Source organism: Miscanthus floridulus, chromosome 16 (assembly GCF_019320115.1).
Source record: "Miscanthus floridulus cultivar M001 chromosome 16, ASM1932011v1, whole genome shotgun sequence".
NCBI lineage: Eukaryota > Viridiplantae > Streptophyta > Magnoliopsida > Poales > Poaceae > Miscanthus > Miscanthus floridulus.
The window spans coordinates 20,825,526-20,896,289 of NC_089595.1; the positions used below are offsets into that span (position 1 = coordinate 20,825,526).

Consider the following 70,764-nt stretch of genomic DNA (forward strand, 5'->3'; position numbering starts at 1 on the left):
GTTGGCCATGCAGCCCGCGGCCCGGCGTTTTGGCCCGGCACGGGCACGGCACGGCCCGGTGGCCAGCGGGCCCGGGCCGGCACGGCCCGAGGCACCAGGTCGTGCCTGGGCCGCCACCCCGGCCCGTGGCACGGCACGGGCACGGCCCGGTGCAAAGAGGCGGCCCGGTGGCGGCCCGGTGCCCCAACGGCTTCATTTGGCCCAGCAAGGGAGGCAGCCCACGAACCCAGCCCACCCCGCCGCATATATAAGCCGCTGCCCGCTGCCACCCTCTCCATCCCTACTCCTATGTCCCTAATCCCCATTCCTCCCCCGCCGCGCCGTCTGCTCTCGCTCGCTGCCTTCCTCTCGCTCTCGCATTCGCGATCCACCGCCGTCGCCGCTCTCCATCGACCATCGTCGTCCGTCCTCTCTGGCACCGGTGACCTCGCCGGCGCTCCTCCACCTCGCACTGAGTTCGCTAACCCCGTCTCCTCCCTCCTTTTCCTCTCCTGTTTCCTCTCGCTCTCGCTCGGAATCGGTGAACCATGTGAGTTCGTGTTCATGTCACTCCCTCCTCCCCCACCTCACCGTCGATTCTAATCGGTGTCTGTCTCATCCTCTGGCTGGCTCACTGGCTTCTTCATCTCCGGCACCGGTTTCTGGGAAAGCAGGTTCGTCACTTTCCCTAACCCTAGATCTGCTCTTCTCTGCTCTGTCTCTCTCTGATCTCTGTCTCTCAAGTGTCATCTCTCACTCTTCTTCTTCTTTGTGTGCAGGTTGGTGCCTGACGCCGCGTCTTCCTCCTCTGGAGTAGACATGGCCAGGCCGCCAAAGCGCCCGTTGAGGGACGGTGCTGGAGCTGCTGGAGGTCGAGGTCGTGGACGGCTGTCCGGCTCGTCCGCGAGCGGTTGCGGTTCCGGCATCGCAACGCGGGGGAGGATCAGCATCCCCTCGGCGACGGCGAGGACCAGGCGCCGCACCCGGACGACGAGCTAGAAGTCGAGGACGACGACGACCTACGTGATGATGCAGCCGGTCTGTTCGGCATCGACCTCGGTGACGGCAACCAGCCCATCGATCTCGATGGCGACGACGGTGATGGTGGAGTTGAGGTCTCCACTGACACTCATGGTACCTCAACCACCTCTGGTAAGAAAGTTTCTGCTGTTTGGGATTACTTCCATGAGATTAAGGAGAATAAAATTCGAGTTGCTGCCATCTGTAAACATTGTCGGGCGCGATACACTGCTAGATCGTCTGCTGGCACTGGCCATTTGAGACGGCACATGTATTCCTGTATGAGAAAACGTAATCATGCTAGTATGGTCTAGTCTAAGCTTGCTCTGAATCCTGATGGTTTGAAAAAATGGGTGTATGATCCTATGCTTGCTCGCACTGAGTTGTGCCGTTTGATTGCTAGGCTAGACCTTCCTTTAGGGATAGGTGAGACACAGGCTTGGGAGGATTACATTAAGCGTGCTCATAATCCTCTGTTCGAGAAGGTTTCTAGGCAGACCACCACTAGAGATATGTGTAAACTTTTTGATGAACAAAGCTTACTTGGTCAGTGACCCTGTCACATGTTATGAGGAATCCTTTGACATACTCCTCTGGTGGCGTGACCACAAGCTAACCTATCCAATCATATCTATTATGGCTTGAGATATCATGTCTGTCCCTGTATCTACTGTCTCTTTCGAGTTTTGTTTCAGCTGTACATCCAGGATACTCGAAGACCGGCAGCGGCGCTTGTTGCCTGAGCATGTGGAGATGCTCACCTGCATCAAGGACTGGGAGCAAGGTGCAAGAAGGGAACAACATACACCTGAGGACCTAGACCTGGAGGAGGCATTCAAGAACCTCTTCCTCAATGAACAAGGTGAAGGCAGCGACACCGGCAGCGACAGCGGCGGTACTGCTGGTGGTGGATAGAAGAAGAAGAAGAGAAGAGGAGAGGTAGTCACTCACTCAACTGAAACTTCCATATTGCTTCTTTACATTCAAGTTCACTAACATTGCTTGCTTCTGTACAATTTTGCAGGTACTTTTGGTGTGACAGAGTGAGACAGTGAGTCACTATGAATGTTGCCACTGATGTTGGCAGTTGGCTATTGTAATAGGATAGAACTTTTGCTGCTGTGAACTCACTAAGTCACATTGTCACAACGACTTTGCCACTGATGTTGGCTATTGTAATAGGATAGAAGAACTAAGACTTTGACACTTTAGAGCTGGTTGTACTCTTTTTTCTTTTTTAGGGTTTCTCACAAGGGTGAGTTTTACCTAGAAAGGTTTTTAATGAGGCAGCATTGCACAAAACAGCTCATATTCATATAATGATATAATCTTGTCTTTTGTCCCTTGTCCTTGTGTTCTGAGTTGTGAGTTTGAGACTTGTGTCTTGTGAGTTTGAATTGTGATCGTGAAATGTGAATCCTGTGGTTTAGAATTCTGAGAATATGAGTTTTGAATCTGATGTGAATCTGACGTGAATCTTGTGGTTTTGAATCTCTGAGTTATGAATCTGATGGTAAAATCATGTTGAAAATGATCAAGTCCTTAAAGACTTAGTTATTTTTGCAGCCGGGCTATGGCCCGGCACGGCCCGGTGAAAATGGTCGTGCCCAACGGGCGGCACGGCACGGCCAAACGGCCCACGGGCCGTGCCTTGGGCCGGAGGCCAGGCACGAGCACGCCATAGGCACGGCACGGCCGGCACGGTGGCCCGGTGAGACACGACGAGGCGTTGGGCTGGCACAGCCCGATGGCCATCTATACCCCCGCACGCCGCAGCCCACTAGCCCAGTGAACAACCATGGCAGAGCGAGATTCAGAGCACAGCGTCCACGCCATCCTGCTCCCGTACCCGAGCCAAGGCCACATCAACCCGATCCTCCAGTTCGGCAAGCGCCTCGCCGCGCACCGCGGCGTCTGGTGCACTCTGGCCGTGACCCGGTTCGTGCTCGGCCAGAGCGGCCAGCCGCCCCCGGGAGGCGCCGTCCACATCACCGCCATCTCCGACGGCTGCGACCGCGGCGGCTTCAGCGAGGCCGGCGGGATCGAGGTGTACACGGCCCGGCTGGAGTCGGTTAGGTCGGAAACCGTGGGCGAGATCCTCCAGTCCGAGGCCGCGCAGGGGCGGCCGGTGTGCGCGCTGGTGTACGACGCGTTCCTGCCGTGGGCGCAGCGGGTGGGGCGGCGCCGCGTGCGCGGCGTTCTTCACGCAGTCGTGAGCGGTGGACGTGGCGTACGGGCACGCCTGGGCCGGGCGGGTGGAGCCGCCGCTCGACCTGCCCGGGCTCCCTGCCGGGCTCAGGCCAGGCGACCTGCCGACGTTCTTGACCGATACAGACGATCGCGGGTACCTGGACCTGCTGGTGAACCAGTTCGGCGGCATGGACACGGCAGACCATGTCTTGGTCAACTCGTTTATAGGAAAGTTGTAGAGGAAAAAGTTCTGCAACTTTATGGTTTATGATGACTTTTTTATTGAAAGTTGTCTCGATACCGAAAAAAAATGATATAATGTTCAGATCTATATTTGTGAATCTAAACATTATGGACCTGTTTGGTTACAAGCCAATCTTTGCCAAATCAAAATAAGGGCAACTTCAAAAGAATTGGCACCCAATTGGTGTGGTGCCAACATTTTGGCAATACCCTCCAAATTTTTAGCAACACAACATTGTTTCTCTCTTGTTGGTAGCAAATAAAATACCAACCTTCATTCTCTTACCAAAATATTGGCTTGCCCTAATACGGTGTACCCATATTTTGGCTTGCCCAAAAATTAGCTTGGCAAAATTTGGCTTCCAACCAAGCAGGTCCTATATCCATTATTTTGGTATCGAGATGGATTCAAACGAAAATGTTGTGAACTGTAAGGTCGTAGATTTCATTGTTCAAATATACAATTCTTATATAAATTGGATTGGACACAACTAAAATATAACATAGGTTTATCAATCAAAAGGAAAACTTTAACTAACATGCGTTTAGATCCTTAATAACGGAAAGATAAATCATAAATAAATAAATCGTCGTACAAATAAAAATTGTTTTTTTTCAAGAAAAAAATAGTTGAATTCAGCTAACTCAGTGAATTTTTGGTGTGGCGTGGAGTGTCAATGCTTGAAGGATCCGTAGGTCTGCAGTATGGTTGAGATGAAGGTGATGAAGGCGACGAACTCGGCGACGACGGCCCATGGCACGGTGAAGTAGTTGCGCTTCACGTCCGCCCACATCATGAAGAGCGGGTGCTGGCTCCGCTCCCGCAGCTTGTGCCGCGTCTCGCCCAGGTAGCTCTTCTCCAGCTCCGCCGCCGCCTCGCTCGCCGCGCCCACGCGCTTGAAGAACCGCGCCACGTCCTCCTTGCTCTCGCTCCCGGACGACGCCACCACCTCCGCCGCCACCAGCACCCCCGCGTCCTCCGGCGACTGCACCAGCTTCGCCATGAGCCACACGTACGCCGACACGTCCCCGGCGCGCTGGTCCGCGGACTGCTCGAACGCCATCAGGTTCAGCAGCAGCGGCGCCGTCCGGAACTCGATCCGCAGCTGCGGCAGGCGCAGCCGGTCCTCGTGCGCCAGCTTCACGGCCAGCGGCACTGGGCCAAGCACCGACGCGATGCCCGCGGGCGCCTTGCCCGTGCTGCCGCCGCGCGCCTTGTTGAACCGCACCCACATCCGCTTCAGGTCGCTCGCCGACGGCAGGTCCTCCCGCCCGTAGCTCGCGCGCCACCGGCTCTCCTCGGGTAGGATCGGGTACAGCAGCGGCACCAGGAGCAGCAGCGGGAGGCGCCGCAGCAGCCGCGCCGCCTCTTGCATCATCTCCACCGGCGCCGCGTCCTGGATCCGCGGCGGCGGCTCCCACCCGGTGCGCGCCGCGGTGACCATCGCGTGGAGCAGGTGCAGGATGTGGCAGACGTCGTTCGCGGCCGGCAGCCCCTCGCTCATGTCGCGGCCCTTCTCGCCGGCGAGGTAGTACAGCACCAGCTTCATGACCAGGTCCGCCGGCTGGTACAGCGTGCTGTCGAACCCCGGCAGCCTGGTGCTCTTGATGAGGTCGACGAGGACGAAGAACGGGATCTGGTTCTCGGCCAGGACGAGGTCGACGGACAGCTGCACGGGCCCGAACGGCGTGGCGTGCAGCGACGCCTCCTCTACTCCCGTGGAGACGTTGACGAGGTGCTCGATGATGAAGCAGCCGTCGAGCACCAGCATCTGGATCAAGTCCTCGGCGCTCATGTCGACGTCCTCGGCGGCGTACATGGCGCGGGCCTCCCGCTCGCGCCCGGCGACGAGGCGGACGTAGCCCTCGATGACGGCGAGGTGGCGTGCGGGGTCCGGGTGGCCGCGGGAGATGAGGCTGTGGAGATAGGCCATCTTGAGCCGGTAGCCGGCGCGAAGCCGGCGGTCCGCGGCGTGGAGCGGGCCGATGGCGACGAGCCCCGGCGTGTAGGCGTCCCGGTTGTGCTCGCGGACGTGGTCGGGGACGCGGGACACGCGGAGGGTGTTCGTCATGATCCGGTGCTGCTCCGTAGCCGCCGCGTCCTCCTGCTGCTGCGCCAGGCGGCGCGCCAGCCACTCCACGTGCACCGTGATGTCGTCGCCCGCCATGGCCGCTGGCCAGGAGCTCGTCTGGTTGGCTAGCTAGCTAGCGATCCACGGCCGCGGCACTGTAGGAGATCGACATGCGTGCGCGCGGACATGTATTATATAGCTCGTATTCGAGTGGCGAATCAAGCTAACAACATGGATATAGAATCATGAGTTCTTAACTGAGATTGGTTAGAGAGAGACGATGATGACATGAACACGCAAGAATTTCTGGAGTATACGATCTCTGGAGTGATGGAGCAAACTGGTAGCTAGATTCGTAGCTTTCGTTGGTGACAAAGATGGCATACATGGAGAGACCACATAGGATGAAAAAGTGAGTGCTACTGTCAGGCTGTTGTGAGCTGCTTCTAGCAGAGGATAATTCTTTGCTTTGCTTGTGGGATGCAGAACAGCAGGATATGCGTAAGCTTGTCGTTTTGAGTGTATTCTAGTACTATTCTTCTCCCAAATCATATTTTTTTTGTGTGAAAAATAAATATGATCAAATTCCGGAGGCATTCCTGGTTGCAAAGCAACCATGAGCTTTTCTTCTGCAAATAACTGGAACATGTTGGAATTGGAACTCATTTTGTTCAACCCAGTAACTGATCATGTTGGTGACAACATTGTAAACTTTGTTTTAAGTGCTGTGCTTTATTTTGAATTTTGGTCGTATACTGAACAAAAGTAAGCATGTACAAATGGCAGGCGCAAAGTTTTCTTTCAGCATGACAATCAACAAGAAGTGCACACTGAAAGTCTGAAACTATTTTACCTGGCAGCTACAGTGTTCAAAACTAGCAAAAGGTAGTTCGTGCAAACAGGGGTAGCTAGCTTTTTTTTTTCTTATTGTAACAAGTGTTTTTTCTACTTGATTAATTGTCCTCTCGCGCGCATGCTCTGTTATTACATCCATCGAAGCAATCTGTATATAGCTACAACCAACTAATTTATTGGATTAAAAAAATATCACTATAATTCTCTCATCTTTTTTTTTTTTGTTACCTAGGCTTCATTTGGAACAGGAGTTTTTCCCTTTTTTTTTTCCTTACACAGGCTTTATTTGGAACACGTGAGTTTTTCCCTATTCCTTAGTTTTTTATGTGAAATTGAACCGATTCATGTAAATTCTTTTACGATCCTCGTGAAGTTCTTGCATTCTAAACAGGCTCTCATAGCCTTTGGTTTTCTTTCCGTGACCTCCAATATTCCTTAGTTAAACCGTTGTCCAAGATTTTGACAATTATTTAGTTTCCTAGTCCTCTTATTTATTTAAATCTTGGATATTCTATTACATACATGTATCACATTTCCCCCCCTAAAATATCGCCATATTCACCATAATGTTGTTCAGGCCCGTTGTGGCCATTACTACCTTAAGTAGCCATTGGTCGGTCCTATCCTCATGCCAACATCCTTCGGTGCCACAAGCCTTCCAAAAAAACAGTAGAAGGATCACTGGCGCTAGTGAGCTGCTGATCTCGGGCCTAATACCTATGCCATTCTACTGCATCGCTGACTGACATGTTGTGATCATGTTTGCTTCCACTTGTGACTAGCTTGTCACAAAGGAAAAAAAAGTTGAACACTATCCATTGCGTTGCTCGTGAGCTTGCCACACATGCGCATCGAGGATTTGAATGTGAGATATCAAAGGTCGATATGTTTTTCATGATTTTAACCCCGGGCACCAAAACATGCGTCCCTTCACTAGGTCATCACCATAAAAGTCATCGGATTTGAGCCATGATTGTTGGAATCGATAGGTTCCATTTGGATGTTCCCCTTTTATCGATGTCGACAGTGACGCTAAAACTTTTCGATGAGGAACACGGGGAAAGAACTACTCGTCAAGCTTAGGGCTATGATGAAAGAACATGCCGAGATGGTGAAAGGATTGGTTGATGGCTAGAGTGGGGGGGGGGGGGGGGTTGAATGGCCCTAATAAGCACCACTCAAGCCTAGTCTAACAAGAGTGCCCCTACACAATTCTAGGAGCAAAGCTTACCAACTAGCACGACAAACAAGAAGCTCCTACATAATTCTAGTGGGCAAAGTAAACAACAAGTTAAACACTAGAACAAGCAAACTACTCAAATTAAGCTACTCGGATAGTCGAGCTATACACAAGCACAAGAACAGCAATTGTAAAGAGCAAGTGTAGAAATGTGCACACCAAGGGAGACAAAGAGATACGATGATTTTTCTCTCGAGGTTTGGTTGCTTGCCGGCGACCTACTCCCGTTGTAGCGAGTCCGAGGATTGTCGCTCCTCTACAAGCTCAACAAGCTCTCAAACTTGGCTCTGACATGAGTGCTTACCTATGAGCCGATTGATCAGCTTCATACTCCAACAACCATGAATCCAATAGAGTTGCTCTTCACAATCTCCTGCAGAAATGAGCACAAGAGCCCCTCAAAATCCTCCACCGGAGCCCCCCCACAATCACCAAGAAGTGCTCAATGGTGCTCGCTGCTCCAGGATCCTTTTTTATTTTTTGTTATTTCCTTGATGTGTATTTTACATACCACAGTAATTTGCTATAGAGAATTTCTATTAATTAAAGGTAGGTGTTAAGGTAGCGGCAACCACCAATAGTAACAAGAAATACGTAGCAACAACGATTCCCTTAGTGCCACTAGACACATACTCTCAATGCAAATTCACTAGATCGCCCCAATCTCAACAAAACACAATCTCAAGTGTGCTTATTGAGTGGAGTGTGTTATTGAGATCTAATGTGTGTGGATACCAATAGGAAGTGCTAAGAGGGCCAAATAACCTGGCCACACTAACCATCAGAGAGAGCCAATGACTAGTTTTAAACAGAAAAGTAGCCTTTAACGTGCCCTTTACTTTGGTGCTCTATCACAACCATCACTGGATTAATACGATGCCAAACAACCATTCTCGAGAAAACGTTTAGCGAATAATCACTTTACTCTAGTGACCCTCCGGTGCCCTACTATCAGACTTCTATGGTGCAATACAGAGAGCTACCAGACCACCGAAAAACTCGAAAGACCCTCATCGGAGGATGCCAGCATTACTGCAAGGCGAGTATTAGATAAATACAAATCCAACATTTTAGATGTAGAGACATAAGGTCAGGAGCAAACCTCTGTTGGAAGTTTGCATATGTTGATGCAAATACCAATGTATTTTCTCTCTTCCGGATACCTGCATTTCTCAACAAACACCCTGAAGTTTCATCACCAAGGTAAAAAGCATGGTTTCAAAGTCTGAAGTCTTAACAAACAAATAAAGTCGAGCATGAGTTGAAAGTTGGTACAAAACAATACCCCACTTGACCAAGATTTTACATTTGGGCCCTACTTAACCAAGAGTTTCCAATAGTGACTGAATTAATTGAGCATGGGTCCATCGACCATTGGCATGAAAGTGCTGTCGCTCTAGCTTCTCAAGAAAATGCAGCAAGACCAAAGAGACCAAGTTAAGAAGCATACTACATGGAAATGTTGTACTTTTGACTACAAGTAGATGTTACAATTGATATTCAGCGCCACTAAGGACAGTCCTAATGCTAAAAACTACCCACTAGTTTCTATGACTGCCACATCAGCAAGACACCACCCACAGAAATTACCCTCCCAATGCAGACCCTTTGTGTGAGCCTCTAGTTATTTATTTCCATACAGCTGTCCCATATCCATTGGTTCTCTCCCAGGCTTCCCTTTCTTTCTCCTATTCTCTTCTCCTTTGTGACAGTGTATGTAAGGCGCGGCTAGACGACACGTAATGTGCGATACGCCTATACTTGAACTAATGCCATCTCACCTAATTGGTATGGGGAAGATGCCGCAACCATTTTTCTAGTGTCACTAGAGACATCACCACTATCCCTTTGAATATACGACCATGCATCAATTTACAATAGGTGAGATATCTATACATATACTTTACTATTTTTTATGTTGCATCCTAATTATTTTATGTTGACCTTTGTTCATCTTGTTAAGTTTACCATGCAAATATATTTTGTTTTAGTTACTCTTACTTTTGATTTAATACGGTTGTTCATCCTGCTAGGAATAGATTATATGCGCCTTCATAATTTCCTTTCTTTCTTCAATTCACATGGTCAATCTATGGCTTCAATATAATTCTCCACATCATTGCTACTGATTGACATGCTAATATATTCTAATGTGCTGCATCTTGAAAGTATGGCTAAAGTAAATGATGCATCTTATGTGACTCAATCTTCCCTCTTATCGATTTGTGCTTCTTTGATCTTTGGCACATATCATCACCATTTTCCTCTATCTTTTCTTCTCTTGTTTTTTTGCTTCTCTTCCTTGCGTCTTCTGCTTTTTTATTTGGTATGTAGCCAGCATATGCATGTAGATCAAGTTGATATCCTCTTTGTATTCATTTTTTCCTAGTTTTCCCTTATGTTTTTTATCTTGTGCTTACATATACTCGTCAATTTTTCTATTTTGCCTTACTTGGGCTTTCTTTTCTACCATCAAGTTTGCTTCCTCTTTCTAATTATTTCTTTATTTGCTACAATCATCAAAATGTTGCACATGGGCTCAGTTGGGCCATCTTATTAGTTTTCCCCTTTTTGTTTATTGGGCTATTTGCTACAATCATCAAAATATTGCACATGGGCTCAGTTGGGCCATCTTATTAGTTTCCCCCTTTTTGTTTATTGGGCTATTTGCTACAATCATCAAAATGTTGCACATGGGCTCAGTTGGGCCATCTTATTAGTTTCCCCCTTTTTGTTTATTGGGCTTTGGTTAAGTCTGGCCCAAGTTGGTTTTTCCCTAGCTATCCATTCCTGGATGCCACATGGTTGGCCAATATGTTGATTCTCTCAATTGATCTGTATAGTTGGAAGATTCGATTTCCGTACCTTCTCTCGCTTGGTCTATTTGGCTTCCTTGCCTATTTAGTGCCATACTTGAGTCTCGTTCATTCCGTCCTCTCGCACGCAGCTCCTTCTCTTGTGATTTTCTCTCCTCCTCCCCTCTCCCCCTCTCTCTCCTTTTAGGTCTCCAGATTAGATCTAGTTTTCTTTTCTCTATCATGTTTATTGATTATGGGGTCAGATTTCAGATGATGCATTCTTTATGCCTTGTATGGTTTCTTTGTTCTTGATTTTTCTGTATTTTCTAGTCTTATCGTTTCTTTGTTCTAAGATTTCTCCCTTTTACTTAATGGTAGAACGAATGTTTTTTCTTCTTCTATTCTTCACCTTCTTCTATAGGTTTCTTGAAAACTTTCTTTGTTTGCATTTTTTAGTTTTAGGGTTTCTTACTTCCCAGTTCTTGTGCTTCTTCATTTTGGCTCGTTAGTTTCATCTCTATCATTATTCTTTTCTTTACTCCTTTATTCTATTTATTTCTTATTTGTGTAGAGTAGATTTAGGGTTTCTTTCTCTTAATTCTTTACTATGTTTCCATTCCCCTATTTTTAATTTTATTTTAGTTTTTTCGATTCAGTTCTGACTTTCTTGTTAAAAGATACAATATATGTTTCTTTGAATCATACTTTTGCAATAATCTATTCATTCTAGCACTATAGTTACTTTTTCCTTAGTTCTTTTGTATGAACTAATAATGAATCATTACTTATTTTAATTTACATACTTCTTTTTTGCAGATCTTATCCATCTGTGTGGTTGCCTACTTACAGAGGAAATTCTAGAGGTACGTTTTCTTATTTCTTCTGCAACTTACTCCCATTACTAGTAATCTTTACTTCTTATATGCGCATATAACCTGTGTATGTTGTTTGTGTAAGTAACTCCTTAGTTCTTTCTCTAGTTTTACTGTAAATTTATTCTCTCTTTTTTTCATTTCTTGGGTGTCTATATTATTATTATTTTTGTGTACTTTAATTGCTCTAGATATATGATTAACCATATTTGTTGTGGAAATTTCATTGCATTTAGGTTAGTAATATAATAAAAATATCTTAGGTAAAGACAACTATAGAATTGTAATAAGAATAGAAATGTGAACACTTGAAACTAAAATTATAGCATACATTAAGTGCTATTTTTAGCATCCATTGATTTACATATATTTTTCTATTGTTTTCCTTTCTTGTTTGAGTATAATCTATAGCATACATTTTTGCAAGTTATTTAAACCTATATTATCGAGCAAAGAATGCTTTTTTTATGTATGTAGAGTTCTCTCTAACCACCAAACTTATAATTAACATATACTTGTCATGTTCAAATTAGCTACTGATACCACTATAGTCCATATTTGTAACTTCTTAGTTTTTCCTTTGATGTTTTCTTGTATAGCCATAGTGATACCTTTATTTATGTTGTTTTATATGTGTTGTTTGAGTGTAATTTGTATGATACAGTGTTGTAAAAAGGATGTTCATACATATTTTGCGAAGTAGGATTTATAGAAGGTTATCTTTGTTTCTTTTATGAAGCCTTTTATTTGCTTCCTTCGATTTTTCTCCTATTTCTAATCTCCTAACGAAATTATTACATAAGGTTGTCACTGTCCCTCAACCTATTTGCTCCTGATTATATGATTATTTGGATTCCATAGAAAATCATCTAGTTAATTTGTTGGGTGCATATGTATGTCTTTTCCTCTATTTGTTTAGAGGGTTGTAACTGAACCACATCCAATTTGACTATCATTATATGTTAATTTGGATTCCATAGAAAATTTTTTGCTCAATTTTTTTTGCTATATATGTAGCTTTTTTCTTCTATTAGTATGGAGGGACCCCCTGGGAAGTTAGATTTGACTATAGGGCCATTTGACTTCTACCTATATAAATATGTTATTTGTTCCATATTTATGTAAGGTTGTCACTGACTCATAACCAATTTAATGAGGTAGGATTTAGTGTTGTTTGGTTATGTCCCTTATCTAGATAGAAATATGGCTTGTGTATTTGGTTTAGAGCACTCTATAGTATTCTCTGGCCTATTTACTCCTAGTTTGATCTTACTTTATTGATCTTGTTTGAGTGTAAGTTGTAGAATACATTAATTTATACGCTTTGTACATACATTCTTTGTCAAGTATGAACTTCTTTTCTTCTATTTGTTCTTTTTTATATAAATTTATCATTTTGTATGTCTAGGTTTAGCATACATAACCATTTTTTTTACTTTCTTGTAGAGTGGTGTCTTGTGTTTGTTGCACTCTCTAGTTGCAAGGTATGTGTCTTTGCTTTACCTTATCATCATTTACTCGTAATGCTTATTGTTCTATGCCATATTTCTATTTGGTTGATCATCATTGATTTACATTAAGTATAATTTGACCATACCATGGCTTGTTACCTAGCTAATGTACTTCAACTTTCTTTGTTCTTTTTCTCTATGTTAGGAAGATGATTAACATTATGAATAGCATGCTGACGGTTGTGTGCCTATGCCTCCTTCAACGCTAAATTACTTTAGTATCCAAGATACGGTCCTTGCAATAGACTTTGTATGTCCCTATGGAGAGTGTTGCTGATTTCCAGCCATTTGGTAATGTCCACATTGCTAGTGAGATATGTGGTTCTAGTGACTTCAAGGTCGCGGGAACTCCATCTCGACGTCTTCTGATCTACTATATCAAGTTCGTCATGATCAAAAGTTGGATGGAAAGTGCAAGGAGCATGGGCACACTACTGTTGCATTTAGGTTTGTCAAGGAGGTCTGCAACACAAAGGCAGGGACTTGATATTATGTATGATTTTGTTGACAAGCTTTATGTGTTTGAGTATATAGCTTCAAATGTTACGTCCTCTAAAGGTTCATCTAGGAAGAAACAGAAGATTGTGGACTAGATGGATCCAAAGGAAATATGTGATTGATAAATATGTTTAGTTTGGTAGTTTCTTATTTTAGGTGTCGTTATCTCCTATTTAATCTTACTAATACTTATGGCTATTGCTTTGTGGGCATGGTCTAAAATTTGGTCTTGTTTTATGGTTTCTTTGATTCATCGTATCAACTTGAACCCTGGTATCTGTATCTAAATATACATGAGTTCTGCCTCATGTGTGGTTGCCTCAATTGTTTCTTCTCATTTTGTTTCATTCTTTGGTTAATACATGTCTCCTAATCTATTTTTATTTCTAGATTCAAAAGTTAATTCTATTGTTATGCTTCTTCTTCTTTGTTTCTTTACATCTCATAGTCATATTTATTTCTTGCAGTCTGTTGTATTGTCTTTGCTGCTACTTCTCAGTTGCAGCTAGCCCTCTTCAAGGTATCTTTTCTTTAACTTTTTACTTGTCCCTTTCAATTTACTTGTTAGTTTCAGTTTGTTCTTTAACTTTGTTATTTTGTTTCCATCCCTTCTAGTTGTATTATTTTTCTTAGGCTATATATTTAATTCTAGCCTAATGTAGCTCAACTATTGTTTTGTAAGGAACATGGATAAGCTTATGGATAAGTATTCTGATGGGACTATTTATATGTCGTCTTCCATGCTTCAATACTTTGGCATCGACAGTTATGGTCCTTGTGATAGGCTCTTATATGCCCCTACTCAGGGTGGTGTCAAGGCTCAGCATATGATTAAGGTTGTGATTGCTACAAGTCAAATTATTGGTTGTCATGACTTTAAGGTTGGAACCACTAATGATGGATATTTCTTAGTTTGTTGTGCTCAACCATACCATGCTAAATTGCTTGATGGCAAGTGCAAGGAACATGACATCACTACAGTTTGTTTTAGGCATCCGAAGTTGGTTTTGAAACCTGATTTTTGCTTTGATTCAATGCACGAATTAGTTGATTCATCTGCTTGTGCTAATTACATGCGCAAGTTTGATGTTTAGGTGGTCATTCAATATCTAGTTTCTTTACATTGCTAGACTCTTATGGTACATGGATCTAAACTGTCTTGGAGTTATCTGGTCCATGTTCTAGTTAAATGCTTGTTTATTTCTCTAATGTACTGGATCTTGTTTTATAATTTAATAGATCTGTGTTATTTTTTATACTACTATTTTTATTTTCTAGTTTTGCAAAATTTCCTCTTATATTTCAAATCTATTTCATTGTTTAAATTAATGAATGTCATCCATCCATTTGAGATTTATTTTCAAATGGATATTCTGTGACCACTGAACTTGTATCCAGATCACTGTGACGTTTCATTGGATGTTGATCTAATGGTACAGGCTGTGAGTTTGCAAATGTTGATCCAATCGAAAACGTGTATGTGTCTGCAATATAGAATTGGTATTACCAAAATTACTTCATATTGTTGCATGAAAACTGACAAAGGCAAGGCACGTTTGAGTACCACACCATGCCCAACGCGCAATAATCAAAGCAAGGGTACCTACCTTACTTGATTGTGTCATCTTATCTATGATGTGCAGTCTTTTACAATGAGCATATCAAACTTGGGGGCAACTGAGAACATCTGGGCTACTATTTCTTCCGAGCTCTCTGCGCCGTCTCGCATTTGTGCAGATGTCCAAGCACGGTTCCTTGAGGGCTTTGTCAGTATCAGGAGGTGGAGGTGGCACCCCGAAGTTGAACTGCAATAAACAACAGCGTAGACTTTGTTGTTAAGTGTTGTGCTTTATTTTGAATTTTGGTCATATACTACACGAAAACATGTACAAATGTCAGGTGCAAAGTTCTTTTAGCATTAACAATCGACAACAAAATGTAGTGCACAAAGTCTGAAACTATATTTACCTGGCAGCTATAGTCTTCAAAATTTGGCTCCATGTACAAATCTACGCCCATGTGATCTTTGAAGAAAGTCTGAAAATGGAAAGTGTAGTTTATTCAAGGACTGGGGAGGAGTGTTAGATAAATACAAATCCAGCATTCATGTATAGACATGAGCAAACCTGAGTTGGTAGTTTGCATGTGTTGATGCAAATACCAAGGCATTTGCTCTCTTCCAGATACTTGCATTTCTCAACGAACACCTAGAAGTTTCATCATCAAGTCAAGGTAAAAAAAGTGGTTTCAAAGTCCAGAGTCATAGTGAATAAAACAGACAAGGAGTAGTTGAAAGTTGGAACAAATCGATACCCCACTTGACCAAGATTTTCCATCAGGCAGAGTGACTGAATTAACTGAGCATGGGCCCATCAACCATTGGCATGAAAGTGCTGTCGCTCTAGCTTCTCAAGAGAATGCAGCAACACCAAAGGGACCAAGTTAAGAAGAAATGAAGATTGTATTATACATGGAAATGCTGTCTGTACTTTTTATCTAGAAGTAGACTCACCAAGCATCATGGCAGCTAGTTGACCATTAGCAATTGGCGATAAAAGACCTTTGTAAAGAACAAGCAAGAGAGGCGGAAACAATGACTGTAGTACTCGGACCTGGCGGTTGTAAAAAAGAGACACAGAAAACTAAGGTTGATTCAGGTACTAAAGTTTCCATGACAGACAGATGTGCAGAGACTAGGAAGGAACAAGATCAGTGACATACAGCAGCTTGCTCAGTCTCCAAAGCACTCTTTCCCTTAACCATGAGACGGTTTGCTACCTCCATTAGCCCAGCATACCCTGGCTTTTCGGAATCCCATCCAACCTCCTACAGCTTTTCAGAGAATCAACAGAATGTAATTGCATGTCTTTCTTTTATGCAAAACTGTGATATTACATATTGACCTAAAACTTAACAGATACTCGTGAACAGGGGATTGGCTTTCTAAGGGCCTGTTTGGATGGATCAGGACTAACAACTAGCCCAATTAGCTCATATATGTGAACTCATGGACTAACAACTAGTCCATGACTAGTGGACTAGCAATTAGTTTGCCTGTTTGGATTTTTTGGGACTAAAAATTAGTCAACTGTTGTTAGTCCTATGGATCCAAACAGAGCCTAAGTACTTGTACCTTATCCGAAGGCTAAAGATGCAAGCGGGCTAATCCGCGAACCCGCATTAATCCATACCGAAGCCATATGAAATTTTCTTTCATAGCCACATCTAGGTAATTTTTCAGGTTGTATGCAAGTGTGTATATTTTTCATTCATATATGACAGTGATTATTCTATATGTCTCTGGAGTGGCAGTCTGTCTGAAAACTATGATATCATTGAATCTGGCCATTTGATATAGAAATACAAAGTTCCAAGGTAGACCAAAGTAGTCCAATAAACTAAACTAATAATTGTCACGAGTTTAGTTATGCGCCTGGCGTCAATTTCTCAGGATTTGTCGGACTGTTGATCAAAATTACCCAGCACAAGCTGCTCCAAAGCAGAGCAGAACCTGGTGATGAATTACTAATGTTCAGATTCAGAAGATTCAATTATGACATCATTTAGTATCTACTATGGCAGAATTCTAATAAACCAATTTTGTTTTTTGTTCTCCCTTGTACTAAAAGAAAAGAATCTAATTAGATTCTTCAGAAAAAAGAGAAGCTAGTGACAGGGTTTAGCATCATCTAACTGGAGGAGGGAGGGAATGAATCGGTGGATGGAGTGGAGCTCACCTCCACCATCTTGCTCCGGAAGAAGGCGAGGAGGAGGTCGTCTGCGAAGGAGGGCCGGTACTTGCCGCCCTTCCCCGGCGGCGCCGCCGCCGCTGCATCGACCTGCATCCAAATCAAGTCACTCTAACAACCACCAGTGCCGGCACTGCCGCACACGGCACGGTTGGTATGGAATTAATTACCTGTGGCGAGGAGCAGCGGAACCGGCGGCTAGGCCGGCGACCGAGCTGGGGAGACGAGGGCGGGCACGAGGAGCAGGAGACGGCGCAAGAAGGCGGGCCGCCAGAGGTGAGGGGAAGGCCGCGGGTCGCGAGCTGCGTCGCCATGGACACAGAAACGGACAACCGCTGCCTACCAGTGGTTGCCGTGGTGGCGAACACAGCATCGGAGGATACTTAGGATAGCCGGCCCGCATGGACCCACAACTTCGATCTAAAGACAAGAAAGCGTAAAGGCAAGACGCGCGCGCACGGTGGCCACGTTAGTAAAAAAATTTTACATCATTGGATGAAAATCGGACGCTGGCCAATTGCCTCTCTGCATATGTACGGGGCTTCAGTTTGGTTGTCGACCTCTCATTGGTTCGGTGAAAAATATCTCCTCGCCCTCTCTTGCCAGTTCGCACTCGGCTCTCCCCATTCCAGCTCTACTCTCTCCTCCCTCTCTCTCCCGATGCGGCGGTACAGCCGCGCACGCCCGCCGGTGCGGGCGCGGGGTGAGGGCGCCCACGGTGTTGCGCCGCGGGTGCCGGCGAACCGGGCGACTGCAGCCCCCGGCACCACAGCGCCCCCGCGCGGGTGGGCCCCGGCGATGGGTGCGAGCGCGGCGCTGGGCGCGGGCGCGAGCGAGCAGCCCGGCCGACGCCGCCACCGGCCCGGCTGGCCACGGGAGGCCGGGGAGCGCGCGGGCGGGCGCGGGCATGGGAATCGCGCGGCCTGGCCGCGGCTGGCCGCCCGGCCACCGCGGGCGCGGGCCCCATCTGCCAGCCGCCGCCCAGTCGCTGCGCAGTTTAAGGTGCGCTCTCTCTTTCTCTCTTTCTCTTGCTCCCCCTAGGCTTGCCTACTCAGTCTTCCTTGCTGGCGGAGGCCCACACCGGCGGATCTGGCGGATCCGGTGCCTCCATAGCCGGATCCTTCCCTCCTCCCATTGGATCTGTGCAGAGCACCGGCCAGGAAGACGGCGGAGGCTGAGGACGGTGGTGGCATGGGGGAGGACTGGGGACCAGTGACGGCGCTGGCCACTACCTCCTGCGCATCTGCTCCTCGTGCTGACCCTGTGGTCACTCCGGATGACTGGTGCATGCATCGGCTTTGTTCTTCTCCTACTCTCCTCCCCATGGCATCTGTAGCTGTTGCTTCCCCCATGTGCCCTTCCGTGCCTCCCCGAGACGTGTTCTTGGCGCAGCTTTTGGCTGTAGCGTGGCCGCCGAAAGGTGAGGTGTGTGCTGTGCGTTAGTTCATGGTGTTTGGATATAACAGGGTCTGTTCTTGTGATTTGCTTCCAGTGTGGCGTCTCCTCTTCATCTTCAAGTTGCGGTGCTTTTAGATTCCCTTCCATGTCTCTCAAATAGAAGCCGCTCCCATCATGTCCACCGTGTCCTCGCCTTATCCTGCTAGGCCTCCTCTTCCCAACTCCATTCTTCTTGTTTCCTCTAAGGTTTATTGGTTCCTACTGCTCTCTTCCATTTCCATGTCAATCAGGACCAAAAAAATGGTCGATTCTTATACATTGACTAACTGCGAGTGTGTGAATGCTTTGTTGTAGGTCAGCACAGTCATCAACGTGCTTTGGTGGTGAGCTCGTTTGTATTGTGTGAGGGGGTGGCAGGACTGGACTGACAGAGTTGGAAGTATGTGGAGCAGGTAGCTGGAACAAGGTATATAGTTTAGCAGTTGGAATTCCCCGATTCTTACTACTTTATAGTTACTATATTTATCTGCCAGAAAGCTGTAGAAGGAAGGGTGTTTGAAGCTTTAGTCTGGTGAGGTAGCAGTAAGAGTTCCCAATAAGCTTTAATATGCTTATTACAACTATAGGAACCAAAGATTAAAGCTTATAGGAATCAGATTTGAAGTCATATGATGGCAAAATAGTTGCAAATTTCAGCTATTCCTATATCTTTGAGTTTGATTCATGGAATTGCGGTATGTGTTACCCTGTGCCTTTGTGGAGATTGATTCAACTGTGTTTTGGCCTCCTGTCCTAATGGTAACATTATATTTTTCCTAAAAAAATGATGACCTCACCGATTTAAGGTTGCACATTGTTAGCTTTGGTGTTTGCTGCTTGGTTGTCAGCTCCCATAAACATGCAGGCCACTTATCTTTCGCTCTATTTAGATTAGATAGTGATCCCAAAGCTTAATTAAATATTTAGACTTGCTAGGAGTGTGCTGTAAGATGTTAATATCACATTTTTAGTAAATTCTCACTACCATGTACTCTGAACACATATCTTGTGTTCTTACAAATTGCTTAGTGATATTAAGGAAGAGCAAATTCTCTCATCTAAAAAGGATTTATTCACTGAAGTATACCATCTTCGAAAGGGTAAGCTCTCGCTGATGGACATGTACCTTTTCTCACAGGCTTGTTCCAAAAACTTGGGAAGATAATGCTAATATCATGTACCGCTATGTTTGTCTTATGTAGAAAACTAAAACTTTTATTTTTAAGGATCTCAGTCTATTATGTAAAAGCAGTGCACCACAAATCATAGGTCTGGTACCCTGCATGATTTCTATTTCTACAAAGGCACTTACTAATGTCAGATTACTCTACATACGCACTTACTAATGTCAGATTACTATAAGTATGGTATGTTCATGGTTTATTGATGCCTTAAGCATGTTCTTTTTGTTACTGCATTGCTAGATTGAAGTTTGAGAACATATTTGAGCATGTTCTTTTTGTTACTGCATTGCTAAATTGAAGGTTCACATTGGCATTAAAGTACAAAACGGCTATGGTCTTACTGAGACTTCTCCTGTTGTTGCTGCTAGACGACCATTCTGTAATGTAAGATGATAACTTTCACTCGATTTATAGAAAATACGTGTAATATTTCTATTTCTAAATAAATTTATTAAAAAACTAGATTCAAATATCTATCCAATTATACTAATTATGTATCATAAATATTAATATTTTTTTAATATATGTTTAGTCAAAGTTGTTTATCGGAAAGTGAAAACGACAGACATTTAAGGACGAAAGGAGTATATGCTAAGTGTCTTTCCTGGAAAACAAAACAAAATTAGAGCTCTGCCTACATAGTTAACTGTTGTCAACTAGCCGGATTTCACTATGCACGAATGAAAAACACCGTTCACTCTCACACAAATTCTCCAGATTCATCTAGATTCCTCTAAATTGTCAATGTGATTGCTCGAAAGTTCCATAGAACGACAGTGTCTATTAGCACCAGGGCAAGGAGGGATGGAAGCATCCGTACACGCATTAACGGAAGCACCTTCTGTCGCGATATATGTTCCTACCAAAACAATGACACTGTTCATGGCGGAGGCAGTTGCCATCTGCCGGTTCCTCAGGTCCGCGACACATGTGCTGGGTTACAGTGTCGTTGACGAGATATAGGCACATGAGTGTATGTGACGGGCTATTAACATGAACGCTTGGCTTGGCAGGAGCTATACAATTCTCTCAGACTACAGACGAGATATGCAAAACCGTCTGCAGCAGCTCCGGTGAACAGGTGCGTCATAGTTTGAGTTTCTATCCCATCTCACAGTCATCAGTTCTACAGGGTTTCCATTGCAGTTAGGCATTAGTGCAGCAGATGTGCTGCTAACTATGTTGTGCCCATGTATTTTCTGTCAAAATTTAGTCTGGATATATTGATGACGGCCAGCCGCTTAGTGTGTGTGCTCTTATTTCTAGATTAGCTTAGTTGACAGTTCGGTTTTGGTCCCCGTGGATGTGTGTTTCCTAATTGCTGGCTCATGACGGACCTAGAACCATACCTTTCTTGAGCAAGAATCAATATATGATGCTTTCCACCTTAGTGCGTGCACTCTTATTTCTAAATTAGCTTAGTTGCTGCTGTTATTCTTGCAGCTGAAGCAGAACTTTTCGAGGCCTGGACCGCAGCTGAAGAAATCCTGGTAAAAGTTCCTGACCATAGCATTTGGATGGATTCCCTTGAATGAAATACGATGGAGCTTTATCGGGTCGATTTACACGTGAGCTCTGTTCTGATGATGTAAACAGGTTCTTCCCCGACGTGCTGCTGTGAGACTGGTGCTGGTGCTTTGTCATGTTTAATTGTCCGCTTAGTTATCAGATCGAACTCAAGGGTGCCTACTACTTTCCTTAGAAAATGTAACTGGTCATGTGGTCTTTTTGCGTGTATTCTGCTGTGCCGGCAAAACAACTGATGTTGTGTGGGACAAGTACGCTGTGCTACTTGACTTCTGTGTTTTACTGTGCCATTCAGAACTCGAAATAGTCTTTTACATTGCCTACTTGGTTTCTGAAATTTCGATGAATCGAGTTCGCTTTCTATTCCTGAATGGAGTTGGCCACGTTGTTGGTTCTATTTCCGTCTGATCAGATATTTAGATTTGGTCTCAACGCAGATTCTGAGTACTTATGCCACTATATGTATTTGCAGACAAGGTTATGGTTGTTAGTTATTGGCCTCTTAATTAGTGCATATACTTGGATGATCTAACCAGCGTGGATCCGGAGACATGGGTTTTGATTATTTTTATAGCCCCTCTTTTTTCATGCAAGACATATGTCCCCGTCTGTTCTTCGGACTACAGCTATGAGTTATGAAAGATACCTTATCTGTGTGTTTAAAAAACAAGAAAAAAATCAAGTCTGTGTATAACATGCGTTATTTCGTTTGCCAGGTAGAACTATGGCCATCGCTCGCGTGCATGGGCGCGCGCAAGTCACTAGTAAGTTATATACCGTGTACTCCTTCCGCTTTCTCCTCCCCCTTCTCCTCCCCGTCGCAGCGCCATGCGGCTGCTCTATTCTGGATGTCGTAAAAGTAAATCATGGATGTTGCACATATTGTTTATGTTGCAAGTGTTTCAGAGACACGTTGCAAAAGTTTGTTCAAAATATTTTATCTGTTAGATGTTGCATATGTTTCACACATATGTTGCAACAGTACGTATCAAATGTTTCATCTGTTCTAGTCTTCCGTTGCAGCAAGTGTTCTTATGTTGCAAGTTGTAAGTGTTCTATCTGATGTTGCATATGTTTTCACATATATGTTACAAGTGTATGTTCTAGATGTTTAATCTGTTTCAGACGTACGTTGCATTCAAGTGTTTCATGCTGCACGTGTTTCATGCTGTTAGGAGAGTTAGGAGGCATGGGGGAGTGACGGTGGCATGACACACGTGCCAAGGAATTGGGCGCGGCGAGCTGGTGGCCAGCGAACCCGATGCGCGGTGCGTTGGGGGCTGACGGTCGGGGGCACGATACGGCGGGGTGCGCCTACAGGGCGGGGCGAACAGATGGGGGCGAGTCGAATCAAGGCGGACAGGGCGGATTGCAAGTGAGTCGCACATAAACGCGCTCCATGCTGAAAAAACTTATCTACCGGATTTATAGTTGTCTTCTTTGCTCTGAAATATCGTTCGATTAATTAAAATAATAGAGTAACTTCGACACAACGTTTATTTGAGTCCTCAAACACAAATTTGAGAGTTAAGAGGGAAAAAACAAACTCCAATAGGATCTTGCTAGGGCGTCAAATTTGAGAGGCTTCTCAAATCACCCTCCCATCCCTCGTCCCGAGTGCACGCTTCATCTTCCATGCTATCCGTGTGGCTTCTCCCGCGCCGCCACTTCTCCGCCCGTGTGGCTTCTCCTACGCACACTCTCCTTCGGCGACCAACCCAGCATCCCCTCCCACCAACTTGGCAGATGCTCCCTCAAAGACTAGTAATTTTTCACCGGTTGATGAAGGAGTACTACCAGGCATACCAACTCGTTTTAATAAATCCACGCCCATGTGAACTAAAAACCTCCGCTATAGTTTGTTTCTGATTATTTGTTGCTAAATCTCATTCGTTGTCAGCAGCTTGAACAACCATTTGCTTACGAGTGCAATATTTTCTTCAACTCCAATTTGGCCGTGGGTAGAAACTTAAAAGGCATACAATTTGAATTGGAGGGAGTAAAACAAGCAGAACCCCCCCGCCCCCCAAAAAAACTTCGCACCAAACATATAGTGCGGCTGGCATGTTGGTCCATGCTCATGTGTCCATGGAACACGATACATATTTTGTGCTCCCCCAATGCAACTTGAAAGTTAAACTGATGACTCTATTGCGCAGTTTCATCAAAAGTGCTCATAAATCCACCCAAGAAGCCAGCACCATTACAGCTCCCACATAGGATTTCACGCTTTCCTCTGCAAGATAAAAAGTAACGACCAGTTGGGTAAATCAAGCTTCTGAATCTCAAACGAATCAGAGGATTTATTAAGTAAGAGGAGACCCATACGTCTAAATGGCCGATACTTATACTTAGACGGTCTAATGAACCACTCATAGTGACACAAGTACTTTTTGTTATACCTGCAAAGCCAGCATAAAGCTCCAGCTTTAAATCGACCTTCAAAATAGTCAACAGAATTCACCCCACTTCCCTCACATTTGGTGCATGCGATTGCACCTGCCAATTTACAGTGAAACTGTTACAACAAAAGGCACAGCAAAACTGGAAAGCTGCTATAAGGAGTGGATGCATAGCATGCATCAAGACGTCTTAATCCTCTGTAGAAGAATGATGCATTACAATTAACAAACAGTGCTTCTACAATCCAACGTTAGCATAGTTATATCTGAGCAACAGTAAGAACCTTCAGTCTGAGCCAGTGAACCACTTGCAGGGACCTGGATTTTTCTGAAGTACTTATTTTGGTAAATGTTGTACTTACAAGGTTACAAAATAAAATTGCTTCAAAGGATGATGAAACATCTAAAAGATTGTGCAAGCGGAATTTGTTGATTTTGTTATATTATGCCAGACGTTTTTTTTAACAGTTGAATTTCTCCTATACTTAGGGGTCCATGTCATGTACAGGAATGGTAGCGGGAGAAACTATGGTAACCTCATACATATAGTATCAGAAACATTAATCAGTCAAGATTCAGGAAAAGTATTTAAACTACAGTATTAAAGATTGCTCAGGTATAATTTGGTGATGAAATTCCATTCCATGCGTATGGAGATGAGTTTTATAGCATATTATTGGTAATGTATATTTCAAATGTATGGTGAAATAAGGGTTGCCATATTAAGGTATATCAGTGTTCAATTCATGCTTTGATACAGCAACAGTAACGAAACCCCCGATACTGCATTGACAAAACAGAATCCTAAGCCCAATCAGGAAAAGAAAGGGTCATCTGTGTAGTCTGTAACTGGTTTCTGATCCACTTCTACTTCCTTTACATATAATTATTCAAGTAAGGAGCCAAATGGCCTTGAGATGCTACATACTGTATCCCTACATGAACACAAAAACATTTAACTGAGATGGAAAAAAAAATTGTTCCTGTAAATTCAAACAAAAGCGTGCTCACCATTTCCTTCGCAGTCCTGGCAAAGAATGCTGTTCACTTTTTGAGGCTTTTTAGCAGACTGGTCATTTTCTGTGGCCTGTTTGAATGAAACCTTTCAAAGCTTTGAGGTGAAAAGGCAAATACAGATAAGGAACCTTTCAAAGCATATATTAGATCCATTTAGCTGAAGATATAGGGACCATAAATTTCCTGCATTGTTTCTATAATCTGGGCAATGAAGTCGTACAGGGAAAACTTAGAAACTATTGCACCATTGCACCAAGAAGGGATTATCTCCATCACCTATTAACTAAAACTAACGGTGATATGCAAGGCTGATCATCATTGGATTTCATGAGTCGCAGGGCTATATTATAACGTGAGTGCTCCTACAACTTTACAAGCTGTGGAAACATGCACATTGTTGGATTGTGTGCACACCTCCAAAGCCACCAGAATGCAGAACAAAGATTAATTTAATCGTATTACTGTATTCTTAGCAAGGTCTGGACGCCCCATTGAACAACATATGCTTTTCTATTCCGCATTGCATCTTTTTTAGTTGGATGTGATAGTAATATAGTAGCAGATCTGATTTTAAGCTTCTGCGATATTGTGCACTAACTAGTGCTAGGTTTCTGTTGGTTATTAGATAGCTATTAGTGATGGATCTGTGATAGTGAATATATTTGATGCTCATAATTCTATAAATTATCCTTCAGAATAAATTCTGTGATGCAGCTCCACTTAAGTCTTGCAAGACTAATATCACTCTCAAACCATTACTTTCATGGTCCTCCTGAATGCTATTAAGTATTTGTAGTTTCCATCTTACAAGGCAGTTATTTCACATGCAGGACATGGATTATGTGGGCCCTGCAGGTTCCTGCTAAAGTTCCTTTGTCCTTCAGCCAAGTTAATTTTTTTCTGAAATTTGTTCGACTCATGTGATTAATTCCTACAATCTGGATATTAGCACAATGTTATAACTTATCACTTGAAAACTCAAATGCTATTTGCTTCTATGTGTCCTCTTTCTGCTGGAATCTTTCTTGGTTTTGTTTCATCAATTTCTAAACTGAGGTTAGTTATCTGCCTGTAATTACCTGAATCATGTGTTCTGCATTCCTCTTGGAAATAGAAGATTACATGTTTGTGATTTAGCATCTAAATTATTCAATTACAGATATCATATATCTGTCACATGTGAACTTGTACTTACTATAGCTATCCTTTTTCTTTCTTTCATTCAGCATAACCAACCGAGTTGGGAAAAAGATCCAGAGTGAAGCATCAGGATTTTCTATTACAAGCGGAGAATGGACATTATGCAAAGTAGTCCATGTATTATTAGAAGAAAAATTTAGACAAGTATTAGGCTTGTGTCTTTTATTTCTCAGTCAATGTTTGAACCAGGTCCTGACTGCAAAATCTATTGGAGTCAGCCCTTGCAACTGAAAGTATTATAATAAAAATCAATATATTTCATTGAGATTGTGCTCTGTTCGTGCATTTGTGAGTCGACCTTTGTTCTTGAATGCTTATCATACATGGACAGTTGTAAGGATTTATCATGAATATTTTTGAGCAACCATATGTATAGTAAATCAAAAAATTTCAAGATTGGCCATTGGCAATACCAACAGATATATCCGTTGCCGTTGAATGTTTTTTTTTGGAAACAAGCCGTTGAATGGTTATATCCATTGCTAACTTGCAACGCTTTTGTTCACCATATGTTGCACTAGACCCTTGCAATGGCACTTCTAGCAACACATGCTAAATGCGTTGGTATAGATGCTTGCAACACTAATACAGACTTCTAGCAACTCTCAATTCTTCATGTACTCATGTAGTCCTATGCGAACTATGAGTCTATGACATGAAAAAGCGAACATGAGCACATACCGTGACAAGAAAGAACAACAATTTCTTATTCCAGTTCTCTGAAATAGTATACCAGCAAGTTTCGAAGAAAAAAAAATAGTAAACTAGGAACCCTAACCCAAAACACCAAGAGCAGAGGTAGAAAAAATGAACATTGGAAACATGTTGGCCGTATCGGGAGGCGGGCAAGACAAAGCAGCTGACCTTGGTCTTGACGCACAGGTGCTTGCAGCGGCTGGAGACGGGGCGGAAGGAGATAAACGAAGAAGGCGATGATGCTTTGAGGAGAGCTGGAGGGGAGGGAGCAGTGGCAGTGACACTCGCCGTGGCTGCCATCGATGAGGACGAAGTGGTGGGGAGGGAGTGGAAGAAGGGACGGACGGCCAGAAAGACTCCCAATCGACACTGATAAGGAGAAGACAGGGGTGGCAGCGGGACGGGTCCGGGCCAGGTGAAGCATCCGCACACCCGCACCCCGAAACCCGAGAGTCAAACCCGCACCCGACCCGAACTTTGCAGTCGGTGTCGTGAGCAGAGCAGGGGCGACCGCCGAGCAGGAGCCGCGAGCAGCGATGGCGGTGCCCCGCCAGCAGCGGAGCAGCGCGTGGTGGTGGCGCGCCTGGGCCCTGAGCACGAGCACCATGCACGGTGCGCCCGTGGCCTCGTGCTGCGCTGGTAGCTAGTGTCTGGACGCGACGGAGATGGCTGCTGGCGGCTGCATGGCTGAGACACAGGAGGATGGGAAGGAAATTAAGAAAATTCCTTATTTGACACTAAAAAAACTTGTTGTTCCTAACGTAACACTCAAAGTTGAAATGTTCCTTATCCGACCTCGGCTGAAATTTATGTTCCTAAAATGACACTACCGTCACTTTGGACCTACTGTATGGTTAACTGACGTGTAGGGCCACCTGTTAAAAGACTAATATGCCCCTGGCTCACACAGAAAGAGAGAAGAGAAGGGGATAGGGCTTCAAATCTCATCGGGTTTGGCTTTGTCCGCATTGGATGGACGACGGCGGCGGCGGAGCATCAGAGGCCGACACGGGCGGGGCTGGAGCCGCATGCGAGGCCGGGGCGGGCTCCCTACGCGAGCCCAGCACGGCCAGGGCGAGCGCCGCCGTTAGCAGGGCCGGGGCAGGCTCCCCGCGCGACGCCAGCACAGCCACGGGTGGGGCGGCCTGCACTGCGGCCGGCTGTACAGGGTGAGTTCGTTGCCTTCCATCTTCTTGTGCACTGCTTGCTGAAGATGTTGAGCATGTCAGCGGATGCAGCTTAGCTTCCTTCTCATGTAGTAGTATCTGTTATGCGTACAAGGTGCTCGATCAAATGTCGTGTCAATGCTAAATTTTATTATAGTATGCCTCTCATATCTGAATCTTCTCGCGCTCTGCCAATTTCCAAGACTGATGAAATATTTGGATTTTCTAGAACTTTGTTTTGCCTTGCACAATGTTTATAGTGCACTAATCCCTGCTTTGCCTGACAAGTCTCAATGGCCTAAATCTGAGCATGAATTTTTCATGCATCCACCACTGCTGAAAGCTATTGCTGGTAGGCCTAAAACTGAGAGGCACAAAGGCTGTAGTGACAATAAAAGGAAGAAAGGGCAGCACCAATGCCCTATATGTAAAGACTATGGCCACCATTGGCACAACTGCAAAAAGGGAAGCAAAGAAGACATAGAAGCAATGAAAGCTGTGAGGTACGTGCCAATGTTTCAGGTTCCATTCATGCATAGTTTGTACAATCAATAAATGTTTAATTTGTAATTTCTTATGTAGAGGACCACCAAAAAAGAGAAAAAAAATGCAATTGTATCTGATCAAAGTTCCATTATGGCATTGGAAGATGAAGCTCCAGCAGCTTCTATGTCCTTTCCACCAAGGTTTCCTCATCTCTCATTGTTCTGAATTTATATTGCATCGCATGGTGACTCATTATAGTCCTTCACACTTCTGTAGTCAAAATTTGGAGGCTACAACTACTAAAAAGAGAAAACATGTTGACTTGTGTTCTGAAGCTTCAAAAAGGCACTTCTAAATCTGAAAGCTCATGTTGAACTCTAAGTATAATATACTAATTCTGATTTTTAGTAGCCAAAGCATGAAAATTTCAAGTAACAAAAAGGGAAAACTTGGTAACTCGAACTCTGCAGGCTCCAAAAGGTAGCTGTAATAAATCTGGACTTCTTTTGCATAGCACTTTTACATATGTTCTTTAAATAATTGTTGATATACATGAACATGTATAGGTCACGAAGTGGCTCAAATCAGCCCGAGGGACTTTCAATTGGCGAACCTGAAGGTGTTAAGAAGGGGAAGGGCAAAAGGAAGAAGGTAATTTCTAAAAAGACTCCAAAAAAGAAGTTGGTATTTGATAGCCCTGCAATGGGCACAAGGAGCAAAATGGTTCAGCCTGCAAGTCCTGCAATGAGCACAAGGAGTAAAAGAAGACTGAGTTTGTGAATCTGAGAAGCTGAAATGCCATGTCTTTTGGTTTGGATGTGAACCTGTATGTCTCAATATTTATGTGAAGAGAACCGTGCATATGAACCTCATATTTATGTTGTTTGGATGTGAACCCGGATGGTTTGTGAATCTGAATGTTAGTGTATATGCTAGCTGGATGTTGTTGATCTCATGTTATTGTGGATGTTCTTTCAACTTTGTTTGCCTTATTATCATGGTGCAAATAATTGCTGCAAAAATTTATCTATGCACTCTGTCCAAATAATTGGTGCAGAAATTGTCCAAAAAAAAGGTGCACAAATGGCCTAAAAAATGCTGCAAAAATTGTAAAAAAAAAACACCAAATCATTTTTGTACTCCAGGAACAGCAACCATGTTAAATTAAAAAAAAGAGATGGCGTTAAAACACCTCCGTGCCGGCCAACAATAATTCCTGTACAAGAGAGAAGGTGTCCAGACTAAAAAGCTGAAGGAGGGGCAAAATCATCTTTTTGCGTCTCAGTTAACACCGTTACATGGCCATTCTAACAGTAGTGCCATTCTGGGAACGTAAATTTCAGCCGAGGTCGGATAAGGAACATTTCAACTTTGGGTGTTAAATTGGGAACAACAAGTTTTTTCAGTATCAAATAAGGAATTTTCTCAAGGAAATTTGGGATGCTTTTGGTTAGAGCATCTTCAAGGCCCAAGAGATTAGCCAAACAATTATGATATACAATGAGCGTCCGTTCCGTCTGGACAGACCCGCTCACGGAACGACTCGTCCTCATCCACTTCCGCTCCGCCTCCCTCATCCTCATCCCCACTCTGTGCCCCCGACTCCACACGCCCACTCTACCGCTCCTTCCCTCATCCCCATACCCTGGCTCACTGTCGCGACGTGCTCGACGGACGCCACGCCCGCTCCAGCTCGTTGCCGCCCCACCCACCCGTGCTCCCTCCCTTCCCTCCTCTCTCCCCCTCCGCGACCTCCATTGCTACCCTACGCTCCCCAGCGACCCGGCTTCCGCTCCCCCCATCGGGGACGAGGACGATGACGGCGGCTCCGACGAGGTAGGTCGGTCCTCATCTGGATCTGAGCCCTCCTCCTCTGGATCTGAGCCTCCTCTTTCTTCTCTGGATCTAAGCCCTCCTCCTCTGGATCTGAGGGACGCAACAGTGGCTAGGGTTTCGGCGAACTCTGAGGTCTTATTCCCTCCTCCCTTTGTCGATCTCGAAGGTGATGGGCCAGGGGCTAGAGCAACCTGCACCTCGAACCCATCCCCTTGATGTTTTGTAAGTTCTTGCTGTTTCTCTGTGTTTCAAGGGGATTTGGGGATGTTGCAACAGATGATTTTCGAATGTTACAATAGGGTGATTTATGTGTTGCATAAATGAAGTTCTAATGTTGAGATTTGTATTTTCCCCCTAATGTTGCAACAGATGATTTTAATTGTTAAAATTACCTTTTTCAAATGTTGCAGCACTGAAAGGTGATTTGAGATGTTTTCCATTTCCATGTTTCATGGTTGATTTTTGTGATGTTGCAGTACTACTGTTTGACATATTACAATACATATTTGTTGCAGTACATAATGTTCGATGTTGTAGTATATAATTTTCGATGTTGCAGTACATATTTTTCGATGTTGCACTATATAGTTTTGCGATGTTACGGTATTTATATTCCAATGTTGCACTACATAGTTTACATATTTTATGATGTTGCACTTGAAAGTGTTTCGTGCTCTTGGGACAAGGGCACGGTGGGGAACGGGGCGTGGTGGGGGAACGGGGCGCGGTGGGGAACGGGGACAAGGGCATAGTGGGGAACGGGCTGTGGTGGGGGACAGAGGGCATGCGCGCGGATGGCGGTGTGTCAGGGGGACGGGCCGCGCGCGAGTGGTGTGGTACGGGCCGCCTGATTTTTTGGTTCGCTCGTATTGTTTCTGAATTGAATTGTTACGCTAATTTGGTCTGGATCGGATGGTTCCTGAGTGCCCCCAAGGTGCGTCCAGACGCGCGCTCGTGCATGGACGTCGGGTGCTATGATAACCGTTAGCCAAATCATTTTCTAAAGGTAAATTGACTATTATCAAAGAAAAAGTCTCAAACATACTCTTTAGATGACTCTTCAAATTTAGTAGCTCTCCATCCCACCTTATTCGCTCTCTACTTTTGGATAGCCTACCTCACTAGCCATCCAGCCTCTTGGTTTTACAGAGTCTGTTGGAGTACTCTGCTATTTTTTTGTCAAATCTATTTTAGAGAGTAGCTAAATCAGTAAATTTGGCTAGTCTTTTCGGATAATCTCTTGGAGATGCTCATCTCGAGTGGTAGGAGAAAACCTAACCCCAAAACAAGTTATTTGGGAGCTTTAATATTTTTTTGAGGGGCCTATATAGGTCTTCACTCGAATGAGAAATTCTCTCCCAAAATCACATATGTCGCGCGGGACCCATCTGTCAACGGGTAATCTTCTTCTCTATATTTTTTTTCACCGACCCCTCTTCCTATCTCTCGCTCTCCTCTCCATCCCAGATCATGAGACGAGCACCGCTGACAGTGGCTCCTCCTGAGCGACAATGGCGGTGCTCCCCTACCCATAGCCAAGGAGCTCGATTTGTGCCTGATAGAGGTCAATTTGGTAGGGTAGGAGCTCCATTCGTTGGCGGTGGAGGTCGATCTAGTGCTCATGGCGGCTAGGATTTCATCGTGCTAGGAAGGATCAACGACGGTTGCTTGTGAAACTTCACTTCCGCCAAAATTACATGGTATGCGGGGAGGGATTGTTCCCCTTTTTTGTGGGGTGGAGGGCTGGTTTTGAGGGGATGAGAAAATTTTTTCTCATCTGTGGAGAGTACAACCCCGGATACCCACGGTAGACCACATGGGCTGCGCTCCTAGGGGCAGCCCAGCCCACAAGATGAAGTCTTGCGGGGCACGGCGCTGCTCGACGTCTCCCGCAAGACACCAGGAAGATATCCTGAAGATACTACGAGATCTATTAGGATACATATGATCCCATGATTCCTGTAATCTGTTATTACTTTTCGGTTATCTCCTAGATCTAACCAACTTGTAACCCTGCCCCCAGACTATATAAGGCGGGCAGGGACCCCTCCAAACTCATGCAGTATCATACGATATCCAATACAATCCAACAGACCACAAAGAGTAGGGTATTACGTCATACTAACGGCATGAACCTGTCTAACTCGTGTGTTTCTGTTGCCTTCTTGTTCTCGATTACACGCATCTCTGCCGATCAATCTACCTTCGTGGGATACCCCTCGGAGGACTACCGATGATATTCTGTCGACAGTTGGCACGCCAGGTAGGGGTGTGCGTGTTGTTTCCATGTCGAACAAGATGGTACTTTCTGCAAGCTCTTTGTCCCTCCCACACCCTGGCCAGATCTTCACGGTTGGATCGATCTCGTGGATCATCAATGCTGATGGGGTCGGAGAGCTCATCGAGCCGGTGCAGATCAATACTGCGTCGATCGCCCCAACACCTGCGACTACAGATTTGATCTCAGAACCACTTTTGAGGTCGTCTTCGCTGACAACTCGCCGCCCCGCTCTCCCGCTACTAGAGGAGGTGAATCAACAATGATGATCTAATTGCATCCATCGATCAGGTTGGCCAGAAGCTCGCCGATTGCCTCTCCATCATAGAATCGGCTCTGACCACTCTAGTTCAGCGCCGACCACCCTTTGATCCAAATCTAACTGAGGCTGCTTGGGAAACTCTAGGGGTTATGGCCCTACCCTTTGGGTTCACCAACGTCGCCGCCGCCTACCAAGATGCCCTACAGGGCAAATTCACCGACCAGGTTGGAGATGTCCATCTTCTCGCTGACCAGATCGCCGACCAGCTCCCGCCGTCTGTCAACATGCTACACATCGGCCGACGCCCTGAAGCATCCCTCCAAACCATCTTGGAGAAGAATCCAGACTCTGAGTCCTAGGGCTCTACAGAGACTATTGCTGAAACCATCACCGAGCAACCTCCCTCCCCTCCCTTCCGTGGAAACGTAATCTTCAACGTTAGCGTCGATAGCCCCCTCGCGGGAAGGGGAAACCGAGGAGGACTGTGTCGCCTGCGTCAATAGGAACATCAACCGTGCTCAGCGTCGAGCAAATGAGGCTGCCCTTATGCTAGCCGAGGCACAGCTCGACTCACAAGGAAGGCCATGCCAACTCCAGCGCAACCTCGATGATGAATTTGTCTGCGTTGACGACCACGACATCTACAAGACCCCAAGCGCCAACCTAGCTGTGGCTGCCAACGAGCTCGCTAGGCTCCTGCAAACACCGGAGGTCGCCAAGGTCACCGCCATGCTTAAAGCGGTGCACTGTCAGGTCAACGAGAGTCGCTAGGATCAGAGACCTTCATACTACACAAGCTCGATTCGCCGATCAGCCGCGCCAAGATCTGATCGCTGCCTAAGTCATTTCACTGACCAACACCGCGACAACAGGCAACCCCTCTAGGGGGATCTAGGGGCAACCGCATTGAACACCCTCGCCAACATGACCAGGAGGTTGACCAGGACGTCTGAGTCCACCTCAACAATCTGTGAGATGCGCGACGATGTATCAACGAGCATCGTTTCAGTCGCCATGAAGAAGAAGTATGCCACCGTCAAGAATACGAGCAAGAGTTCGGTGATCCAGACTCGGCCCTCTAGCCACTCAACGCCAGCAACACTACAGATCATGATGCCGATAATCCGGAAGGGCCCCCAGCATTCACGAGGGCACTCTGAACACTCCAGTGGCCCCGTGGTTTTAAAATCACTGGGGTCAAGCCCTACGAGGGAAGGATGAACCCCACACAGTGGCTACAGGCTTATGCCACTGCTGTGCGCACCGTTAGAGGAGATACCAGTGTCATGGCAAACTATCTTCCCATCATGCTCATGCCAACCGCGATGAACTGGTTCACAAGCCTTGCCTTGGACTCCATCGGATCCTAGGAAGAGTTGAAGGAGGTCTTCACCGACAACTATATGGCTACGTGTACTCGGCCAGGCACCAAGCATGATCTGAACCGCATCTATCAGAAGCTGTCCGAGCTCCTCCGTAGCTACATCAGACGCTTTTCCGAGATGAGAAATTCTATTCCCAACATCACAGAAGCTGAGTTCATCACCGCCTTCGTTCAAGGACTCCATCACCGTGATCTTCGCTCCAAGTTCAACCGTAAGCCACCCATAGGGATTAGCGAGATGATTACAATCGCCAACTAGTACGCCGATGCTGAGGAAGCCAAGGTGCACTTCAACGAGGATGCGGGCACTCATCGCCCAACTCGCCGCAGTGACGATAGCCCCGATGACCGGAGCCACAGCGACCACCGCTACGACGACCGCAGTCACCATCGAGATAGCGGCCGTGATCGGCCAGAAGGATCCAAGTCTAGTCAATATCGCTGAAAGTGCATTTGCCCCCTATGTGGGTTTTGGTGTATTGATGACATCCAAATTAGGGACTAATGTGATCTTAAGGAGATATGTCACAACTATTTGTCCCATGAAAGAATCAAAGAGTTGATAAAGATGAAATGGTATCCCTCAATTTTTGAAGTTGTAAAGGTGGACAAACTCGAAGCGCTCTCCAAAGGTTTTATTTTTTTCTTTTGAGTTTAGGATCCGCCGCACTATTAAGAGGGATGCAAACTTAGTTGGTCTGAGGAAGATAGAGTGCTCAAGCATAAAAATAAAATCAATAGAGAGACACTCTAGCACTCCACGGGCACATAAAATATTTTTCTGTGACTGTAGGTGTCGGAAGTCCTGTAGCACCCAGTTTTAAGAACAAAACCAGATACACACCATATGTGAGCCCAGGAAGTCAAATCTCACATATAGCTACAAATAATGGTAATATCAAAAGACAATGCTTAAATACATAACGTATTAGTATAAAGAATATAACCTCAGAGTATAGATAGCGGAAAGACAACTCCAATCTTCAGGCGAAGACTCCAAATCCACAGGGACAACTGACTGGTTGATCACAAGCCTAACTCCTCCAAACTCTAGCAATCTGGTACCCATCCGGGATTTTCATCCAAATATTTGAAAAGTAAAGCAAGCGTAAGTACATGTCATACTCAACAAATATAACATGGGGTTTATGAGGCTCAAAAGGCTGACACTGGTTTAACTGCGATTAGCTTTTAATGAGTCATGATTTTAGCATAGGAGTAGTAACAAGTTTATCTCAAGCCCATAAACACATGATCAGGTAAACATGAACAATGAATAGCATAAACAATTAACCATTAGTGAGCATCTTCATCATCAGTATCATCTATGTTCATCATCTATTCCGTAAGGGTTCCAAGGCCGCTCATGACCGTGAGCACGGCTGATATACCAGTTTTACACTCTGCAGAGGTTGTACACTTTCACTGTGAGTCGTGATTTACCCTTTCGCCCGAGGCGGCCAACCTCTTGACCCACTACCAAGGAAGGTCGGCAGGGTTCACTATGAAGCCTTTCAAAGGTTCGTCTAACAAGTTAGGGCCGCTAGGTTTCTATGGCCTACGAATGTAGGGCTCCCCTTCCGACAGGCACAATGACGCGCAGCCTATACACTGACGGACAGAGGCCGCACTATATCCAACCCGAAACACACCCCTCTTGCGCCATATAGGTAACCACTAACAAGCTAGAAAAGGTCCTCATACTGAGCTAAAGCCAGAGCCATGTAGCCCTCACAGCTGTACTGTAAGTCCCGGATGATCACTTACAGATAAGTCCTTAGGGAGAGGAATCTAGAGCACCATAAAAACAGCCCAATGCTCTAGCCCCCTTATTCCATGTTGCTAAAAAGCATCTTTTAAATGTTTATTGCATATACCATTAGTCAAGTTACAAGATCATGGTCTTTAATTGAGCACTAGCATCATACTACCCAATGCAATACCCCAAAGGTATCAAGGTACGAGGTACAAAGTACTAGGAATTCCTTAATGGCAGTCAAGGTAGACACATGCAGTATGAATTAAATGATTAATAGTGAATAGGCAACAAGGAAGATCCCATGCTATACTTGCCTTAAAACACCGATCCTTCGGTAAGCTTTAATCTTCAACGTTCTTCTTCTTCTTGATCACCACGTATATCTCACCGACTGGACGTAATCATAAAGCACCACACAAGCATCCATACAATCATACACGAAGCAAACAATAGAACTAAATCAGAACAATACACCAAACATAAAATCAAGATGAAAACTTTATAAAACGAATCTACGTCTCGCTACGAACACATAGACGCGAAAAACACGCTAATCGAAGCTACGGTTAAAATGATACAACTATCGATAGATTTACTCATAAAACTGTTAGCTTCATGTGTCTTAATGGTATAAAAACATATATAAGATATTTTATAGAGATTATAATTTAAGTCAAATTTAGATTTGATTTATAAAACTAAAGTGAAACAAATCATAAAATCCAGTTGCATAATTGTTATTTAAGATATGATTCAAACCATGAAATTCCAGTATTAGTGACATGATAAACACCGTTACTAACGCGTAGATCTTGATGCTATGAATCTAACGCAACTTGAATGGACTAAAACGGATCTAAGACGCAGAAGATATGATTTAAATAAGATTTCTTTTAGTCAAATATTAGATTAAATCTAATCACGAATTTTAAAAGTTAAAAACATACTGAACAGTAGTGTAAACACGTAGATTATGAAATTACGAACCTAACGCAAGTTGAACGGATCAAATCGGAGTTAGAACGAAGAAACGGTGGAGATCCATTATTGATTGTAAGTGGTGTATTTCTATAGTATTGTTGGATTTGTTTTCTTAAAGAAAAACGGCCACAAAACTCATGCATGACCTCATATGATGTCATCAAGCTAGTTAGCAGATTGCAACAGCGCAAGGCATGTAGGCCCACTGCCGGTTGATGATTATTGTTCATATATGAGACATGGAGACCAAGATGACAGCAGAGAGCAAAGGGCTCCGGTGGACTGCAGTGCTTGGCCAATGGATACGTACGCCGATAGCTAATCATTTGAACAAAACGACCATACAGTACATGGAATTGATTATAGGCAAAACATCAGAGCCCATACCGTACATGGCTTTCCAGGCCTGCATGACGCGGCTTGCATGCTTCTGCTCGGCACAGGCAACAACTGATGGTAGATCGGCAGGCCAGGCACAGCAACTTACCGAAACGATGTATGGTCTGCATGCACTGCCAGAGATGAATATAGGAACATGATGTCCAGCTAGAAAGATTTGCAGGGCATCTGCATGACGGTTTGCTGGCTAGTTGGAACACATACCTTAGGGCTCCGCAAGCAGCAAACGCTTGGCTTCCTCACCTGTTCGGGCAGGGAGAGCATAGCGAGCCGTGGTGACCAGGAAAGACGTGTAAGTACAGTGACGTCGGGCGGCCGGGCCAAACATGACGCAGAGAGTGGCGACGGTCGAGCGCGTCATATGGTCTTCTCCTCACGTGATGGAGATCAGCAACAGTTCTCACCATGATGCATGTCGGCAGAGCGGCGACGGCAGCAAGCCAGCAATGTTCGCTCTCAGATATATATATGTTGGTCATGTACAGATAGAAACGTTGCTGGGCGAGGCAAACTAGGGCATGCATGCTAGTTTGTAGGGCGCTTGATCAAGTAGGCGCACTGCATCAGGACAAGAGCAGCTCGATTTGTTGTCCTGCTGCGATAGAAACAACGAGAAGCAACCGAGTAGATGAGAGATAAATATGGTGAGAGCCACCGAAAGTGCTGGACTATTCTCAGACAACGAAAGACAGCGACGATGGGTCTTACCGGCTGATCTCGAAAAGATGATGAGCATGTCAAGGCAACGATGGGGCATGGCCGGGCTGAGCAGCGCGGCAGCAACGGCGACAGCGACGGCAACGGGCGACGGCGAGAGAAGGATGAGAAAAATATAATTTACTACACGAGGGATTTCCCAAACTAGAGGCTCCCCTTACGGTAGTTTTGGTGTGCTTTGCCCAAGGGGTTGGTTGATATATATAGGAAGAAAAACTCCCCACAACCACGTCAACTAGCGATATGGTACTAATTGATGTTACCCCCTCTACATTTACTAATGGGCCTAAATAATCATTACAGCCTATTAGTAAATAAATGCATGGGCCTTTATGATTTATTAAGATTATTGCACATGGGCTTTGAGCGTTGGGATAAATGAGAGATTTATTATTTTCGGAATTAATTCATTTCGTGGATAAAATAATTCTAGAAAAGTCCAGAATTGATATTTAAGCCACGAAAAATACTCTGAGACCTCCGAAAATTTGGGGAAAATTCTTAGAGACACTTTGGAACATGATGAACCCAAATAAAGTATTTGGAGCTCATAAAAATATTATTGAAAACTTGGAACATAAAGATTAAGGTGAAGGAGGTAGGAATTAAATTCTAGAAAGAAGCTGGAAAATTCCTAGAGATAGATATTCGTCTCCTAAACGTATAAAAAACACACATTTTGCACATAGAAACACGAGGTGCGACCGGCATGAATGCAACAAACACATTTCTACCTTATAATAAATTTTAAATTAATGAAAAATTTTATTTTCCTATGTTTTCATGCACACAAAAATTCACAAATAAATCATTTTAACTCTATTTTCAAAAGTGGCAAATTTTGGGGTGTTACAATTCTACCCCCCTTAAGATGAATCTCGTCCCCGAGATTCGGAAGACGTCGACTAGGAGATAGGGATACTTCGTCTCTAGACTCTTCTTTACTTCATCGTGTAGTTCCATCGTCTTGATAAGAATTCCGTCTTACTTTGCATACATGTAACTAATTCCAAGATTTTTGACAAATGCTCCAAACAATACTCTGGTATCTCCAATCACTAGGCACCTTTCCTATAATACCAATTTTCTTCCTTAAAATACTTATCTTCCGACTGAGCCTAACGAATCCCTTGGTGATAAGGTAATTCTACTACCAATCTTCAAAACATTAATGTTTCTGGCTAAGTTGCTCAAATTTGGAATACCATTCTTAGTCCTTGGTGTCACCCGAACCTTCTTAGCACAATTCTCCATTGCTAAGGGCATCGGCTGCGACTTTTACTTCTCCAAGTGATAACACTTTTCCATGTCATAATCAATTTCATTCCAACAATAATATCACAAGCTCAAGACCAACTTAGTGAAGATGTCCTTTAGATTCTTATGATCCTTCTAGATGTCACTTTTACTTCCAAGAAGATATTACTTACATGCTCCATAGTGGATAACTCCAGATGCATGTTAGGTAGTTCAACTCACGCTTCCTTAGTTGACTTAATGAACAAGGTACTACATTTTTCTTCTTGCATAAGGACACAGCCCACACCTTGACAAGGTGCATCATTGTAGATATGAAACTCTTGTCTAGATCTGGCAAAGCTAATACATAGGTTTTACTTTAACCTTTTCTTGAATTCCTTCAAATACTTCCCTGAGGTCTCTTGATCCATACTAACTTGAAAACTTCTCCGGTAGCTCTACTAAAATCTTGATGATCCTGGTTAAACCTTCGTTGAACCCTTAACCAAACCTCATTGAAACTCTGAGTTTCTCTCACGTCTTTGGGTACCACCGCGCTTCTGCTGCGCAAACTAGAACATATGACACTTCATCTTGCAAATTCTTCAACTTGGCTACCCCCCTTAAGAAGAAATAAACTAGGGGACATCAAGCATAGCTTGCACATTCTTTTAGATGAGCTAACTAGTATGAAGTCATTCTGATGTCGTGATGGTACTCTTGTATATGGGCAAGGACAAGAAATCTGAAATTCCTTGCGAGATGAAAAACAGTAGCACAGTAAAACAGCTGTAACTCCCATTCTGTTAATCCAATGAAGTTGTAGCTTATATCGTTGGAAAGCTTATCAAATTCTCCACAACTTCCTTATAGAACACTTTTCCAAATTCTACAGTTTAAGTGGTCGAAAACAGTGCACAACAGAAACTGTTCTGGATTCCAAACAGCACAGATGCATCGGCTTGTGATTTTCGTATCTCCATAATTAAAATAGCTATCAGGGTGATTCTTATTCTCAGAGAAAGATATTGATGTCTACTATTGTCCAGAATTTTCTCATGATTTTTTTATTGTCCAAATCAGAGATATAAGTTGAAGAGTGCGGACTGCTCCGGAACGATAGGTAGGGAGAACAGAAGAAAACCATAACCCAACTATTTATTTCACTAATCCTTATATCTTAGGCCTATAAACTAAATGAAATTGTGGGAACATCCAACAAGATCATTGCAATCAATACAAAGATTCAAAACAATCATAAGCATAATGACAATTCAACAAACAATAAAGGTGCACAATTCAATCATTGACTCAACTTGCGATACTATCGTTTTTATTATGCTAGGGGTAACAATCCTAAGACTTATCTTCAGATTACGCAAGAAGGTGATGAGGAACAGTTCTAAAAGCATATCAAATCAAGGAGTGAAGATGAGAACAAAGACTTTAAAATAAGCACCAAGGTAGAGATGAATAGCAAGGGTAGAGATATAGTAGAAAAGAAAATATCAAGGTTCATAGAGCAAGGGTTTTTGTAGCAACTTATAAACCTTAAAATGACTAGTTTCTACTAGGCTTGCGTCCTACAGTCAGCATTGCTCTGATACCACTTGTAGCACCCAGTTTTAAGAACAAAACCAGATACACACCATATGTGAGCCCAGGAAGTCAAATCTCACATATAGCTACAAATAATGGTAATATCAAAAGACAATGCTTAAATACATAACATATTAGTATAAAGAATATAACCTCAGAGTATAGATAGCGGAAAGACAACTCCAATCTTCAGGCGAAGACTCCAAATCCACAGGGACAACTGACTGGTTGATCACAAGCCAAACTCCTCCAAACTCTAGCAATCTGGTACCCATCCGGGATTTTCATCCAAATATTTGAAAAGTAAAGCAAGCGTAAGTACATGTCATACTCAACAAATATAACATGGGGTTTATGAGGCTCAAAAGGCTGACACTGGTTTAACTGCGATTAGCTTTTAATGAGTCATGATTTTAGCATAGGAGTAGTAACAAGTTTATCTCAAGCCCATAAACACATGATCAGGTAAACATGAACAATGAATAGCATAAACAATTAACCATTAGTGAGCATCTTCATCATCAGTATCATCTATGTTCATCATCTATTCCGTAAGGGTTCCAAGGCCGCTCATGACCGTGAGCACGGCTGATATACCAGTTTTACACTCTGCAGAGGTTGTACACTTTCACTGTGAGTCGTGATTTACCCTTTCGCCCGAGGCGGCCAACCTCTTGACCCACTACCAAGGAAGGTCGGCAGGGTTCACTATGAAGCCTTTCAAATGTTCGTCTAACAAGTTAGGGCCGCTAGGTTTCTATGGCCTACGAATGTAGGGCTCCCCTTCCGACAGGCACAATGACGCGCAGCCTATACACTGACGGACAGAGGCCGCACTATATCCAACCCGGAACACACCCCTCTTACGCCATATAGGTAACCACTAACAAGCTAGAAAAGGTCCTCATACTGAGCTAAAGCCAGAGCCATGTAGCCCTCACAGCTGTACTGTAAGTCCCGGATGATCACTTACAGATAAGTCCTTAGGGAGAGGAATCTAGAGCACCATAAAAATAGCCCAATGCTCTAGCCCCCTTATTCCATGTTGCTAAAAAGCATCTTTTAAATGTTTATTGCATATACCATTAGTCAAGTTACAAGATCATGGTCTTTAATTGAGCACTAGCATCATACTACCCAATGCAATACCCCAAAGGTATCAAGGTACGAGGTACAAAGTACTAGGAATTCCTTAATGGCAGTCAAGGTAGACACATGCAGTATGAATTAAATGATTAATAGTGAATAGGCAACAAGGAAGATCCCATGCTATACTTGCCTTAAAACACCGATCCTTCGGTAAGCTTTAATCTTCAACGTTCTTCTTCTTCTTGATCACCACGTATATCTCACCGACTGGACGTAATCATAAAGCACCACACAAGCATCCATACAATCATACACGAAGCAAACAATAGAACTAAATCAGAACAATACACCAAACATAAAATCAAGATGAAAACTTTATAAAACGAATCTACGTCTCGCTACGAACACATAGACGCGAAAAACACGCTAATCGAAGCTACGGTTAAAATGATACAACTATCGATAGATTTACTCATAAAACTGTTAGCTTCATGTGTCTTAATGGTATAAAAACATATATAAGATATTTTATAGAGATTATAATTTAAGTCAAATTTAGATTTGATTTATAAAACTAAAGTGAAACAAATCATAAAATCCAGTTGCATAATTGTTATTTAAGATATGATTCAAACCATGAAATTCCAGTATTAGTGACATGATAAACACCGTTACTAACGCGTAGATCTTGATGCTATGAATCTAACGCAACTTGAATGGACTAAAACGGATCTAAGACGCAGAAGATATGATTTAAATAAGATTTCTTTTAGTCAAATATTAGATTAAATCTAATCACGAATTTTAAAAGTTAAAAACATACTGAACAGTAGTGTAAACACGTAGATTATGAAATTACGAACCTAACGCAAGTTGAACGGATCAAATCGGAGTTAGAACGAAGAAACGGTGGAGATCCATTATTGATTGTAAGTGGTGTATTTCTATAGTATTGTTGGATTTGTTTTCTTAAAGAAAAACGGCCACAAAACTCATGCATGACCTCATATGATGTCATCAAGCTAGTTAGCAGATTGCAATAGCGCAAGGCATGTAGGCCCACTGCCGGTTGATGATTATTGTTCATATATGAGACATGGAGACCAAGATGACAGCAGAGAGCAAAGGGCTCCGGTGGACTGCAGTGCTTGGCCAATGGATACGTACGCCGATAGCTAATCATTTGAACAAAACGACCATACAGTACATGGAATTGATTATAGGCAAAACATCAGAGCCCATACCATACATGGCTTTCCAGGCCTGCATGACGCGGCTTGCATGCTTCTGCTCGGCACAGGCAACAACTGATGGTAGATCGGCAGGCCAGGCACAGCAACTTACCGAAACGATGTATGGTCTGCATGCACTGCCAGAGATGAATATAGGAACATGATGTCCAGCTAGAAAGATTTGCAGGGCATCTGCATGACGGTTTGCTGGCTAGTTGGAACACATACCTTAGGGCTCCGCAAGCAGCAAACGCTTGGCTTCCTCACCTGTTCGGGCAGGGAGAGCATAGCGAGCCGTGGTGACCAGGAAAGACGTGTAAGTACAGTGACGTCGGGCGGCCGGGCCAAACATGACGCAGAGAGTGGCGACGGTCGAGCGCGTCATATGGTCTTCTCCTCACGTGATGGAGATCAGCAGCAGTTCTCACCATGATGCATGTCGGCAGAGCGGTGACGGCAGCAAGCCAGCAATGTTCGCTCTCAGATATATATATGTTGGTCATGTACAGATAGAAACGTTGCTGGGCGAGGCAAACTAGGGCATGCATGCTAGTTTGTAGGGCGCTTGATCAAGTAGGCGCACTGCATCAGGACAAGAGCAGCTCGATTTGTTGTCCTGCTGCGATAGAAACAACGAGAAGCAACCGAGTAGATGAGAGATAAATATGGTGAGAGCCACCGAAAGTGCTGGACTATTCTCAGACAACGAAAGACAGCGACGATGGGTCTTACCGGCTGATCTCGAAAAGATGATGAGCATGTCAAGGCAACGATGGGGCATGGCCGGGCTGAGCAGCGCGGCGGCAACGGCGACAGCGACGGCAACGGGCGACGGCGAGAGAAGGATGAGAAAAATATAATTTACTACACGAGGGATTTCCCAAACTAGAGGCTCCCCTTACGGTAGTTTTGGTGTGCTTTGCCCAAGGGGTTGGTTGATATATATAGGAAGAAAAACTCCCCACAACCACGTCAACTAGCGATATGGTACTAATTGATGTTACCCCCTCCACATTTACTAATGGGCCTAAATAATCATTACAGCCTATTAGTAAATAAATGCATGGGCCTTTATGATTTATTAAGATTATTGCACATGGGCTTTGAGCGTTGGGATAAATGAGAGATTTATTATTTTCGGAATTAATTCATTTCGTGGATAAAATAATTCTAGAAAAGTCCAGAATTGATATTTAAGCCACGAAAAATACTCCGAGACCTCCGAAAATTTGGGGAAAATTCTTAGAGACACTTTGGAACATGATGAACCCAAATAAAGTATTTGGAGCTCATAAAAATATTATTGAAAACTTAGAACATAAAGATTAAGGTGAAGGAGGTAGGAATTAAATTCTAGAAAGAAGCTGGAAAATTCCTAGAGATAGATATTCGTCTCCTAAACGTATAAAAAACACACATTTTGCACATAGAAACACGAGGTGCGATCGACATGAATGCAACAAACACGTTTCTACCTTATAATAAATTTTAAATTAATGAAAAATTTTATTTTCCTATGTTTTCATGCACACAAAAATTCACAAATAAATCATTTTAACTCTATTTTCAAAAGTGGCAAATTTTGGGGTGTTACAAGTCCCGACGTAAGTCAAAACTCCCTATAGTCGGAAGTCCCGACCCACATCAAAAGTCCTAACACCTGTGGTTCTTCTGGCCGGTTAACTACGCACGTCGAAAGTCCCGACGTACGTTGAGAGTCCCAACCATCGGAAGTCCCGACGTTTGTCGGGCGTTTCGACATTGACTTCTGGCTGACTGCGCATGTTGGATGTCCTAACATTCGTCGGGAGTCCCGACCGTCGGAAGTCCCAACATTTGTCGAGAGTTCCGACACTGACCTTCTCGCGCAGACTTCTGACCCTTCATGAACAGTGTTTTCTATTAACGTCGAAAGTCCTGAGATCTGCATCAGAATTTCCGACGTAGATCTGAATGGTTAGATTTCTACTAAGAGTATAAATACCCCTCTCTTCACTTCTAACCATTACAGACTCATTCACAGCTGACCCACTTCATGCTCAACAGCTCCCAAGCAACTAAAGCACCCCTCTCCTTCTCCCTTTGCTCTAATCTTCGATTCCCATAGGGTTTTGAGTGAAAGGAGAGTGGATTAAGTGAGAGCATCACTTTAGAAAGCTTGAGCACTTGATTTCTTCATCAAGTCGGTTGATTTTGCGTCTATTACTCTTGGGGCAAAGCGTTGCCCAAGAGCTTCCATCTTATGGAAGAGCCTTGGGAAGTTTGTATTACCCTTGATTTCTTAGTGGAAAGCTCAAGTGACCTTTGTGGTCGCTTTGAGAGAGGCAAGGAGGTGGAAGAGACTCCGACCTTGGTGGTCACCTCAAGAACGAGGATGTAGGAGCTCCTTTGTGGGGTTGCCGAACCTCGGGATAAATTCTTGTGTCCCGTGTGCTTGTTGTTGTGATTGCTAGAGATTACTTATATTTATTTGTCTCTTTCTCTCCCAAACTTTCATTTTAGGGTTTGGACTCGATCTACGGTTTGAAGGCATTACGGCGTCGAGGGAGTGACCCTACATCTTCACCAAACCACTAGGAAGTGGGGTTGTAAGATTATTTATCCATAAAGTTAAATTTGGCACTGCTTTTGTAGTTCACGTAGGCGTCGGGACTGCTGACGTTTGCGCCAGAACTTCTGACGACGTCGGGAGTTCCGACCCAAACGCCAGGACTTCCAACATTGACTGATAGATTTGAACTTAGCATTTGCAGTTAATTTTTAGATACGCCTATTCACCCCCCTCTAGGCATTGTTAGATCCTTTCAATTGGTATCGGAGCGAGGTCTTCTCTTTGCGCTTCACCGCGTGAGAAGAAACAATGTCGGAGTCCGACAAGATGCAATCTGTTGCCGCCGAGATGGCCAATAAAATAGCTGAAGAGTTGATGGCTGCTCAAGTCAAGCTCTTTCAAGATGAAATGAAAAAGATGCAAGATGAGATGAGCAAGATGAAGGAAGAATTGAGCAAGAAGGTTGATGATGCAATAAGTGGCAAGAATGATACAAGTGACAAGAATGAAGCAAACAAAGATACCGCTAGTGATATTGGAGTCGGTGAGCATGCTCATGGAAAGGGAATATATTCAAACATGAGCTTTGACTATGGACAACTCATAAAAGGTTTAACACTACATACTCTATCCGTCAACATTAGCAAGCCACCTCACTTTGATGGAACAAGATACACCGATTGGTCTTACAAAATGAAGATGCATCTCATGGCCGCAAGACTTTGGGAAGTTGTGGATGTTGGTGTGATGATTCCTACCGATGAAGATAGAGAGATAACTGGAAGAAGTGCACAACCTCCATCAAAATGCACAAGCCGTAGCATTGCTTGTGTCAAGCCTAGCTCCGGATGAGTTTAGAAAAGTGAATGGAATGGAAAGTGCAAAACAAATTTGGGATACTTTGAAAGTGTCATTTGAAGGAGATAAAAGTGTGAGAAGAGGCAACATTGAGTTACTTCATGGTGAATAGGAAAGATTTGTATTCTTGCAAAATGAAACAACACAATCCATGTTTGATAGGCTCATGGCATTGGTCAACCGCATAAGATCTCTTGGAAGCACCGAATGGGATGACAACAAGGTTGATAGAAAGATGTTGAGAATCTATAGAGCCAAGAACAACATGCTAGCATCCGTGATCATGGAAAGGCCCGGTTATGATGAGATGACACCTCAAGAAGTTCTTTCAAAACTCAAGCATCATGAGTGTCTAGATGAAGATGCAATCAATGCTCACAATCAAAATCCTAATGCAATGGGATTCAACAAGACTGCAACCCTTAAAGCAACTCAACAACATGAAGGTCAAGGTTTAAGTTGTGGCAGAACCTCCTAAGAAATCGGGCCCATGTGCACCTATCGTTGTCTCAACAGACCTCTGATAGCGTACACGAGTTCCCAACAACTTAACAGGTCTGTCGGGTGTCCTCGGGAAACCCAAATCATTCATGAATCTTTTCCGAACTGGATCCCAATCACAGACATTGCAGATTACAACAGTTTTCAATATACATATCAGAGATTATAAAGCGAAAGACTTCAGTTTTAATATTACAAACCAGTTGTTTCAAACTTACAAAACCATAAGTGTCATACAACCATAGTAGCGGGATAATATTACATTAACATTATTTTTCATACAAACTAGTGCCTTGTCCAAAGGCCATTCATCATTCCTCATCATCATCGACTTCAAACACAGACATGCAGCAGGGACCAAAACAAGCCTGCGCATGCGACTCACCTGCAACAAGGGTTAACAAACCCTGAGTACAAAAGTACTCAACAAGACTGACCCGACGTAACAGGGGGTGAAAGACTTTAAAGATGCAGGTGTTGGGGCAAGGTAAGGATGTAGCAAGATTCAAAAGTTCTTTGCCAAAAGCTTACTATTCTTGATCCTATTTTCAAGTTTTACCCCTAAGTCTTCTTAGTTCATTATCTCAAACTAAGTGTTCATATCCCATGTTCCAATCCTTCTCATTCCATTCCTTTTTTCAAGTTTTAGTAATTCACCAGTCCTACATTGCTTCTGTAATGAAACGAGTCTCCATATCCGTGGAGCACCGGCAATTCGAATTGATTCAAGTCCCAGCTGGGGATTCCTTATCACACGACATATGTAGAACTCAATCTTGCATATATCAACCTCGCTACCGGATCCTCCTATACTAAGCCGTCTCCACGTCACCCGAGAGCACAACACACCTCAAATTCGGCCACATTCCAGCCACGAGGGTACACGCTACTCCCGCCATCTCTCCACTCCCAGTGCGTGGGCATTCATCTTAGTATCGGATTAGCCGAAGTAGGCTTACCAGGGTATGTGACCAGTACTACAAAGTGTCTCGTTCAGAAGATCCACAATGAGTGGCCTTTAAGCGACATAGTCGGCAACATTACCCAACATTCAAGATAAGTCACCCGACTAGTCTCTAGTTCATTCTATCTTCTTTCTTTCTTTGGCCAGAATGCCATCTTTGATTGTATCGAAACTTTTACTTTGAAAGCCTACCATAAAGCATACTAAGCATTCTACGCCTTTGTAAAATGAAATCATCTTCAAGGATGGTAAACAATTATCAAGGTAGGCAATGCATCAAGTAGGTAACATTTGAATTAATCAACTTAATGCAATAGGTAACATAGGTGATAAACTTTTCAAAGTAAACAAGGTAATGGTTTAATGCATAAACCGGGGCTTGCCTTCGTTGACGATCTCGGGTTCTGGATCAGTACCACAAATATCAAATCCCAAGACAACCGGGGATTCTTCCACAACTTGCTCGACTAGAATCGGTTCACTCTTGGATTCTACACAAAATAATAGCATATGCTTCAACATGATGATAATGTAAACATGATGCTTTCATGGTGCATGAAATGTAATAACACCTTGAATACAACTTTCCTTCATGGTACAGTTGCAAGCCAACAAAACCAATTGACACTAACATCTAGGGTTTCGACAAGTTATCTTACTAATGACCTTTGTCATCACATGAAGTGTCATTAAGATTTACTAATTATAAGTTAGGTATGAGCTCAAATAACTAATTAAGGTGCCAAGGATCATCATATGTTACTGACCCAAGGTCAACAATCAATTCCGAAGTCAAACAAACCCTAAATGATTAAGCATTAACTAAGTAAATAATTAATTAAATAATTAAGCCTAAATTAGGTATAAAATCAACTTTGTTCAATCAAGCTCAAAATTTTATGCAAGCTTCCTTATGACAAATTAGTGTACCAAAATAAATTTTATAATTTTTTGGAGTTATACAGTGGCCTACAAAAATTATGGAAATTGCATTTATCAATTAATTGACTGAATTTTTGAACATTAAAAATTTATTCAAATTTCAAGTTTCATATTTTTAAACCATAATAGAACATGTACAGAAGCTACACATAATTTTTTTAGAATTTTTAGAGCTGTAATTATTTTCCTATAAATTTCCAAAGTTGCTGCACTATTCAAAATTCAGAAAATAACAAATCTCTCTGTTCTCTCTCACCGACAACCGGTCCCCGCATGTCAGCGACACAACACAGGACACACGGCAGCGCTGCCAGCTCCGGCCAGCAAAACGCGCCGACGGTGAGGTTCCGGCGAGGCAGACTGCACCAGCACGATCTACACCACCCCACGAACCTATCCCAGCCCTCAGAACAGCAGCAGGCGCACTGGAGGGAGCTCTACGCCGGCCATGGCGGCGCGGGCACGGCGGCGCACGGCACAACCCTGACTATGATGTGGTAGAGGCTAAAGCGGAGCGAGCATCATGCTCAGGAGCTCACCGCGAGCATGACGGTAGACTCGGTGAAGGCGGAGACGGACTGGAGCAGCTTGGCCACGGTGAGGTCGGTCGTGACGGTGCTTCGGCCGGCTCCGAAGAAGAAGGCGTCGCGCGGTGGCGCTGGCCTACTAGAGGCGAGGCGAGCAGGCCTAGAAGGAGCGGCAGGGCGAGGCGGAGAGGTTGGCAAATGCAATCGGCACGAGGTGCTATGGCGGGGATGAATTTTGCGAGCGCAGCAAGGACACCGACGGTGAGCAGACGGGAGGAAAAGAAGAACGACGGCGGCGGTGCTCCTATTTATAGAAGGGAAGGAGGCGTCCGGCGTCGACAGGTCCCGAACAAGATCGCCACACAGACGGCTACGTGCCCTCGCGCGAAGAAGCAGTGAAAAACGATCAGCGGCAAGCAGGCACCGCCAGCAAGCAAGAGGTGGCGTTCGGCTTCATTTGGATTTTTGAAATATTTACAGAATTGCCACTGAGTCCATTTTGCAAATTACTCACAAATTTTCTAAAGAAATTGAAAATCTCCAAAAATGAAAGTTTCTCAACTTTTCAAACTATAGAACTTTGCTTTAATGAACATTTTCAAATTCTGCCTTCATTTTGAAATTTGAATTTGGGGTACATTTGAGCATTTGAATCATTTCAAAATTACTCCAAATTTGATATGTAAACTTTAAAAACTTTGAATACCAAAGTTGATCCTTATAAAATAAGCTTCAACTTTGTTTTTTGTCACACCCCCAAATTCCAAATGGATTTTGAATTAGACAAAAGGGGCAAAAAGGACTTTTATGATTTGAATTTGAATTCAAATTTGATTTGTTTACCTTTTTACTTAACTAAGCTTTTTGACCAGCAACATGGCCCATTAGGGTTATTTGAGTCAATTGACACATGGTCTCACATGATCACATGAAATTTGACCCTTGTGGTCATGATCTTTATTTAAAGTTTTGAATCACATTACATCACATAAAATAACAACTATGAAATAAAGCTTATTTAGTGAATGCATTCAAAATTTTCTACTTTATGAATGCTTTGCAATGCATATGATGACATGTCAATTTTTAATGCTAGGTCAAAACACCAGAGGTGTTACAACCCTTCCCCCTTAAAGAAATCTCGTCCCAAGATTTAAAACTTAAGGCTAAGTAATGGAAAAGGAAATGTGTCAAGCTAACACATCATAACTTTATTCAAAAAGCTAGTGAGGGGTTTTCCATTCTTTTAACAAAAGAGACAAGTTACAACATAGACAAGGTATTGCAACTAGATAGAAGCGAAGAAGTCAGGAAAGTTTTCTTCTAAGTAATCCTCGGACTCCCAAGTAGCTTCATCTTCAGTGTGTTGATTCCATTGTACTTTGTAGAACTTGATTGTACGTCTTCGAGTGACTCGATCTTTCTGATCTAAGACTCTAATGGGGTACTCGGCATAAGTCAAATCAGGTTCTAGTTCTACATCACCTAAGTCGATCACTTGGTCAGGTACTTGAAGACACTTCTTCAACTGGGATATATGGAAGATATCATGCACAGCTGACATGTGATCTGGTAGCTTGACGTGATAGGCGACCGGTCCACATCATTGTTGGATTTGAAAAGGACCGACATAACGGGGCGCCAACTTTCCCCGAATCCCAAATCGATGAACTCCTTTCATCGGCGATACCTTGAGGTAGACATGATCCCCCACTTTGAATTCTAGCGGTCGTCTCCGCTTATCAGCATAGCTTTTCTATCGGGATTGAGCTACCTTCATATTAGCTTGTATGAGTTTAACTTTCTCTTCAGCTTCCTTGACCACATCCGGCCCATAGAACCAACGTTCTCTAGCTTCTGACCAATTTAAAGGTGTCAGGCATCTACGGCCATACAATGCTTCGAATGGTGCCATTTTAATGCTATCTTGATAGCTATTGTTATATGAGAATTTAGCTAAGGGAAGGCATGCATCCCATTTAGCACCATAGGAAAGGACACATGCTCTCAACATATCTTCAAGAATTTAATTTACCCTTTCAGTCTATCCATCTGTTTGCGGATGATAAGCAGAACTGCGGATAAGTTTAGTTCCCAAAGACTCATGTAAACTTTTCCAAAACTTGGATACGAACAATGACCCTCTGTCAGAGACAATGGTCTTGGGTGCCCCATGTAGACTGAAGATTCTATCAAGATAAAGCTTTGCATACTGTTCCGCTCGATATTTATCTCTGACTGGTAAGAAATGAGCTATCTTGGTTAGGCGATCAACAATAACCCATATTGAATTGTAGCCTGCAGATGTTCTAGGCAACCCCATGATGAAGTCCATACAGATATCTTCCCACTTCCAAGATGGAACTAGCAATGAATGTAATGGACCTGCAGTCTTCATATGAACCGCCTTGACTCTCTGGCAAGTATTACATTTGGCCACATACTGAGCTGTTGCTATTTTCATTTTGGTCCACCAATATCTCTTTCTCAGATCATGATACATTTTGTTGCTACCTAGATGAATGGAGTATCTTGTAGAATGAGCTTCATCAAGAATCTGCTTTCGCAGCTCTAGATTTTTGGGTACTACCAATCTATCTTTGAACCATACAACATCAGATTCATCAATCTTGAAACATGTTGGTTTTCCAGATCTGACTTTATCTTTGATATGGGCTATGCCCTTACTTTTCCGTTGAGCAACAATGATCTGATCTTTGATGGTGGACTCAACTGCAATATTGGATAGGGAACCTTGTTCTATAATTTGTAAATTCAGATGCTCCATCTCTTGACACAATGTTTGTTGCATAGGTTTCACAGTCAGACAATGGCAATGACTCTTGTGACGCAGGGCATCAGCAACCACATTAGCCTTGCCTAGATGAAAATGCACTTCTAAGTCATAATCTTTCATAAGTTCTAACCATCTTCTTTGCCTCATATTCAACTCTGACCGAGTGAAGATATATTTCAAACTTTTGTGATCCGTATAGATATGACAGATATTGCCCAATAAATAATGTCGCCAAACCTTGAGTGGATGAACAACAACGGCTAATTCAAGATCATGGGTGGGATAATGTTCTTCATGCTTCTTGAGTTGTCTAGAAGCATACGCTATGACTCTGCCTTCTTGCATAAGAACACAACCAATACCAATTCTAGATGCATCACAATAGATATCAAACGGCCTCTCGATATCAGGTTGTGCTAATACTGGTGCAGTTGTCAGCAACTTCTTTAATGTTTGAAAGGCCTTCTCACATTCTGTCGACCATACAAACTTAGTTTAATTTTTTAGCAGTCCAGTAATCGGCTTTGCAATTCTAGAGAAGTCAGGGATGAACCAACGATAATACCCTACCAACCCCAGAAAACTACGAACTTGATGAACAGTGGTAGGTGCTTTCCAGTTAAGGACTTCTTCTACCTTGCTCGGATCAACAGCTATACCTTCAGTAGATAACACATGACCCAAAAATTGTACTTCCTCTAACCAGAATGCACATTTACTGAATTTGGCATATAATTCGTGGTCTCTTAATCTTTGTAGAATAATGCGGAGATGTTCCTCATGTTCCTCTTTGCTCTTAGAATAGATAAGAATGTCATCAATGAATACCACTACAAACTTATCCAACTCGGGCATGAAAACTGAGTTCATCAGGTACATGAAATGAGCCGAGGCATTGGTCAGCCCAAAAGACATGACTAGATACTCATATAGACCATATCGGGTAGTAAACGCTGTCTTCGGCACATCTTCCCGTCTGATCTTAATCTGGTGATAGCCTGATCTCAAGTCTATCTTCAAGAACACCTTAGCTCCCGCAAGTTGATCAAAAAGCAAATCAATTCGGGGTAAGGGGTATTTGTTCTTTATGGTGACTTCATTTAACGGCCGATAGTCAATACTTAACCTTAAGGTTTGGTCCTTTTTCTTCACGAAGATAGCAGGGCATCCCCAAGGTGATGAACTGGGTTGAATGAAACCCTTGTCTAACAATTCTTGTAGTTGGATCTTTAATTCTGCTAGTTCTTTGGGTGGCATCCTATATGCTCTTCTGGACACAGGTGCCGTTCCTGGTTTCAGATCAATTCTAAACTCTACATCTCGGTCTGGGGGCAGACCATGCAGATCTTCGGGAAAGACATCCGTAAATTCACATACCACTGGAATTTTCTCGGCTTCTTCAATAGTAGTTGCACAGACTGTTTCCACTGTACTCTTAGGAAAGGAAAGTTGGATGAGAAGTTGAGTTTTGCTATCAGGTGCATTTACCCTTATGGTTCTATGCAGGACATCTATGATAGCCCCATGTTGGGTTAACCATTTCATACCAAGGATCACATCTATATCTTGATCCTTTAATATCAGCATATTGGTAGGGAACTCATATCCTCCCAAATCAATAGGTACATGCTGAACTACCTCCCTTGTATAGATTTGTCCCCCGGATGACTGTATATGATATGGTTCTTTCGTTTCCCCAATAGTTATCCCATGCTTCACAACAAATGTACGATTGATGAATGTATGGGATGCACCAGAATCAAATAAGGTAATTATAGGATGCTTAGCAATGGGAAACATACCCATCATTACTGGTTCTCCTTCTGGAATAGATTCCACCTGAGTATAGAAGACTCTTCCAGTTTTCTTCTCAGCCTGACCCTTCTGACTGTTCTGAGCATTGCCCTTGTACTGATTCTGAGCTTGAGTAACAGGGGCTTTAGGTGCATCAAGATTGTTCTTCCTAGGATACGGACATTCTCGAGAAAAGTGTATGGGTTTACCACAATTATAACATGGATAATTGTGATTCTGGGGAGTAGCAGTGCGGTTTGCATTATTTGTATTATTTTGCTGCTGCGGTGCTTGATGAGGATAAGGCGTATTAATTGCAGGGCGAATAAAGATTTGCTGCCTGCTTTGGCTTTGTTGTGGGCAGAATGGCGCACGACCATGATTCTGAGGATGGTAGACTATCTTTTGACGCTTTCCACTCGATGATCCGGAAGCATATATTCTCTTTTCCTTCGCCTCCTTATGTCGGCGGTAATTCTCCTCTGAAGCGATAGCAATGTTGACTGTCTCATGATAAGTTGCGTTGCCACAAGTTGCCATCATAGTCTAAAGTTTGGTGTTCAGACCTCTTAGGAAATGATTCTTCTTCTTCCTGTCAGTATTCACATACTCTATAGCATACTGTGATAGGTGATTGAAATGCCCAACATAATGCATCACCGGGTGCTCCCCTTGCTTAAGGGCCAAAAACTCTTCTAACTTCATGGTCATCACACCATCTGGAATATAGTGTGCCCTGAAGGCATCCTTAAACTCCATCCAGGTGATTTGGTGACCAGCGTGCTGTACAACTACCAAATTTGCCCACCAGGCACCAACAGCTCCTTGGAGTTGCTGTGCCGCAAACCTTGGTTTCTGAATCTCGGTACAGTGAATCAGCTCAAACTTTTGCTCTATTGTCCTAAGCCAATCGTCAGCTTCTAAAGGCTCTTCTGCCTTTGAGAACATAGGCGGACGTGTGTCAGTAAAATCAACATAGGTTGACTCGTCATTTCCATTATTACGGTGGCCACGATTAGGGTATGGTGCCTGTTGGTTCTGAGCCAATTCCCTTAACAACCTAGCATTCTCTACCGTTGCATTGACGAGTGCGGCTATGGCATCTGCCATAGTCGGAGGCATTGGTGGAGGATTTGGGATATCCTCATTGTCATGCGAGGTACTTGTGCCAGCTCGGGTGATAGGACGAGGCATCTGGTAGAGAGACACATTTATTTACATTATTATTTATTGAAAGCAGTTAAAAGGTTTCATGCTACAAAGGGTTACTTATTTATATTACATGTCTTGTATCCCACAAGACAACCCTGGTTTACTAGAAAAGCAGTAAAGGAACTATTACTACTCCAAGCTCTCAGTCATCGGCGTCCGTGTCCATACCGGACGAAACCTCATCTTCATCTGAGAAGTACACTAATTCCTCAGGATCCTCCTCCTCTTCTTCATCATGGACTTCTCCTGGATCTACAATCATTTCTTCATCTATAACTTCACCATCCCCATGAGGAGGATGAAGTTGATCGTACATCATGTGGACATTCTCATGAAGAATGGCATTGTCCATCTCTAGGTCTTCTACGTAGAACTCCAACTCATGGACGCGTTCGTTGGCCGCATCCTCTCATGTCTAGGCTTCATTCCGCAACTCGGTGTTCATGGTGATATACCTTCGCATTTCAGCCAACTCCTCTTGATCTTTGGCATGAGCTTGACAAAAAGTGTTGAGCTCCTTGGTAAGGTTCTCGATGTTGGTGGGATTGCTTAAAGATCCTTCATCTCCTAAGTTCCTAGAACTTCCTTCACCAAGCTCGTGGTTTCGTAGTGCCAACTGGTGACGAGGGACTCCGTGAGGTCTGGTGGACTTGCGTGCGGTTATCTTGGTCTTTGCCATAGCCTGTAGACGTTAGGGTAGGACTATAAGAATAGCTAGAGGATAATGGAGGTTAGCAAGAATGGGATTGACATTACTTACCCAACCACTTTTTAAGGGGAATTATTATGCAAGGTGTTCAAGCATGATGCATGAATTGATCTTACGAATCTGGGTACAAAAGATTTATATAATCAAAGTACTAGATTTTATTTTTTTAATACATAGGACAAACCTAATCATATTATCTGCCATGAACTTTCAAATAAGATAAGATTGAGACTAGATCAATGGTAAGAAGAAAGAAATTTGAACTCTAAAATATCAAGTTTACTTTCTTTGATCCAAATCAATTTGAAGGTTTTCCAAAGTAACCTACAATGATCTTAGATAGGACCTGCTCTGATACCAGCTGTGTCAGAACCTCCTAAGAAATCGGGCCCACGTGCACCTATCGTTGTCTCAACAGACCTCTGATAGCGTACACGAGTTCCCAACAACTTAACAGGTCTATCGGGTGTCCTCGGGAAACCCGAATCATCCACGAATCTTTTCCGAATAGGATCCCAATCATAGACATTGCAGATTACAATAGTTTTCAATATACATATCAGAGATTATAAAGCGGAAGACTTCAGTTTTAATATTACAAACCAGTTGTTTCAAACTTACAAAACCATAAGTGTCATACAACCATAATAGCGGGATAATATTACATTAACATTATTTTTCATACAAACTAGTGCCTTGTCCAAAGGCCATTCATCATTCCTCATCATCATTGACTTCAAACACAGACATGCAGCAGGGACCAAAACAAGCCTGCGCATGCGACTCACCTGCAACAAGGGTTAACAAACCCTGAGTACAAAAGTACTCAACAAGACTGACCCGACGTAACAGGGGGTGAAAGACTTTAAAGATGCAGGTGTTGGGGCAAGGTAAGGATGTAGCAAGATTCAAAAGTTCTTTGCCAAAAGCTTACTATTCTTGATCCTATTTTCAAGTTTTACCCCTAAGTCTTCTTAGTTCATTATCTCAAACTAAGTGTTCATATCCCATGTTCCAATCCTTCTCATTCCATTCCTTTTTTCAAGTTTTAGTAATTCACCAGTCCTACATTGCTTCTGTAATGAAACGAGTCTCCATATCCGTGGAGCACCGGCAATTCGAATTGATTCAAGTCCCAGCTGGGGATTCCTTATCACACGACAAATGTAGAACTCAATCTTGCATATATCAACCTCGCTACCGGATCCTCCTATACTAAGCCGTCTCCACACCACCCGAGAGCACAGCACACCTCAAATCCGGCCACATTCTAGCCACGAGGGTACACGCTACTCCCGCTATCTCTCCACTCCCAGTGCGTGGGCATTCGTCTTAGTATCGGATTAGCCGAAGTAGGCTTACCGGGGTATGTGACCAGTACTACAAAGTGTCTCGTTCAGAAGATCCACAATGAGTGGCCTTTAAGCGACATAGTCGGCAACATTACCCAACATTCAAGATAAGTCACCCGACTAGTCTCTAGTTCATTCTATCTTCTTTCTTTCTTTGGCCAGAATGCCATCTTTGATTGTATCAAAACTTTTACTTTGAAAGCCTACCATAAAGCATACTAAGCATTCTACGCCTTTGTAAAATGAAATCATCTTCAAGGATGGTAAACAATTATTAAGGTAGGCAATGCATCAAGTAGGTAACATTTGAATTAATCAACTTTATGCAATTGGTAACATAGGTGATAAACTTTTCAAAGTAAACAAGGTAATGGTTTAATGCATAAACCGGGGCTTGCCTTCATTGACAATCTCGGGTTCTGGATCAGTACCACAAATATCAAATCCCAAGACAACCGGGGATTCTTCCACAACTTGTTCAACTAGAATCGGTTCACTCTCGGATTCCAAAGTCGAACAAACCCTAAATGATTAAGCATTAACTAAGTAAATAATTAATTAAATAATTAAGCCTAAATTAGGTATAAAATCAACTTTGTTCAATCAAGCTCAAAATTTTATACAAGCTTCCTTATGACAAATTAGTGTACCAAAATAAATTTCATAATTTTTTGGAGTTATACAGTGGCCTACAAAAATTATGGAAATTTCATTTATCAATTAATTGACTGAATTTTTGAACATTAAAAATTTATTCAAATTTCAAGTTTCATATTTTTAAACCATAATAGAACATGTACATAAGCTACACATAATTTTTTTAGAATTTTTAGAGCTGTAATTATTTTCCTATAAATTTCCAAAGTTGCTGCAGTATTCAAAATTAAGAAAATAACAAATCTCTCTGTTCTCTCTCACTGACAACCGGTGACACAACACGGGACACACGGCGGCGTTGCCAGCTCCGGCCAGCAAAACACGCCGGCGGTGAGGTTCCGGTGAGGTGGACTGCACCAGCACGATCTACACCACCCCGTGAACCCATCCCAGCCCTCAGAACAGCAGCAGGCGCACCGGAGGGAGCTCTACGCCGGCCATGGCGGTGCAGGCACGGCGGCGCACGGCACAACCCTGACTATGATGCGGTAGAGGCTAAAGCGGAGCGAGCATCACGCTCAGGAGCTCATCGCGAGCACGACGGTAGACTCGGTGAAGGCAGAGACGGACTGGAGCGGCTTGGCCACGGTGAGTTCGGTCGTGGCGGTGCTTCGGTCGGCTCCGAAGAAGAAGGCATCGCGCGGTGGCGCTGGCCTACTAGAGGCGAGGCGAGCAGGCCTGGAAGGAGCGGCAGGGCGAGGCGGAGAGGTTGGCAAATGCAATCGGCACGAGGTGCTATGGCGAGGATGAATTTTGCGAGCGCAGCAAGGACACCGGCGGTGAGCAGACGGGAGGAAAAGAAGAACGACGGCGGTGGTGCTCCTATTTATAGAAGGGAAGGAGGCGTCTGGCGTCGACAGCTCCCGAACGAGATCGCCACGGAGACGGCTACGTGCCCTCGCGCGAAGAAGCGGTGAAAAATGATCAGCGGTAAGCAGCTGCATGGCGCCGGCGGCAAGCAGGAGGTGGCGTTCGGCTTCATTTGGATTTTTGAATTATTTACAAAATTGCCACTGAGTCCATTTTGCAAATTACTCACAAATTTTCTAAAGAAGTTGAAAATCTCCAAAAATGAAAGTTTCTCAACTTTTCAAACTCTAGAACTTTGCTTTAATGAATATTTTCAAATTCTACCTTCATTTTGAAATTTGAATTTGGGGTACATTTGAGCATTTGAATCATTTCAAAATTACTCCAAATTTTATATGTAAACTTTAAAAACTTTGAATACCAAAGTTGATCCTTATAAAATAAGCTTCAACTTTGCTTTTTGTCACACCCCCAAATTCCAAATGGATTTTGAATTAGACAAAAAGGGCAAAACTGACTTTTATGATTTGAATTTGAATTCAAATTTGATTTGTTTACCTTTTTACTTAACTAAGCTTTTTGACCAGCAACATGGCCCCATTAGGGTTATTTGAGTCAATTGACACATGGTCTCACATGATCACATGAAATTTGACCCTTGTGGTCATGATCTTTATTTAAAGTTTTGAATCACATTACATCACATAAAATAACAACTATGAAATAAAGCTTATTTAGTGAATGCATTCAAAATTTTCTACTTTATGAATGCTTTGCAATGCATATGATGACATGTCAATTTTTAATGCTAGGTCAAAACACCAGAGGTGTTACATAAGTCAAGAAAAGAAGAAGAAAGTGAAGGATGATTCCTCAAGTGGAGAAGAAGATTCCAATGCGGAGGTTACATTTGTGATTAGAAATCTTAGAAAGTTTATGAAGAAGAAAAGCAACTGCAAGACCTATGGTGATGGAAAGAGAAGGTTCAAAAAGAGATTTTGCTATGGATGTGGTCAAACCGGTCACTTCATAGCCGATTGTCCTAATGAGAAAAAGAAGCACAAGCACGACAAGGATGAAGACAAGAAGAACAAAGGCAAGAAGAGAGGTGAAGCTCATCTTGGGGAAGAATGGGAGTCAAGTGATAGTGACTCAAGTGATGATGAGAAGAAGAAGAAGGGAGCCGCAAACATCACCATCCACCACTCTTTTTCACCGACCATGATCTTCCCCGACTCAACTTCACCACCAAAACTCTTCCCCAACCTATCTTCACCACCGAAGCTCTTCTCCAACCTCATCGACAACGACTACTACACCCCAACTTGTCTCATGGCAAAAGGGGAGAAGGTACATACTACACCCGTTTCCTCTAGTGATGAGTATGATAGTTGTGATGATAACATAGAAGAAATTGAAGCAACCATGATAAAGAAATTTGGTAAAAAGGCCTTCACTAAAATAAAAACACTAATGAAGAAATTAGAGAAGAGGGATAGATGCTTAGAGATGCAAGGAGATATAATCACTCAAGAGAGAGAAAAACCTTGCTCTTGAAGCATCTATTGCCGAGAAAAAGATGAAGGTTGAGAAGTTAACCGTTGAATTGTCTTTAGCCAATGACTCAATTGGGAAATTGACTAAGGAACATTCCTCGGTTAATGATCAAGTAGCTAGCCTCAAGAATGAGAAGAGTATAGCTCAAGAAAGCCTCACAAGCTTGGAAGAAAAATATCAAAATCTTGAGCTAAACTATAGTACTCTTTGGGCTAGCACTTCAACTTCTCCTAAGGCAACCGAAGACTCTAATGTCTCCACTAGTGTTGGTTGTAAAAGATGCTATAAAATTGATGTGAATGCATATACAACTAACCTTATTGAGTTAGAGAAGAAAGACAAGGAGATTCATAGGTTGAAGATGATATTGAAGAATGGGTGCAAGTCATCAAGGCACCCATCAATCAAGGAAGGCATTGGCTACAATAGGTATGATGGAAAGGCCAATGGAAGGAACATGATCAATGGTGTGCCTTGTGTGAAGTTCAACAAGGGAGTTGCTCTTGATGAGCTAATATGCAAGGCCAACAACAACAACAAGGTCTACATTCCAAAGATCCAACCTACAAGTAACAAGACAATCAAGACAAAGCAATCCGATGTCCCCAAGCCACAAGCACCACTTCCACAGTGCTATGCTAGTGACTATATGTGTTGTTGGGGCAAGGATGACAAGATTGTGGTTAAGTATGTTGGTGCCCAAAAGAGAAAGGAAATTATGAGGAGTGTTTGGGTGCCCAAGTTTTATGTGACTAACCCCTAGGACCCAAATCTTTTTGGGTACCTAAAACAAAAGCTTAATTTGTCTTTGTAGGAATATTCCTCTGGTGGAACAAGTTGGGTGTTGGATAGTGGATGCACCAATCATATGACCGAAGAGAAGGACATGTTCACATCATTCCAACCAAGTCATGATCAAAGTGGAAATATTGTGTTTGGTGACAATGGAAAAGGAGAAGTCCTCGGTTTGGGTAAAATTGCTATATTAAATGATAATTCCATTTCAAATGTTTTACTTATGAATTCGTTGAGATACAATTTGTTGTCCGTCTCACAACTTTGTGAGATGGGTTACAATTGTCTCTTTACGGATAAGGGTGTGGAAGTCTATAGAAGGGAGGATTCCTCTATTGCATTTACGGGTCATTTAAAAGGGAAACTCTATCTAGTTGATTTCACATCAAATAGAGTAAATCCTGAGACTTGTTTAATGGCAAAATCTAGCATGGGTTGGTTATGGCATCGCCGACTTGCCCATGTTGGGATGAGGAACTTGGCCAAACTTCAAAAAGGCGAACACATCCTTGGACTAACAAATGTTTCTTTTGAGAAAGATAGGATTTGTAGCGCATGCCAAGCGAGAAAACAAGTTGGAGCTAAACATCCCGTCAAGAATGTTGTGACAACCGAAAGGCCATTGGAGTTGCTTCACATGGACATATTTGGACCCGTCGCTTATATAAGCATTGGTGGTAACAAATATGGTTTTGTAATTATTGATGATTATTATCGTTTCACTTGGGTATTCTTTTTGCGTGAAAAGAGTGAAGTCCAAGGTATCTTCAAGAAGTTTGCAAGGAGAGCCCAAAATGAGTTTGATGTCAAAATCAAGAGAGTTAGAAGTGACAATGGGATGAAGTTCAAGAACACCAACATTGAAGAGTTTCTTGATGAAGAAGAAATCAAGCATGAGTTTTCGGTTCCATACACTCCACAACAAAATGGTGTTGTGGAGAGGAAGAACCGAACGCTCATAGAAGCCACAAGAGCAATGTTGGATGAGTACAAGACTCCAACCAACTATTGGGCGGAAGCGGTCAACACGACATGTCATACCATCAACCGCTTATATCTTCACAAGAAAAGAGAAAAGACCGCCTACGAACTTCTAACCGGTAAAAAGCCTATGGTGCACTACTTTAGAGTTTTTGGATCCAAGTGTTTCATACTTAACAAGAAATCCAAAAGCTCTAAGTTTGCACCAAAGGTTGACGAAGGTTTCATGCTTGGTTATGGTACTAACGAACATGGATATCGTGTTTTCAATAAAACCACCAGTTTGATTGAAATCGCGGTAGACATGACTTTTGATGAAACCGATGGCTCTCAAAAAGAGCAAGTTAATGTTGAGATTGTAGGTAATTAAGAAGCTACACACAAAGCAATCAAGAAGCTTGCCATTGGTGAAGTAAAGCCCATCGAAGACGAAGATGAAGACCATGTTGTTCATGATGATCTTGATCCAAACATTCATCATGTTTCATCCAAAGAACATGGTGAAGCTTCCGCAACAAGAAATTATCAAGATGGGAGATCAAATGAAGCACAAGGTCATTCTCATGAAGATGGTGTCAACAATGAGCAAGTTTAATCTCAACTCTACAATGAAGAAAGAAGTGAAGTCAACCCTCCACAAGCTCATGATTGTGATCCTCCAATCAATCATGACCATGATGATGACGATGATGGCCCCATCCAAAGATTAACTCAAGTGCCACATCCTAGAGTACATCAATCCATTCAATGGGATCATCCCGTTGATAACATATTAGGGAGCATTCGACGAGGGGTAACTACACGTTCCCGTTTAGCAAGTTTTTGTGAATATTACTCGTTTGTTTCTCCGTTGGAACCTCGTAGGGTGGAAGAAGCACTTGATGATCCGGATTGTATGATAGCCATGCAAGAGGAGTTGAACAACTTCACTTGGAATGAAGTATGGTCCTTGGTGGAAAGACCCAAGCAAAATGTGATTGGAACTAAGTGGGTCTTCCGCAACAAGCAAGATGAGCATGGTGTGGTAACAAGGAACAAGGCAAGGTTGGTGGCTCAAGGATTCACTCAAATTGAAGGCTTGGATTTTGGGGAGACCTATGCACCGGTGTCTAGGCTAGAATCAATTCATATTCTACTTGCCTATGCCGCTCATCATGATTTCAAGTTATATCAAATGGACGTGAAGAGTGCATTTCTCAACGGCCCCCTATCCGAGTTGGTGTATCTAGAGCAACCACCAGGCTTTGAAGACCCCAAGTATCCAAACCACGTCTACAAGCTCAACAAGGCGCTCTATGGGCTCAAACAAGCACCTAGAGCTTGGTATGATTGTTTGAAGGATTTCCTACTCAAACAAGGTTTTGAGATAGGAAAGGTTGATGCTACTTTGTTTACTCACAAAGTCAATAATGATATCTTTGTTTGCCAAATATATGTCGATGACATAATATTTGGTAGTACTAATATGGCTTTTTGTGAGGAATTTAGTAGGATTATGACAAATAGGTTTGAGATGTCCATGATGGGAGAGTTGAAGTTTTTCCTTGGATTTCAAATCAAGCAACTCACGGATGGTACGTTTATAAGTCAAACCAAGTACACCAACGACATGTTGAACAAGTTTAACTTGGACAAGGCCAAGCCCATCAAGACACCCATGCCAGCCAATGGACATCTTGATCTTGATCAAGGAGGAAAGGACGTCGATCAAAAGGTATATCGCTCCATGATTGGATCACTTCTTTACCTTTGTGCATCTAGGCCCAATATTATGCTTAGCGTGTGCATGTGTGCAAGATTTCAAGCTAATCCAAAAGAATGTCATTTGATGGCTGTTAAGAGAATTTTTCGATATTTAGTGCACACTCCTAATCTTGGCTTGTGGTATCCTAAGGGCTCCACTTTTGAGTTACTTGGCTATTCCGATTCGGATTATGCCGGTTGCAAAGTAACCCGAAAGAGTACTACCGGGACTTGCCAATTTATTGGTCGATCCTTGGTGTCTTGGAGCTCTAAGAAGCAAAATTCTGTTGCTTTGTCCACCACCGAGGCTGAGTATGTGGTGACCGGCGCTTGCTGTGCCCAACTACTTTGGATGAAGCAAACACTAAAGGACTTTGGATGTGAGTTAACCAAGATTCCACTTTTGTGTGACAACGAGAGTGCCATTAAGTTGGCAAACAACCCTATAAACCACTCTCGAACAAAGCACATAGACATCCAGCATCATTTTTTGAGAGACCACGAAGCCAAAGGAGATATCATCATTCATCATGTGAGCACTGAAAAGCAATTAGCTGATATCTTCACAAAGCCCCTAGATGAGTCAAGATTTTGTGCTTTGAGGAGTGAACTAAATATCATTGATTCTCGTAACATTGCTTGATACCTTGCACACACATTTTGTTTGATCTAGTTAGGATAAAAGAATTAAGAAAACATTGTGTGACACTTTCAAAATCTATTTTATAATTTTCATGAGTGACTATTGCTTTGTGTTGGTTGAATGAAATCTAGTCACTTGTGAAAATGTTAGTGTCCATCATATTTTTGCCCCACATGGTGTAGTGAGTTCAAGTTTGAGGGGTTTTCAGTTTCCTTGCGTCGGAAGTCCCGACGTAGGTCGGAACTCCCGACGGACGGAAGTCCTGGCTCGCACCGAAACTATCGACAGCCGGAAGTCCCGACGTACGCTGGGAGTCCCGACGTAGATCTAACTTTTTGACCGCGCTAAGTCGGTTGCCCGATTCATTTTTACCCAACCCAGTCCTTTAACTACGGTTATTTCCTCCCTCCTCCCCTCTGGTCACCCTCAATCTCTCTCCACGTGCCGCCATCGCCCCTCCTTGCGTCGCCCTCGCTCCTCCTCGTGACACTGCGTCACACTCTGCCTGCAACTTCGGCCTGCTAGGAGCTCCGGCCTCCATTCCCTCTCATTGCACCACCGAAGGCCTTGCCGGCAGTACCGACCTCCCCGCCCCCGTTCCACCGCCTGTGCCCCATTTTTTTTTCTCGGATCGGTGGTGGACATTCAGTTTGTGTGGTGGAGATTCCGTTGGTGGAGGTGCTCACATTCGTTGATTTGTTTGTGGCCTATGGATTTAGTTCTTCTTTGTCTCGTTCCTTTCTCGATTCAAGGTACTACCATGGCGTCCTAACCCTAACTCCAATGTACCTTGTGTTTTGACTCTATTCCTTCTTCCTCTCTACTCCTCTATCTCCCTTGTATGAATGTGTGTTGCGATTTGAAGCCCCATGAATGGGATGGTCACCTTGGGCGTTGGAGGTCCCAGAGACCGTCGGAGGTTCTGACCGTCGGAAGTCTCGACGCCAGGCCAGAACTCCTAGCTGTTGGAAGTCCTGACTATGGCCGGAACTCCTGACCCTAGGGTGATCACTCCATTCATGTTTCTTCAATTCTCGATGTTCGTTCGCTTCTTGTTGTCTTGGTTCTTAGTTCCCCTTTGTGTTTTTCGCAGTCATGGACGGTGGCAGTCCCTCGCATCACAAGGAGAAGAGGTCCAAGAAGAACCAAGATCGTGCCACTGTCCCCAAGCTATCTGGCCACACCAAGGCGGCTTACCAGCATGGTGGTGCTGGTGATTCCTGTGTTGCCTATCACCGTGTCGATCAAGGGTCATCGGCTACCGCTCCTCCTCCTGCTCCTACCTCTATTGGGGATGTGCCAATTGTTGATGAAGAAGAGGAAGCTCTTGAGTGTGCTGGCCGCACCATTGCTGCTCCACCAACTCACACCCGACTCGTGGTCTGGGGTTTGTCTCTTAGCTTGTTCCATTCACGGGTGTTTCATCGATCATGTAGGAGCCCACCATGGCTCCAAATCCTGCTGGTGGCTGGACTCCTCTACCAGTGGACTATCATCACCGAGTTAATGACATCAGGTCCATGAGGGGAAGGAACCTTTATGCTAAGGATGAGAAGGATCTATGACTTGAGTATCGTTTTTGGCACCCATTCCATTATGACTTTTATGATTCCATTCTCTATCAGAAGTTCTTGAAGAAAAGGGAGCCACCGGTTCTTCAGATGAAGTGCATTGATGCATACTCTCTTGGTAAGTACAAGGAACCTGAGCTGGAGCAGATGGTTTGGGATATACACTCAATGGGGCTATCCTACCTGCTAGAGTTTAGGAGGCATTGGAACAATGAGCTCATCTGTCAGTTTTATGCTTCCTATTATCATGAGAGAGACCCTACCGGTGTTGTTGACATTATTCATTGGACCACTGAAGGCAAGCATTATAAGGTGGACTTCATCACTTTCTCTCGCCTTCTTGGTTTGAGTCACAGCGACCGCACTGCAACTGAGTTGATTGAGTATGAGAATGTCGCTTTGGAGGAGTACCAACATATGTATCTTGATGGACACACAGCTGATGGATTGACAGTGTTTTTGAAGCCCTACTATTATGTTCTGAACAACATCCTGCGACAGATCTTGTATCCGAAGGTAGGTGACTCCACCTTCCTTCGTGATGATTCAGAGAAGGTGCTTCAATGATTTGGCGATGAGTTTCAAAAATTTTCCATCAGCAGATACATTTTGAACAAGATACATGATGCTACTGTGGATCCGGTGAAGCATCTTCCCTATGCACCGTACCTTATGCATGTCATTGAGCAAGTATCCAACATCCAATTTCCCTCTAACACTTAGCACAATCTCCTTAAGATATCCAACAAGACCTCCATCATTGCTGCAAGAGATCTGAGGGAGAAAGGTGATGCAGCCAAAGCAAAAGGGAAAGGTGTTTCAGGTTCTCGCTCTCACCATGGTGCTTCACCACCTGCTGCTACTGCTCGCTCTTCTAGTGCCGAGCCCCGCTCTTTGTCCTCCTCTGGAAAGAAGCCTAGCAAGTTCAAGTTCCTAATGACATATATGTTTGGACAATGTTGTGCTAGTGCTCAACGTGAGCATGATATCCAGGAGAGGCTATATTGTTTGGAGCAACACGCAGGTATTGTGTCCTCTCCTCCGCCGCCGTTTGTGCCTCCTCGTGATCCGTTGGCATTATATGATGAGGCATGTGCGGCGTATGAGGATGATGCCGCTTCTCGCCCTCATGGCAAGGGCAAGGCCGCCGACGATGATGAGGACTACATGTAAGAGGATGATGATGACGGTGGTGACAATGATGGTGATCAAGATGACGATCATGACTATGAGGATGAGTAGTTGGATTTTCACGCGGCCTACCCCTTTTCGCACTTGTTGACAAAGGGGGAGTGTTAGGCTTTGATTTCTCTTGTAATAAGTTAGTTGGTCTTTTTGTTTCAGAACTTTAAAACCTTTAGCGTGTATGAACTATGTTGTGTGGTGGAAAGCTTGTGATGGACAACTATCTATATGTGTTTATGATGAATGATTGCAGGACAAGTTATGGTTATCTATTTATCTTATTAGCTTATACTTGTTTCTACTTATGATGGTGAATGTATTTTGGATGGCCATGTGTTGCTTCAAATTCTATTTTGAAATCTTGGCCATCATATTCTCTTTTACTTATTGTGTGAAATAACATGTCATATTGCATTTCTTTTCACGGATATATATTTGTTCACACACGCTTGTTGCACCCCATGGATTGCAAAATTTAGGGGGAGCTTTTGTCTTGAGGTATGCAAATCATGTATAAATGATTCTAATTGATATTCAAATTCATGCATACATCAAGGGGGAGCTCTTCATAAATTTTGGGGTTCAAAAGCTTTAAATTCTTTCATTCTTATAAAAGCCTAAGTTGGTTGTCATCAATTACCAAAAAGGGGGATATTGAAAGTGCATTTGCCCCCTATGTGGGTTTTGGTGTATCGATGACATCCAAATTAGGGACTAATGTGATCTTAATAAGATATGTCACAGCTATTAGTCCCATGAAAGAATCAAAGAGTTGATAAAGATGAAATGGTATCCCTCAATTTTTGAAGTTGTAAAGGTGGACGAACTCGAAGCGCTCTCCAAAGGTTTTATTTTTGCTTTTGAGTTTAGGATCCGCTGCACTATTAAGAGGGATGCAAACTTAGTTGGTCTAAGAAAGATAGAGTGCTCAAGCATAAAAATAAAATTAATAGAGAGACACTCTAGCACTCCACGAGCATGTAGAATATTTTTCTGTGACTGTAGGTGTCGGAAGTCCCAACCCACGTTGAAAGTCCTGACACATGTGGTTCTTCTGGCCGGCTAACTGCGCACGTCGGAAGTCCCAACGTACGTCGGGAGTCCTGATGTTTGTCGGGAGTTCCGACATTGACTTCTAGCTGACTACGCATGTCGGATGTCTCGACGTTTGTCGGGAGTTCCGACACTGACCTTGTCACGCGGACTTCTGACCTTTCATGAACAGTATTTTCTATTAACGTCAGAAGTCCCGAGATCTGCGTCAGAACTTCCGACGTAGATCTAAACGGTTAGATTTCTACTAAGAGTATAAATACCCCTCTCTTCACTTTGAACCATTACGGACTCATTCACAGCTGACCCACTTCGTGCTCAACAACTCCCAAGCAACTAAAGCACCCCTCTCCTTCTCCCTTTGCTCTAATCTTCAATTCCCTTAGGGTTTTGAGTGAAAGGAGAGTGGATTAAGTGAGAGCATCACTTTGGAAAGCTTGAGCACTTGATTTCTTCATCAAGCCGGTTGATTTTGCATCTATTACTCTTAGGGCCTTGCCCCTAGCTGGCTAGGCGTTGCCTAAGAGTTTCCATCTTGTTGAAGAGCCTTTGGAAGTTTGTATTACCCTTGATTTCTTAGTGGAAAGCTCAAGTGACCTTTGTGGTCGCTTTGAGAGAGGCAAGGAGGTGGAAGAGACTCCGACCTTGGTGGTCACCTCAACAACGAGGACATAGGAGCTCCTTTGTGGGGTTGCCAAACCTCAGGATAAATCCTTGTGTCCCATGTGCTTGTTGTGATTGCTAGAGATTACTTGTATTTGTTTGTCTCTTTCTCTCCCAAACTTTTACTTGAGGGTTTGGACTTGATCTATGGTTTGAAGGCATTACGGCATCAAGGGAGTGACCCTACATCTTCACCAAACCACTAGGAAGTGGGGTTGTAAGATTATTTATCCGCAAAGTTAAATTTGGCACTGCTTTTGTAGTTCACATAGGCATCGGGACTGCTGACGTTTGCGCCGGAATTTCTGACGACGTCGGGAGTTCTGACCTAAACGCTGGGACTTCCGACATTGACTGACAAATTTGAACTTAGCATTTGCAGTTATTTTTTAGATACGCCTATTCACCCCCCTCTAGGCATTGTTAGATCCTTTCAATCGCCGTCGCCTACCAGACCACATTGTCGTGGCCGTTGATGAACCTCGCGCCAAGCGCAACTACGATGAGCAGTACAAGAAATCCTCGATGGCTCGTGCCCTCTCCAAAAAAATGGCAAGCATAAGATGAAGGACTGCCTCAGCTTGGCTAAGGAATTCTAGGCCAAAAAGCCGGACAACGACAACAACGACGACATCGGAGGCCGCCGACCACCTGGGGGCAATAACAATGCCTTCTCAGATCATAACAAGGTGGTCGCCACCATCTTCAGGGGCCTCGCCTCCACTGAGAGCAGAAGAGAAAAGAAGCTCACCACCCATTGGGTGCTCACCGTCAACATGGAAGACGCCATCGCCAACCCCAGCTATCGCCCCTGGTCCGAGGTCGCCATCACCTTCAGCAGGGCCAATCAGTGGGCAGACATCCCTTACACAAGGCGTTTCCCCCTCGTCCTCGATGCAACTATCTAGAAAGTACTCTTTAGAAAAGTGCTCATCGATGGCAGGAGCGCTTTGAACCTCTTCTTCACCGGAGCCCTAAAGGAGCTAGGGCTCAGAATAGGAGATCTCACACCCTCCGACTCCTCCTTCTGGGGTGTGGTACCTAGCAAGGCATCCAAACTATTTAGAGAGATCACCCTACTAGTACAGTTTGGCATGACAAGAAACTACCGCGTCGAGCACATCAACTTCTACGTCGCCGACTTCAACACCGCCTACCATGCCATACTTGGTCGGCTAGCTCTGGCCAAGTTCATGGCTGTATCGCACTATGCCTATCTAGTGTTGAAGATGCCTTCTCCTGTAGGAGTCCTGGCCCTATGGGCCAACCTCTCCATCACCTACGCCTACGAGACAGAGAGTCTCGCTCTCGCCAAAGCCACTGACCTCTCCATCCAGATGGCCAACATGGTCACCGACGCTAAGATAGTGCCCACTGATGACCTAGAGATCCCATCGCTGGAGCCTCCTCGCACCTCTACCAAGTCAAAGGAAACCAAGGAGGTCAGCCTCAGCCTCGACGATCCCTCCAAGGCCATGAAGATTGGGGCTCACCTCGACCCCAAATAGGAAAGCACGCTCGTCTCCTTCCTATGTCCCAACACTGACGTGTTTGCTTGGAAACCTGCAGACATGTCGGGGGTACCACGGGAGAAGATCGAGCACTCCCTAAATGTCTCGCTGATCGCCAAACCGATCAAGCAAAAACTCTGATGATTCACGCCAGAAAGGAGGCTATTAGGGTAGAAATCAAATGGCTCCTGGCTGCCGAATTCATAAAAGAAGTGTATCATCCTGAACGGTTAGCAAACCCTATTCTCGTTTAGAAAAAGAATAAAGAATGGAGAATGTATGTTGATTACACTAATCTTAACAAACACTACCCTAAAGACCCCTTCAGTCTGCCTTGGATAGATGAAGTTGTAGACTCCACCGCCGGCTGTGAACTGCTCTCCTTCCTTGACTATTACTCCGGCTATCACTAGATATCCATCAAGGAAGATGACCAGATCAAGATGTCGTTCATCATGCCTTTTTGGTGCG

At 43.7% G+C, this 70,764-nt stretch overlaps 4 protein-coding genes, 2 long non-coding RNA genes and 1 pseudogene across 18 annotated transcripts in view; 4 read left to right on the plus strand and 3 right to left on the minus strand.

Moving 5' to 3' along the window:
- Positions 1-2,612, plus strand: part of LOC136514295 (uncharacterized) — a 3,029-nt gene extending 417 nt beyond the window's left edge. The window contains exons 1-3 of the long non-coding RNA XR_010773600.1: positions 1-653; positions 759-1,938; positions 2,024-2,612. The exon at positions 1-653 is cut by the window's left edge and continues 417 nt beyond it. This is a non-coding gene — a long non-coding RNA (uncharacterized lncRNA). The remainder of the gene's footprint in view (positions 654-758; positions 1,939-2,023) is intronic.
- A 185-nt stretch (positions 2,613-2,797) lies between these two features.
- On the plus strand, positions 2,798-3,428 carry LOC136510390 (UDP-glucosyltransferase UGT13248-like; annotated as a pseudogene).
- Positions 3,429-4,077: 649 nt separating this feature from the next.
- Positions 4,078-5,792, minus strand: LOC136510090 (UPF0481 protein At3g47200-like). The gene has a single exon (XM_066504656.1). It carries the CDS (start codon positions 5,598-5,600, stop codon positions 4,107-4,109), a length of 1,494 nt encoding a protein of 497 aa, XP_066360753.1. The 5' UTR covers positions 5,601-5,792; the 3' UTR covers positions 4,078-4,106.
- An 8,844-nt stretch (positions 5,793-14,636) lies between these two features.
- LOC136512969 (beta-carotene isomerase D27, chloroplastic-like) lies at positions 14,637-17,423 on the minus strand. Of its 3 annotated transcripts, XR_010773263.1 has the most exons (9): positions 17,198-17,423; positions 17,016-17,117; positions 16,000-16,104; positions 15,791-15,920; positions 15,592-15,683; positions 15,405-15,485; positions 15,247-15,315; positions 14,886-15,083; positions 14,637-14,762 (listed from the first exon to the last, which is right to left on the minus strand). XR_010773263.1 is itself a non-coding variant. In XM_066506968.1 (8 exons), the coding sequence occupies exons 1-8, from the start codon at positions 17,339-17,341 to the stop codon at positions 14,940-14,942; spliced, it is 867 nt and encodes a 288-aa protein (XP_066363065.1). In that variant the 5' UTR covers positions 17,342-17,423; the 3' UTR covers positions 14,869-14,939. The 3 variants fall into 3 exon arrangements, 2 of the variants coding, with proteins under 2 accessions (XP_066363065.1, XP_066363066.1); XM_066506968.1 differs by lacking the exon at positions 14,637-14,762 and having other exon boundaries at positions 14,869-15,083; XM_066506969.1 differs by lacking the exon at positions 14,637-14,762 and having other exon boundaries at positions 14,869-15,083; positions 15,791-15,890; positions 17,198-17,419.
- Positions 17,424-17,621: 198 nt separating this feature from the next.
- LOC136512039 (uncharacterized) lies at positions 17,622-22,365 on the plus strand. Of its 11 annotated transcripts, XR_010772962.1 has the most exons (8): positions 17,622-18,447; positions 18,520-18,671; positions 18,780-18,891; positions 19,949-20,032; positions 20,662-20,729; positions 21,092-21,138; positions 21,245-21,939; positions 22,351-22,365. XR_010772962.1 is itself a non-coding variant. In XM_066506049.1 (6 exons), the coding sequence occupies exons 1-2, from the start codon at positions 17,688-17,690 to the stop codon at positions 18,810-18,812; spliced, it is 375 nt and encodes a 124-aa protein (XP_066362146.1). In that variant the 5' UTR covers positions 17,622-17,687; the 3' UTR covers positions 18,813-18,891; positions 19,949-20,032; positions 20,662-20,729; positions 21,092-21,138; positions 21,245-21,574. The 11 variants fall into 11 exon arrangements, 3 of the variants coding, with proteins under 3 accessions (XP_066362146.1, XP_066362145.1, XP_066362144.1); XR_010772961.1 differs by lacking the exon at positions 19,949-20,032 and having other exon boundaries at positions 18,494-18,671; XR_010772960.1 differs by having other exon boundaries at positions 18,780-20,032.
- A 336-nt stretch (positions 22,366-22,701) lies between these two features.
- On the minus strand, positions 22,702-26,829 carry LOC136513598 (protein BUNDLE SHEATH DEFECTIVE 2, chloroplastic-like). Its single transcript, XM_066507570.1, has 4 exons — positions 26,659-26,829; positions 24,589-24,664; positions 23,578-23,674; positions 22,702-23,411 (listed from the first exon to the last, which is right to left on the minus strand). The coding sequence occupies exons 1-4, from the start codon at positions 26,788-26,790 to the stop codon at positions 23,324-23,326; spliced, it is 393 nt and encodes a 130-aa protein (XP_066363667.1). The 5' UTR covers positions 26,791-26,829; the 3' UTR covers positions 22,702-23,323.
- A 1,114-nt stretch (positions 26,830-27,943) lies between these two features.
- Positions 27,944-28,490, plus strand: LOC136512146 (uncharacterized). Its single transcript, XR_010772989.1, has 3 exons — positions 27,944-28,159; positions 28,239-28,342; positions 28,419-28,490. It is a non-coding gene; the product is annotated as an uncharacterized lncRNA (long non-coding RNA).
- Positions 28,491-70,764: the final 42,274 nt, after the last annotated feature.

Excerpts from the sequence above, each read along its gene's own strand:
- LOC136510090 (XM_066504656.1), bottom strand. The coding sequence starts at position 5,600 with ATGGCGGGCGACGACATCACGGTGCACGTGGAGTGGCTGGCGCGCCGC.
- LOC136512969 (XM_066506968.1), bottom strand. The coding sequence starts at position 17,341 with ATGGCGACGCAGCTCGCGACCCGCGGCCTTCCCCTCACCTCTGGCGGC. Across the intron at positions 15,921-15,999 it reads TGGAGACTGAGCAAGCTGCT|TTTTCTGTGTCTCTTTTTTA; the intron begins GTATGTCACTGA and ends AATCAACCTTAG. Across the intron at positions 15,486-15,591 it reads GAAAATCTTGGTCAAGTGGG|GTGTTCGTTGAGAAATGCAA; the intron begins GTATCGATTTGT and ends TGAAACTTCTAG.
- LOC136512039 (XM_066506048.1), top strand. The coding sequence starts at position 17,688 with ATGCGGCGGTACAGCCGCGCACGCCCGCCGGTGCGGGCGCGGGGTGAG. Across the intron at positions 18,030-18,779 it reads CAGTCGCTGCGCAGTTTAAG|GTCAGCACAGTCATCAACGT; the intron begins GTGCGCTCTCTC and ends GCTTTGTTGTAG.
- LOC136513598 (XM_066507570.1), bottom strand. The coding sequence starts at position 26,790 with ATGGCAGCCACGGCGAGTGTCACTGCCACTGCTCCCTCCCCTCCAGCT. Across the intron at positions 23,675-24,588 it reads CCAGGACTGCGAAGGAAATG|GTGCAATCGCATGCACCAAA; the intron begins GTGAGCACGCTT and ends GTAAATTGGCAG. Across the intron at positions 23,412-23,577 it reads GCTTTATGCTGGCTTTGCAG|AGGAAAGCGTGAAATCCTAT; the intron begins GTATAACAAAAA and ends TTTATCTTGCAG.